At 40.0% G+C, this 70,865-nt stretch overlaps 5 protein-coding genes across 9 annotated transcripts in view; 2 read left to right on the top strand and 3 right to left on the bottom strand.

Moving 5' to 3' along the window:
• Positions 1-3,476, top strand: part of tspan13b (tetraspanin 13b) — a 16,316-nt gene extending 12,840 nt beyond the window's left edge. The window contains exons 4-6 of the mRNA XM_067611767.1: positions 988-1,101; positions 1,277-1,387; positions 2,050-3,476. Coding sequence (XP_067467868.1) covers positions 988-1,101; positions 1,277-1,387; positions 2,050-2,124 — 300 coding nt within the window. The 3' untranslated portion in view covers positions 2,125-3,476. The remainder of the gene's footprint in view (positions 1-987; positions 1,102-1,276; positions 1,388-2,049) is intronic.
• Positions 3,477-11,863: 8,387 nt separating this feature from the next.
• On the bottom strand, positions 11,864-17,662 carry agr2 (anterior gradient 2). The gene is made up of 8 exons (XM_067611765.1): positions 17,602-17,662; positions 16,660-16,781; positions 16,493-16,556; positions 16,319-16,371; positions 16,012-16,088; positions 15,229-15,292; positions 12,255-12,338; positions 11,864-12,123 (listed from the first exon to the last, which is right to left on the bottom strand). Exons 2-8 carry the CDS (start codon positions 16,766-16,768, stop codon positions 12,074-12,076), a joined length of 501 nt encoding a protein of 166 aa, XP_067467866.1. The 5' UTR covers positions 16,769-16,781; positions 17,602-17,662; the 3' UTR covers positions 11,864-12,073.
• A 6,202-nt stretch (positions 17,663-23,864) lies between these two features.
• Positions 23,865-35,270, bottom strand: ppp1r10 (protein phosphatase 1, regulatory subunit 10). Of its 2 annotated transcripts, none has more exons than XM_067611761.1 (19): positions 35,184-35,270; positions 34,724-35,011; positions 31,260-31,368; positions 31,064-31,150; positions 30,351-30,486; positions 30,210-30,261; positions 30,008-30,097; positions 29,776-29,904; positions 29,582-29,687; positions 29,348-29,451; positions 29,118-29,245; positions 28,451-28,604; positions 28,118-28,261; positions 27,765-28,011; positions 27,577-27,652; positions 27,250-27,468; positions 26,575-26,698; positions 26,102-26,464; positions 23,865-25,229 (listed from the first exon to the last, which is right to left on the bottom strand). In XM_067611761.1, exons 3-19 carry the CDS (start codon positions 31,364-31,366, stop codon positions 25,069-25,071), a joined length of 2,427 nt encoding a protein of 808 aa, XP_067467862.1. In that variant the 5' UTR covers positions 31,367-31,368; positions 34,724-35,011; positions 35,184-35,270; the 3' UTR covers positions 23,865-25,068. The 2 variants fall into 2 exon arrangements, with proteins under 2 accessions (XP_067467862.1, XP_067467863.1); XM_067611762.1 differs by having other exon boundaries at positions 28,451-28,508.
• Positions 35,271-35,322: 52 nt separating this feature from the next.
• mrps18b (mitochondrial ribosomal protein S18B) lies at positions 35,323-42,183 on the top strand. 2 transcript variants are annotated; one of them, XM_067611763.1, is made up of 8 exons: positions 35,323-35,460; positions 35,731-35,817; positions 37,904-38,072; positions 38,149-38,246; positions 38,346-38,414; positions 40,845-40,911; positions 41,008-41,067; positions 41,829-42,183. In XM_067611763.1, the coding sequence occupies exons 2-8, from the start codon at positions 35,737-35,739 to the stop codon at positions 42,047-42,049; spliced, it is 765 nt and encodes a 254-aa protein (XP_067467864.1). In that variant the 5' UTR covers positions 35,323-35,460; positions 35,731-35,736; the 3' UTR covers positions 42,050-42,183. The 2 variants fall into 2 exon arrangements, with proteins under 2 accessions (XP_067467864.1, XP_067467865.1); XM_067611764.1 differs by having other exon boundaries at positions 35,345-35,464.
• On the bottom strand, positions 42,177-68,643 carry abcf1 (ATP-binding cassette, sub-family F (GCN20), member 1). Of its 3 annotated transcripts, none has more exons than XM_067611758.1 (27): positions 68,407-68,643; positions 64,778-64,827; positions 64,566-64,643; positions 60,839-60,962; positions 60,711-60,745; positions 60,540-60,623; positions 55,577-55,627; positions 55,193-55,276; positions 53,915-53,971; positions 53,734-53,814; positions 53,555-53,650; positions 53,176-53,298; positions 52,957-53,057; positions 51,697-51,782; positions 51,458-51,597; positions 50,266-50,414; positions 48,535-48,618; positions 47,348-47,472; positions 46,901-47,013; positions 46,576-46,750; positions 45,834-45,908; positions 45,345-45,415; positions 45,221-45,253; positions 44,407-44,575; positions 44,255-44,319; positions 44,094-44,166; positions 42,177-42,621 (listed from the first exon to the last, which is right to left on the bottom strand). In XM_067611758.1, exons 1-27 carry the CDS (start codon positions 68,465-68,467, stop codon positions 42,455-42,457), a joined length of 2,550 nt encoding a protein of 849 aa, XP_067467859.1. In that variant the 5' UTR covers positions 68,468-68,643; the 3' UTR covers positions 42,177-42,454. The 3 variants fall into 3 exon arrangements, with proteins under 3 accessions (XP_067467859.1, XP_067467860.1, XP_067467861.1); XM_067611759.1 differs by having other exon boundaries at positions 64,778-64,824; XM_067611760.1 differs by lacking the exon at positions 55,577-55,627.
• Between the last annotated feature and the right edge of the window lie 2,222 nt (positions 68,644-70,865).

The raw sequence follows: 70,865 nt of genomic DNA, 5'->3' as shown, positions 1-70,865 counted from the left end.
GAGAAATCATTTGTCTGATGCAGTTAGGAGGTCATTTGTGACTTTCACTAGTGCTGTCTCTGTGCTATGATGCGCTCTAAATCCTGACTGAAAATCCTCAAATAAACTATTGTTATGTAGAAAGTCACATAACTGATTAGAGACTGCTTTCTCAAGGATCTTAGATAGAAATGGAAGGTTAGATATAGGTCTATAATTGGCTAGAACACCTGAATCAAGAGTAGGCTTCTTAAGAAGAGGTTTAATTACAGCTACTTTAAAGGACTGTGGTACATAGCCTGTTACTAAAGACAGATTGATCATGTCTAGTAAAGAAGTGCTCACTAAGGGTAAGGCTTCCTTAAGCAGCCTAGTTGGGATGGGATCTAAGAGACAGGTTGATGGTTTAGCTGAACAAATCATTGAAGTTAGTTCAGACAAGTCTACTGGAGAAAAACAGTCCAAATATATGTCAGGATTTACTGCTGTTTCTAAGGTGCCTGTGTTTGGGGAGAGAACGGTGCCTGTTGAGGGCATGAGGTGGTTAATTGTTTGGTTAATGATGAGAAAAGAGTTGCATTGTCACAACAAAGACTGCTGTGTTAACTTCCTCATCTTTGATTAATGTTCAGTCATAGCTTGTTTTAGGAGGATTTTAAATGTAATACAATATAGATCAAACATAGATTTTTTTTTTACCCAAAAGCCAAGCAAAGAAAATGGAGGTGCTAATTTTCAGCCCTGAATAGCGATTGCAGTCTTCCTTTCTCAGGATGCATACAGCCCCACCAACCTCCACCAATAAGGCAAGGCAGATTGTATGTAGTCAGAGGGGCAAAAGCCAGGGATAAAAGACAAAGAGGGGCAAAAATATAATTCTGGAAAGCAATTTACGGTGGAAATTATGGCCTTGCACCATTAATAATTTCTTTAAAAAACCCTAAAAGTGAGAATGCTGAATACTGATTTGTAAAGCATGCTGCATTCCTCCTTGTCCGTGGCCTGCAGGATCACCTGCTGGAGGTCGGCTGGAATAACTCCCAGAGCACCCAGAGAGATGTGGAGAAGAGCCTCAACTGCTGCGGCTTCAAACAGGTTGACCCCAACACCACCTGTGATGCTGTGAGTTTGTTTTCTTGCCTGTTACATGTTAGCATGTCAAAACAGGTTGATGCTTTCTAAGTTGATGGGATATTACCACAAATAAAATGCAGTTTGAAATGATAAAAACCTGTAACCCTGTCATCTTCTGCCTTTACCTGTTTTGCCTAAGTGTTCTGTCTCTGTTCTCCTGCAGGCCTGTTTTCCCAACCATTCCTGTTTGCCATGTGCAGGTAAGATCCAGGAACATGCTGGAGAGGTTCTCCGCTTTGTAGGAGGAATCGGACTCTTTTTCAGCTTCACAGAGGTGAGCCATCAAAACTACACTTAACTGCAGTTTTAATCAAACTGAGTGGTTTCACCAGCAGGACTGAAGATGACTGTTCAGCCTGCAGCAGGGAGTCAGCAAGATAAATCTCTGTCGTACATTTCTGTAGACTTTATGTCATTTATCTGTATTTGATGTTTTATAACCATAACTGTGAAGGTAAATCTGCCCTTTTAAGAGTTCAGTATCAGTAGCAGAAGTAGAAGTATTATTTGTAGCAGTATTAGTAATACTATAAAATAGTAGTATCAGTAGCAGTAGCAGTATAAGAGGAAGTAGTATAGCAGTAGTAGCAGTAGTAGCAGTAGCAGTAGTAATAGTTGTAATAGTAATAGTTGTAGTAGTAATAGTAGAATTAAATAGTGGTTGCAGCAACAGTAGCATCTGTTGCAGTAGTAGCAACAGTTTTAGTAGTAATAGTCTACTAAATAGTGAATAGTCAAAATAAACTACAATGTGTATGTTCATGGTAATAAACGAACATGTCATCAAGTGCAGCAGTGTGGCTCATTGACATGTTTTGAATAGTTTTTGGACAACAATGGAGGTCTACGGCACAGAGGAATAACATATATCAGTCTTTGATACGCACACAATACTTGTTAATAGATCAGTTCATTGTCACTCTGTCCTTGTGTCAGATTCTTGGAGTGTGGCTCACGTATCACTACAGGAACCAGAAGGATCCCCGAGCGAACCCCAGTGCTTTCCTGTGAGACAACACCAGCTTCGGCTCTCTCTCAGCCCCCTGCACCTCATCACCTCTACAGATCTTCTCTGGGCTTTAAAGGGGACCTGTTATGCTCATTTCCAGCTCTATATTTTTATTCTGGGACTCCACTAGTGTAGCTGTGCATGATTCACAGCTAAAAAAAAACAACTTATTGATCTTATACCAGTCCTTTATGCAGCCCCTCAGTTCAGCCTCTGCACTAACAGGTAGTCTTAGCTCCTGTCTCTTTAAGGCATCCCTCCTCTCTCTGTTCTGATTGGCCAGTTTCAGGAAGCCTGCCAAGGGGCAGCCTCAGAGTCATGTTAAGTTACTGCTGATGAAAACCCAATATTTCCTGCCTTACTGCTTCATATTAAAAGCTTTTAAATGACTAAATAACGGGAGACTTTTATTGTGATGAAGTTTCCAGGAAATTAAACATGTTCCTCACCGAATTAGCGGAGTTTCGTTAGTGGCGCTAAAAACCACTTGACAGAACAACATATGGACATATATGGAGCTCTTTGTTGAGTGGATTAGTTAGAAATAATGCAGAGAGGAATAGTACAAGCAGAAAGCCACACTGATGATGATGTTTGATGAAGAGCTTCAGACGACCAGCATACCTCCAACAGGTGAACTACTTATTTTACTTTGCCCTGCTGTGTAGTTGAAAAACACTCACAGTGTGACAGCTCGACTTGAGTCATGGCTCAGTGTGACTACCCCCAAAACAATAGAAAAACACCATAATGTTAACAGAGGGGAGCAGTGAACTTGTGCACTGTGCGTGTAGCAGATGTCCATACAAAGAAATCCATCATGAGCAGACGTCAGAAACCAAGTTTTCAGAGCAGTCTGAAGCCAGTGCTTTTTGCTCACAGAGATTACTTCTGCATACGTTTACCTCATTATTTTGACACTTTTGCCATGTTTAATATGAACATCCAACATTGTAACATTACATATATGACTGAAACTAAGGAAAAACATAATAGGTCCCCTTTAACTGTAAATACAAGACTGACCTGTGTGTTTCCACTGATTGCTGCAGTCATGCTCTTATAATGTGATGTGCTTGGTTTTTGAGAGTGTAGTGTGTTCTGAAAATTCAGTTCAGTTGTATGTGAAGGAAAACATGTTGCTACTGTGACAGCTCTCCTGCTGGAGCTGGAAGCATCTTATCGGGATAATCTACTACAAAAGAAAAGTGTCTCACACTGAAGCTATACTACACTGGGCACTAATGAGTGTAAAAAGCAGGATTATTGTTTGCAGCTGTCTGCTGTATATTCCTGAAGTATTTATGCAGCCTGCCTAATGCTGACTCTGACTAATGTTGACTTTTTTCTTTGTTGTTTGTTCCAAAAAACAGTCAGTCCCACTGAACGCAATAATGTCAACCACTACTCTACATTATGATCTGACAGACTAAATTATTCTGACCATGTTTGAAAGTATGATTGTGTTTGAGGAGAAAGTGCTTTTGCTTATGTGTGTGTGTGTGTGTGTGTGTGTGTGTGTGTGTGTGTGTGTGTGTGTGTGTTACTTACTGGTTTACCAGTTTGTCTTGCTCCTGGCTGTGTGCTGTGTATTTGGCCTTTTGCATGACTCCTCTGCAAATATAAGCTAGTGTATGAGAACTGCAATGATGATTCTGTAAACCTGTCTGAGCCTTTGTACTGTAAACTACAATAAAACACTGAAGGAAGAGGAGAAATCCTTTGTCTTATTGTTTTGTTTTGTTTTTTGTTTTGGGGTTTTTTTTTATTAAGGATTTGCAAAAAAATTTAGAATTATTTTTGTCAATTGTTGAGTCTTGAAAGTCTTATTTTCTTAAAATAAGTAAAAAAGTGCAGTAAGATGATTTCTCACTGTTTCCATTACACATTAACCTGTTTCAATACATTTCTAGAAATGAGCAGCAGCATTCTGACAGAAATCAGATTAAGATAGCACTAGAATAAAGAAAAAAATCCCTTAATTCTAGAAAATCAGATTACTAGTTCTGACATTGTCAGTGAGTGCCAAAAATTCCCATCCCAATAATGTAGGGGGCGCTATCGCTGCTGAAAAATAAAACTGCAATGTCCTCTAATCAGTAATTACAGTCCTGAACAAATATGTTAACACGTCAGAACAAACACCAATAATATTTGTACCAATTTCTCTGCAAAAATGAATTTAAATTTCTGTTCGACATTAATGCTCCAGTACAATGATATTTTAGAAAATAACAGCGACACTGGGAGCAAGACCCCATCCCAGATAAAACTGGGCGAGAGATGCAGGGTACACCTTGGACTGTGGGATGAGCACTCAGAGTTAACCCGCAGAGACAAAGGGCTGCATTATTCTACCAAATGGAAATATTCTGGATGTCTTGTGCATCATTTAGACACATTTGCCCCAAATTCAGCTCAACAGATTTGGTATCTTTGGAAACTTTGGGATCTGGAGTAGAATTTATATAAAGTTTTGAGCACTGTGACTTTTACTGTCTGACCCAATGGTACTTAAATAACTTGCACAAATTTATATTCTAACGTATTTTTAACATCTGGACAACAGGTGAAAAGAAGCGTTTGAGACTATTACGTCAATGTTGCCGTTGATAAATGGACATTTGTGAAATTTGTGTGGCCTGAAAAGTTACCTGTGTTACCTATTCTTTACTTATCAGCTGTATTCTACAAGACACTGGTTTCACTCTGTCATAACCAAAGCACCATTTCTTGCTCTCTGCACTCTCATTTGATTCCCAGCAGAAAGAGGATGTCGGTTGAAGTCCTGACCAACCAACTTATGCCACGCTCTCCCTGCTTTGAGAAGCTCATTACACAGGACAATAATCTTAGTTGAGCCTCAGTAACCCAGCAACAGGAAAAAGCTTTCAGCACTGGCAGTGTGGACCCACCCATCCAGGATGTTAAACACATAAACACGCACACACACACAACACACTGCTGATCACACAGCCTGCTCCATGAATAGGTTCCTCATCAACTCATTTGAATGAAACTCATTTTCAGTACTTGAAACAGACGAATGTATGTTGATCCATAGAAACCTGATCATTATCAGCTTTAATTTATAACCACCACAGCTTTGAATTGTCATGGGTTAATGAAACTCACAATTCATTCCAGTCAGGCATTTACTAAACTGATCATATAACAGATGAACAAGAACCTGATTGTGAGCCTTTTGGCATACTTCCCAGAATGCATTGCATTTCTGCAAATTGTGCTCTGGGAACTTTTGTGCCCTTACTAAAGTCTGTCAGGTTGATGCTTTTCACTTGCACACTTGTGTCTGCAGTAAGTAGTGGAAGACTTATTAATAATATAGACATATTATTCAGATCCATAAGTAAAAGTACCAATACAGTAATGTAAAAATACTCCATTACAAGTAAAAGTCCTTCATGAAAAATCCTACTACAATAAAAGTACATAAGTATTATCAACTTAATGTAGTTAAAGTATTGCAGTAAAAGTAGTGGTTTGGTCCCTCCAACTGATATTATAAACATAGCACAAAAATTAAGGAACTTACATGGAACTTGGCCTTCACTTTGGAGATGGTACTACAGCTCACTCCAAATAATACTGCAACTTGGTTTTGCGGAACACCAGCTTGAAGTTGCTCTATCGCACGGACCCTATCCAGAGTCAAACGTGGCATGCGGATTCTTGGAGCGGACACCTACTGACCACTGTAGCAGGGCCCATGCTCACGGGTGCTGCCAATCAGGTGCCAATCAGGCACCTGATATATGACATCATTAGATTATAAACACTGAAGCATCGGGGTGTAAGCAACATGTTACTGTTGTAGCTGCTGGAGGTAACTTTAACTATTAGTTTAGTCCAGTGGTTCCCAACCTAGGGGTCAGGCCCTCCAAAGGGTCACCAGAAAAATCTGAGGGGTCGTGAGATGATAAATGGGAGAGAAAAGAATGGTAAATGGACTGTACTTGTATAGCGCCTCTCTAGTTTTCCAACCACTCAAAGCGCCTTTGCACTACAAATCACATTCACCCATTCACACACATTCATACACTGAATGGGTACAGGGGCTACCATGCAAGGTCCCAAACTGCCCATCAGAGGAAAACTGATCATTCACACATATTCACACACTGATGACACAGCCATCAGGAGCAATTTGGGGTTAAGTGTCTTGCCCAAGGACACATCGGCATGTGGACTGGAGGAGCCGGGAACCAAACCGCCGTTCTTCTGATTAGTGGACGACCCGCTCTACCTCCTGAGCCACAGCCGCCCATTGAAAAAGAAGAAAAAATGGTTCTGATACACAAATCTGTTTTCAGTTTTTGGACTTTTCTCTAATCTTTGATTTTTTTATTGAAATATTGGATCATTTGAACATTTAATGACATGAAACCATGTGAGAAGTTTAGGTGGAAATATCACTATTTGGTGGAGCTATTAACAACTCATAGATATCTGAAATGTGACCCTGTCTAAATATTGGAAACCACTGGTTTCATCTTTAACAATGTGTTGTATTTTAAAAGCTTGTTATACAATCAATTGTGTCAAATCATCTTCATCTGAAAAGTAATTAAAGCTGTCAAATAAATGTAGCAGAGTAGGAAGTACAATATTTTCCTCTGAAATGTAGTGGGGTAGAAGTATAAAGTAGCATCACATGGAATTACTCAAGTAAAGTACAAGTACCTCGAAAATGTACTTAAGTACATTACTTAAGTAAATGTACTTTGTCACTTTCCAACATTGGTCTGCAGTAAGTGGTGAGCACACTGCAGCATGAAGAAACCCTGGGCCAGTGAAAAAAAAATCATACTTTGCTTATGTCATAGTACTATGTCACAGGTAGCAGAGCAATTGGACCCAAATGCTGAGACTGAGGCAGAATTAATGATTCAAGATCTTTACTTTGAGTTCAGCAGTCAGGTAACAAAAGGCACTGGTAACAGGTTAGCAGGAAATGACATAGACAAGCTGGAACACCAGAAACATTGATGACGATCTGACAAACGACTAAGAGAACAGAAAGGGGACGTGGGATTAATAACAAAACAAGGCACATCTGGGGTGACCAAGGACCAGAATAAGGAGGCAACACGATAATTCAAGGGCAAGTGTCCTGGGGGCAGAACAAGGGCAGAGCATGAGACCTCAGACAAGCAGCCTGCGGGCCGGGCCGAAGGACTTAACAGATTAGGAGAGTGAGCAGGATGCAGGACCAAAGGCCAGTATCGCTCAGCAGGGCGACCAGTGGGCAGGGCAGACAGGCAAAGTCGCTCCAGAGGGTGACCAGAAGGCAGGACAGATAGTCAATATTGCTAAGAAGGGTGACTGAAAGGCAGGACAGATGGCCAGTGTTGCTCAGGATGGTGACCAGATGTGCGGGCCGTTCTGGAGATTGACAACGAAGCCTGGGCTGCTCTGGAGGTCAGAAACGAAGCCTGGGCCGCTCTGGAGGACAGCAATAAAGCCGGAGGCCAGGAAGATCACCAGAAGATCCAGCTGCAGGTTGGGGCAGGGTGCAGAAGAAGCAGACCACTGGAGTGCAGAGCAGGAGGCTGGCAGCTGGAGATCTGGCTTGCCATCAGCGAAGATGGCTGACTGATGATCTGGGAGGCCCGGCTGTGAATTGGCGGAGATGACAGACTGGAGGCCAACAGCTGGGCGACAGCAGGGACTGTTGACTGGAGGTCTGGTAGTACACCAGCAGAGGCAGCCGACTGCTGAAGCTCTAGGAGGAGGTCAGTGGAGATGGCCAACTCCTGAAGGTCTGGGAGGAGATCGGTGGAGACGGCTAACTTCTGAAGGTCTGGGAGGAGACCAGCCGACACAGCTGATGACTGGGAGTCTGGCAGGTGAGCAGGAGGAGCCAAGGAGGCAGGAGGCTGCTGAAGTACAGCCACAGGAGACTACTGTTGCAGTTCAGGAACAGAAGGCTGTTGCAGCTCAAAAGGAGATTGCTGTGGACTAGCAGTAACAGGATATTACTGCTGCCCAGCAGGAACAGGAGATTGTTGCAGCCCAGCAGGAACAGGAGGTTGCTGCAGATCAGCAGGGACAAGAGGCTGGGACTGGTGCAACATGGGCTCAGAAGGCTGGTAGCTAGGCTGCTGGGGCTGGTGCTTGGCCTGGAAACTGGAGTCTTTGTGGTGCTGGGCAGCGGAGACTCTGTGGCGCTGGGCAGCGGAACCTCTGTGGTACTGCGGAGCAGAGAATCTGAACACGGGACCACAGGGGATCCAGGCAAGAACCATGGCAGGTCAAGTGCAGAATATACAGGGCAGAGTGCCAGCCAGAGCCAAAACAGTGCCAGCAGCCTAAGTCTTCAGAATATTTTTCATGATGGATGGACAAGCACTGAATGCCAGAGAAAAAGCTGCATTCTTCTGCTTAATGCTGGAGGTCTATTGGTGGTAGGCAGAAATTCACTCCAAAGCATACAAATTGTCTTCTACCTCCTTCAGCATGTGTGCTGGGTCCATGTCTGGCCAGTTCATCCAGATGACAGTGTCCGTGGGGACTGGGCTGGGCTTGGAGGAGATAGAGAGGCAGGAGGCTAGCGAACTCACTCACCGAGTCGACTCTGCTGTTTTCTCTGCCACGCTGCTGAGAGCCAGCTTGCTGTGAGATTCACCGACAGCGCGAGGACGGCCACCGTCAGCATCTGAGCTAAGGAACCGAACCGGACAGAGAGACGGATGTTACACACATCCTGCTTGCTTTCTGAAGTGACCAAGTAAGAGGCTTAAGTCTGGGCAGAGGCAGACTTAGTTGTGTGTTCTTTTCAGCATCAGTGCTGTTGTTTAGCATTTAGATTTTTAGCTTCATTGCTATTGTTTGTTGTGTGAGTTGACAGACCGCCAAGTCCATTTTTCCTGCTTTACTCTGAGGAGTATTTTAAGTTTCCTGCCTGTTTAGTTGTGTTCACAACGCTAGACTGTTTTGTGTTTGTCCCGCTCGGGACTACTGCTGTGTTTGTGCCGCCGTGAGTGAGAAAGTGAGTTGCTTTGTTGATCAGAAACCAGACAATGTGTGTTACAGACTGCTGTCCATATGTGCGCTCTCTGTGGACACAGGAACCGCCTCTCTCCCTCTCACGATCGCTTTCTCTCCTTATTCCCTCTCTTCTGCCATTCGGTTCTCGCATGACGTGACTTCCTCCCATAGTCATGTCCGCGTCCCAGACCCACAACATCATCACGTCAGGCCAAGTTGCCATCTTGGCAAACACACACACACACACACATACCCACTCACACACACACACACTCACACACACACATGCATTCCCCTGCATGTGTTCAACCCTGTACATAACTGTTTGTGATTTGCTTGGTAGAATTAGATTTTAGAATAGTAGTTTATTGATCAGAGCATTGTTATATCTTTAAAGAGAAGTTCTTTTGTCATTATTGTGTGTAACATATTATGAAAAGTGGCTGATTGGATTGCTGAAGGAGTCAGAGCTCGAATTCAACCCTTCTTTGTTCATCCTTGAATGTTGATATCTCTCAGATATTAACATTCTAGGTGAACTCCTTTTTTGAGACTACCTTGTTTGGTTATTGGTCCTGGTTTCCGAGTGGTGCCCCGTATTTGTTAATTCATATTAATAATTCTATTAATTTTATAATTAATTAAATTAGTTATTGTTAATAACCAACTGTGCTCCTCACAGATCCAACAGTTGGTGCCCAAATTATTGATTGATATTAATAATATCTTGATTTCATAATTCATAATTATCTATGATAATTAACAGAAGGCTCAGGTATCAGGCTAGAAAGAAACAAGGAACAAGCTGGAACATCGGAAACATTGACAACGACTGACAAATAACTAAGAGAACAGACAGACATATACACACCGGGGACTAATAACAAAACAAAGCACAGCTGGGGTGAGCAGGGACCAGAATAAGGAGATAACATGATGACTGGGTAATAAGGTGATTAAGAGGGTGTGGCGGGCAAAACACAGGGCAAGGCTGACAAGGCAAACACAGGACAGGTGAGCAGGAGAAAGCAGGCTGAGCAGGGCAACAGGAATACATGAGGAACATGAGGTTGACAGCAGACAAGAATAAAACCAAAGCAAGGCAGTGATAAAACTAAAGAAAATCCTGGACTCAGAGGAAAAAACAATACCAAGTTCAAGCATTACACAAAGAAACACAAATGGCAAATGCAGTTATCACAAACAATTCGTAACCCAGAGCACATTCAAAACACACAAAATCCTCTATATCAGTGAGGCATATGCTGTGCGAGTGCAGACCTGAGTGAAAACAAAGACAGACCAACCAATATAGACAACCCAAATAATCATCATGCAAGATAGTCTTTTAAAGACACAACTCAAATCAGCTTTCTCACACTAAGTCCAGTCCAAAGAAAAAGGAAGACAAGTCTGAGGGCCTCTGGAGGACCAGTGGAGAATGGCAGCTAGGGACACAGAGTCAGACTGCAAACAGAAACATAACAGTACTAATTAGAGATGTAAGTTTCTATTTTTGCCTGTAAAGCAGTACTTCAGAGATCAAACCAGAGCTAAGAGGAGAGTGACAAACTCCAAATGCAACTGTTACTCTGTGTTTGCTGGATGTGTGAATGGCCAGCTATTTTCTGACACATTCACCATAGCTACTTTATGAGGTGATACTGTCTGATGTGTTAACAGCATGTTCCACTGCCCCAGAGTGGACAAAAAAATTCCAATTTCAAGAGAATGTGAGATTTTGTAAACTTCTTTAAACAGTTACAGCCAGCAAACATGAGAGATAGAGAGATAGAGAGAAGGGTTCGACTAGCAACATAACAGAATCAAAGAGAGAATGTAGCAGCCAGCAGGATGCCTGGTAACCACGCATTTAAATCTGACTGTACCTGTTTTATTTCCTCCTTAACTGACTTTTAGCTTATTACGCTAAATATTCTCTGTCTCTTTACCTTATCCCTCTGTATCCACATGTAACATGACACTTATGACTGGCACAATCGAAGAAAGAAAAAGAGAGAAATTTCCTAATAAATCACATTTGAAAATAAATAAACCTGATCCCAACCAGAGTCCCAAGCTTTATGCAAAGAAATGACAGAACACCACATGGTAGTCAAACCCATCACTACATCCTCTGTTTGTGTATTTTTCTATTCATTCAATTAAATAACATACATCTTACAAAACCAGTGTTTGCCTTTCCATACATATTATTTACCACATATAAAATTCCCTGAAATTACCATGTGGAAAGTTAGAAAATAGTCATTTTAAGTAATTATCTACTCTGCTGTTAATAGTTTGCTAGCATTTTGCTATCCTTGACAAACCAGTTGTAGAATGCAGTCTGGCAGCTCAATACAGAATGTTCACATTTATTGGTACCGCAACTGTTTGAGAAGTATGTCCATTATCAGCAACCTTCCAAAACCTATGCTTGGTTAAAAGGCTAACCACCTAACACAAACATCATGTTCAACCATATAAGCCTTGCAGGCCTCACTGAGGGAATATGGACCCTCAAACGCTTTAACACTTCTGTTTAAACAGCATGCTTTATACAGACACTAAACCTTCAAATTTATTTCATCCAGTTCTTTAATATATAAGTGGCTATAAGTAGCTAGTGTTTTAATTGATATGCCAAGTGTATTAATCATGTCTTCTTTGAGTTTACACACTTTTTTGCAACCTGTAGGCTAATTAAAAAAAAACAAAGTATCCATCTTGTGAAAATGAACAATTTTATATTTATTCAAAAGACAGTCTGGATGTACAGCAATAATAACAAAGGTAAGAATCGGGGGTGAGGAGAGGAAACTTTCCAGTGCTTGGTTTTCCATATGTAAACTGTGGTGACAGCATGTTATTGGCATCTGTGGCAACAATAAACTCTGGATCAGGATCACAAGTGGAGCATGAGTCTTGTCTTCTTGCTCACAGCTCAGACTTCAGAAGCTTCTTAGCCTTCTGCATGTTGCTCATCACTAAGAGAGAGGCAGGAAACATTTACATTTAATCAGTCTGTGGCTCATGAAAACAAACTGGCTGAGTACAGATTTGTGTAAAGCTCACAGTGTGTTCAGCATCAGCTGAAGAGAAGTGAAGTGTCACTTACAGAGTTTGAGGTCATTTGGTTCGTAGGCATACATGCGGTTGGCGTAGCGACCGGTGATGTCAGCCCTCACCGTCATTGTGGGGTCTGTGGAGAGATTATTGATAGAGGATGAGTAAAAGACTCTATTTTAATTCAGGTACCATCTTGGAGCAGGCAGGAGCTGAGTACTGTTACTGTATATGTATGTATGTACCCTATGTCTGACTGGACTTGATATTGTGGCACCAAGTCAGCTTCCTTATTTGATGCACAGCATGGGTCAAAAATTACCCGTGTTATTTCATGCATGGCTGAGTGTGTCTTTACTATATCTTTTAAATAAATGTATTTTATCATTTAATATTCCAGGTATTCATTAAATATCTTGTTTTTGACAACAACAAATCATTATTTTTATTTTTCCTTTCTTACTTTATGAACAAACATAAGTTTTGTATTTCTACATTAATTTTACCCACATGGGTCAAAAATGACCCATATGTATTCAATGTGGAATTCAATAGGAACTCTTGATATTTGGAAATGTTTGCACTTGGGAACATATTTACCGCAGACAACTATTCACCCGCCACACATTTCACAACTCAACACAGCTGCTTTTGCACACCTGATGCATGAAGTCTTATTTTACAATTGTTTTAGAAAATATTTGATATCTTGTGAAAGATAACTGTACATAATATTTGAACATCAGGTTAACCCTCAACCTTAGGTTAACCTTCACTCAACATATTAAACATACAAGGAGTACCGAGTGGGGTCCCTGGGGACCCCAACAATAACCTACTGTAATAAACAACCACCACAGCAAAATGTTAACTTATTTCTTCTCAAAACATTATTATTTGTATTATATTTTTATTGGTTAATATTATTAGTTATCAGGGTAAACCTTCTCAAATCCTTCTCCTTACATACCCCTTCTTCTCACCCCCTCTCTCTGCAACCTCAAAACTGGTTACATTTGTGCTTTTTCCCACACTCACACCATGTCCTGATCATGTTCTTGATCATAAGTGGCCCATGGTGCTCTGGTACAATATGCTGGATGTTGCAACCCTCAGTGCCTTCACCAACTTCACTTCAGGGCAAAGAGCCTGTCATGCTACATATAAAGAGGAGCATGAGGGCACACCCCACCTCCAAAAGCATATTATACAGGCAATGGGAAGATGTGGGATAAAAAAAACAAAACGCAGCCACCATCCAGCCACAGCAGGACATCAGTGCTTCCACTCACCTGAATTCATAAGTAATAAAACACCACCATGTTCAATTCCATACGCTACAGCCTCACTTTGTCTGGTTTGGACTGATAGCTTATGTTAGCTTTACATAGCTTGTGCTGCTAATTTGTGCTGCTGTTAGCTCAACCATGTTTTAACATTTACCATTATCCTGTAATAGCCACTTATGACCACAGTGTCCGCTGTTCAGCAAAAGTTACACAGATTTTATATTTAGATCAAGCAGCTAGCTCCTGGCCTGAAAAGTGAAGCCTTAAACCTGCACTCTTTCTAATGGCTAGCAGGGGGCAATTCCACTGGCTGCAAAACGAAGTCTAATTGTCTATGAGAAAATTACCCTACTTCTCACTTGATTTATTACCTCAGTAAACACTTTCCTAATGAGTTAATGGTCTCAAACACTAGTTTAAAGTCTTCTTCAATACAACAGGATGTTAATTTTGTAAATTATGGTCCCGATAGCCACGCCCTAAAGCGTATGCTTTAGGGCGTGGCTATCTTGTGATTAACAAGTCACTACCACGGCAACAACGTTGATTACATGATGTAACCATGGCCCTCAGCGTGACCCCAGATTCACAGAGTATAGGTTTAGTTGCTGTTCACAGTGTGTTTTCAGTTCATTAAAGTTAATTGTAACATTTTGATCACCTAAAAAGTCTTGTTCAGCGTTTGGTTGTCATTAAAGACCCTCTAAAGAGTCAGATGTTCAGTTTCTTTGGTGAGTACAATTTGTTTTAATGGTTTTAGGCCTGTTTTTGCGAGCAGAAATTAGCATTATCACTGTTTACCATAGATTGTAAATGTACCATGCTAACCAAGCTAGCGGCTAGCACTATGGTCTGGCTCCAAAAATCAAACATGGCGATGGTCAAATCCAAAATGGCAATGGTCAAATCACTAAACTCAAGGCTTCAAAATTGCAGTCCTCAAACCAATTGGTGACATCACTGTGACTACGTCCATAATTTTTTACAGTCTATGATTTAGATCCTTTCTTTAGATACTTGAAAAGTTATTACACATGTGTAATAACATGCAGTACATACAGTATGTATGACTGACTAAATATTTGCTTTGACAACAGCTAATAATAATGTAAATAAACAAATAAACATAGATCTTATCATAGGTCATGTCATACACCATTAAAGGTGTGGTGTGTTGAATTTAGTGGCATCTAGCGGAACAGACTTGGCAGAAATGGAATACAATATTCATAAGTATGTTTTAATTAGTGTATAATCACCTGAAAATAAGAATTGTAGTGTTTCCGTTACTTTAGAATGAGCTCTTTCTATCCACATAGAGCGGTTCCCCTTCCACATAGCCCCTGCATGTTTCACCGCCATGTTTCTACAGTAGCCCAGACAAACCAAACACTGGCTCTAGAGAGGGTAGGTTAGTAGGTTCTCCTACATGCTTGAGAGCAGAGGTTGATGGGAGGGGGTATTTGGTTGGTTGCAATCTGCTAGTTAGATGCCACTAAATCCTACACACAGATCGTTTAACATACCATAAAATAATTTACAGTTGAGATAACACTTTATTGATCCCCAGGAGGAAAAGTAAATAGTAACACTGCTAAGTGAACTGATTGTCTTGACATAAATGTACCAATGATGTAGAGGGAATAAGTGTTACTTTAAAGGTAGGTAAATTAATCTATGAAAGGGAGATGTTAACAGGCTTACAAGAAGACTGCTGTAACAAGCTCTAGCTCTTACCGACAAAAATGATTCTGGGAACGTACTGTCCATCAGGAGAGAGATGTTTGTCTGTAGTTTCATACTGTTGGTGAGAGAAAAAATACAGAGATAAACACTTTATCAAGTACTGTGTTGACAAGGTTATGTCACTAGAGTACAGCTGGGACCTGCAGATAAAATCACATAAAACATAAAAACTATGAAGGTTTTGGTTTTAAAGGCCCTGCAAACCTTTTTATCTAAATCAGCTTCTTACTATAAGTGCCAGGGTCCTGCATGAACACTTTTCTGCCAGTTCAACCAGTTTTGGGTATTTCACCTGAGAGATTTCTGAAGCTTTTGTGTGTACTTCTCTCACTGGTTTAAAGTGGGTGGGGCAAAAAGATGATGCCATGTATTTCTGTACCAATCAGAGTTTAGCAACATTTGAATTACAATGTGAAAGCAGTTGAGGGGTTGTTTGCTTATGTTACCAGCACTATCAATAAAATGTAGTCAAACCACACCCACACACCCTGATGAAGCAAATTAACTGTGTTTGACTGTTAAACTCTTAATAAATTATTCCTAATAATGTTTTTTTTCAGCTTTAACTTTGATTGTTGCTTATTTAGGCTAAAATATTTAATGTTATAGAGAAATTTAAAAAAACAGGACTGCTTGGGCTTTAACCTTGTACAGATTAATCAATAAACTATTAAACATTTGTTTGACACTAGGATTTTTGAGGGTTTCCGGATTTTAGAAAATAGCTCAAATTAGAATAGTCAATAGTCTGATCTTAAAAGGCCTGTGACTTACCACCAGGTTGAGGACGATGAAGTCCTCATCTAGAACTTTCTGAATCTCATTGTCCTCAGAGAAAACCTTCTTAAATGCTGCGGGAGAAACAGGTTTTTAACTCTACAGCTCAGTCCGTTTTATTAGCACATGGGACTGCTTCACAGCAGTACCAGGATGTATGCAGTGACGTCACACGTGAGCAAACAAATGACTGCTTGCTCTTCAAACAGGTTTGGCTCTTAATTCAACAGAACCTTTTTCCTCTCATGAGTAACTTAATAACTCTTATTTCAGTAAGGGTTTTTTTTCTCCAAGTTAGACTTACCCTTGCTGTGTGGGCAGTCCTCAAGGTGGAAGATGACCATCAGAGGCTTGTTCCTAAAACCACAAATCCACTTCAGTTACAATAATCATCAACCTCAATGTCCAGATTTCAATGCCAGTGTCAGAGTTACAGCAATATTTTGATGTCAGAATCATTGCAAGAAATATTTCTTACCTTGACCTGGACCAATAGAGAGCCTCCTCGTAAGTCTGAGCCCAGACCAGCTGATCACCCCAACCTGGAGGGAAATGAACAGCAATAAAAATCAATGAGAAGCTATACTCTCTGTCTACTCTAAGCTAATTTATTCAGCGTTAAAGGCACAGATTATTCTCACTGACCTCTGGACAGAGTCTGAGGGATCCTCTTGCCTGTCTTCGGGCTGTATTTCCCAAATGTGGAAGACACGGCCACCAGGACCAAGAGTACCGGCAACATTACTTTGATCATCTTTACAGGCTTACTAGAAGATAGAGGAAAGCACAAAACTGAACTTTTTTTTTTAAATGTTACAATTGAGGGAACAGGTTTTTAAAAATACATCTAATTTATCAAGAATGGAAGAAACTTCAATTCAGAACTTTTCCAGGTCACTTTTCCAGGTCATTTCTGTGTTTCTACCACAGAAGGATCAGCAATCATGTCTCTTTTGACTAATCTTAAAAAGATATACAGATGTATGGGTGTATACAGCAATCATATCAGCTGTTTCAAAAATCATGAGGCATTATTTATTTCTGTTGATTTTTTTTAGTTTTGGTCTTTAACAGAACAAAGATTATCACGATCAATAAAGGTTGACTCAAATCTGACTCAAAATCAAATTATATGAGGAGAATTCAAGCTATTTTAGGTACAAATTCTTCCACCAGAGGAGTAGACTATTCAAAACATATCCATTACAGTACAGCTGGATTAAGACATGTAACTGTGTTGCATGATCGTCAAGTAACTAAAATGATCCATATTCTTATCTCTGTTAACCACTATAACCCAAAAACTATTTTAATACTTATTTTCAAGATGCTTATTTTTAAGATAAAATTCGAGTTACCTTTTATCTTTCCTTTTTTATCTGACTATATTTTAATCCAGGAAGTTTACTTCTTCCATACTGAGGTTTAAGATAATTAACTAAGTAGGATATTTAGTCTTTTTTCCAGCCCTGACATTGAATTACTTCACTGTAGCTATGCAGCATGAACTGAAGTGAAAGTGACTAATTTCCCTAAAGTTAAGATGAATGAGTATGGTGGCCTGTGAGGACAGGCATGTTCTCTTACCTGCTCCCGAGTGGTCAGGTGAGAATGTAGGTGGACCGCACTCCAGGATCTCCTGTAGGCTACCTATACAGAGGTACCTCTACCTGCCCCATATTTAAGCACCTGTTCCCCTGTTGTCCCGCCCTCTTCCCATCCCCCCACACGCCTTTTCTGTGCTGGAATGCCACTGTGACTCAATCTCTGTAAACGTCCTTGTTTGCAAACCAAACTCCCTTGGAAAATCAGGTAATTTGACGTTTCCATGTTTATCACTAAACATTTAGGATGATAAACACTTTACCTTATAATAGAATCAACTCTTAAAGTCAGCATATATCATAATCATCAAGCAGCACTTATTCTAATTGATAATAAAGATTTTCATTATTCTGAAATGCTGCTATAATATGTTTTCTATGTGCCAAATGTATAAGAACACCTTAGTGTGTCTACTATTCATGTATGTTAGCCTGTAAGCAGCACACTTTTAAATTATGGGAATTTTGATTGGGATTTGGCATTCAGTTCTCTGCACATCAGAAAGACCATATCTAGACTAGGGTAGGCATAGTTTCACATTCATTCATTTGGATACCATGACTGGGTTTGAATTATATGATATTAATCATTTTTATGCTGTTTGGGCACTCTTCATGTTCAGTTTTATTCATATTTTGAGTACACGAGTACATGTGTGATATCATCAAGATAGGATGCTTGGCTGAGATCCAAGGACAGGTCAGCATTAACCTGAGGAAGGCCATCAGAGGTTGGAATGATGATTGGTCTTTATGTGATTGGCTCAAGACACATACTGTAACTTTCCTACAAAGTCAACATGTTGATTCAGCAATGAATAAGAACAACGAATGATGTTTGACATCTTGATTTCATAACCACAGCAGATACAGAACCTTGTGAAGTCATGTCATTCCTGTTAAAATTATTTTTCACATTTTAAGACATTTTCCACAAACTTTTGCAGCCTTTAATTAAAAAAGCATCTAAAGTTTATCGCCCTCAGCTCTGAACGTTAACGGAGGTGAGTGAATGTGTACTCTGCCTCAGCTTTATCTTGATGCATCTCAACAGTCTCCTGTATCCTGCAGCAAAGAGCTCAGTGTGACCTATCAATGGCAGCTTTGTTCAGTCTCAACCCGGACCGGGCCTCCTGACAACCAATCTGCCTCTCAGTGACTGAATCAGGCCTTTGACAGCAGTGCTCCCTGCACACTCACACACTCACCCTGAACTCCACACACTCCACACACACTCACCCTAAACTCCACACACACTCACCCTGAACTCCACACACACTGACCCTGAACTCCACACACACTGGCCTTGAACTCCACACACACTGACCCTGAATTCCACACACTGACCCTGAACTCCACACACTCTCACCCTGAATTCCACACACACTCACCCTAAACTCCACACACAGTCGCCGGGTGGAGTGTGTGTAAAAAAAAAATTGTATGAATAAACTAGTTGAGATTGTGCTGAGGACTATATAACCTCAGCATCCAGCAGCAAATTCATTCATTACAAATTGAGAAGGTATAATTCATGTATTCTGCTCATCGATGAGAATTGTTCTATTTGGTTTAAGATTTCAGGTTAATGGAAAGTTTTTCCATGTGTGTAACAGAAACCAATTCTTGCAAACATTTTTGAAAACAAGATGGAAATCTCAGCTTGTGAACAAAAATTAGAATTAAAAGAATTTTCTGCCAAATATGGCCACCATCTTCGTTGGAGTGGACTGTCCTGTCCTGACAGACACTGCTCATCAAGAGAGACTGTTACTTAAGCAGCTTACAGGAAGTGAAAGTGAAGTAAGTGAACTACAGCAGTGGTTCTCAAAGTGGGGTCCAGGGACCCCCAGGGGTACTTGAGGGGCTTCCAGCGGGTCCTCAGCAAAAGGGGGAATAATTTATTTCACTATGATTCCATCCATAAGTAACACAATGACATTATGTATGACTATTTCGGTCATGGGTTTCATACACTGTAATAAAACATCTAAAAGCAAAAATTTTATCAGATGGGGGACCCTGGGACAATATCTTATCAAAGAGGGGTCTGTGATCTAATATATGTCAGTTTAGGGGTCCTTGATGTAAAAAAGTTTGAGAACCACTGAACTATAGGATGTCTAACAGGAGCTCTGGCTCAGTCTGCCAGTCACTCTGACTGTTTAAACCATTCTGACAGCACCAGTGTAGATCCTGAGAATGTTACTCATTATGTTTTGTGTATGATATAGTTGTAGATTTACTGTATATACACATGTGGATAAGACGTGTTCTAATTATAATCCATGTTCTAGTAGCCATTTACATCTGTTAGTAACATCTAATAGAAGCATTGTAACTGCCATCTGCTTCCAACCAATACAAATGAAGCAGGCTTTAAATATCAGCTTTCATTTCTGTATGGACAACAGTGTGTCCACTCAGCAGTTATAACTGTTATATTCTATTCACATTTCTATAACTATTTTTATTTTTATTCATATGTTATAGATTTCATTGCTCAAAAACTTTGGTCCCATTTATATTCTGCATTTAGATAATCTAATTCTTATAAATTTTGGATGGATGGATGAATGGATAAATGGATGAATAGATGGATGGATGGATAGATGGATGGTTGATCTCTTGAAGCTTCCTCTCATCTGTGTGTGGGGATGTTGGCTTGAAACCAGGATGTGGGAGCAATTTAGTGCTGAGGTGTCCTTAACTTCCTGCTCCTTTAGTACTGGCTTTCACTCCATGTCATTCTCTCCGTCACTGTGTGTTGTCACAGCACCACGGTCAATATTTGATAAAGGGCAGGGTTAATGGCCGCTCCCATTAACAGTCCACATTTACCAGCTGCACTCAGCCCTGCCCTGATAACACGGATCTGACACTGACTCCTTCCACACACACACTGCCATTAATCAGCCTTCTCGAATAGGATGCAACTACCTGGTTTTAAGTGAAGCACAATGCAGCAACTGACGAACACCTGAATTCAGCTCAGATAAAGCTGGTAAATACTTACACACATTGTTTTAACAGACTTGAAAGTATGTTCTCACTGCTTTACCTTGGGTGACTTTTGTCATTTAAAGAAACTTTATTCTCTTGAACATTTTGTTTCTGCCTGCCTGACCAACACAATACATTCCTTACTGAAGAAAAGAAAAAAGGAGAACATTGAGACTTCTCTGGATCAAGGTCAATCAGTGGGAAACACGTCCACAGAGGGATTTTTTGCAATGAGAATTTAAAACAGTGATGGAAAATAAAAAGTAGAATGTCAGAAAAAAGAATAGAAAATATTACTTAAATCTATTATGTTACTTTCATGTGCACTCATAATAAATGTACTTAAAGTGGGATATTTTTGACCTGCTGCCATTGTAGTTGATGTCAGGAGGTATTCAAGTATTAACAGAGTACTTGAATACACTTCAGTGCACTTAACTGTGCTATTTTAAGACACCATATTGTTGTAATTAAGTGTATTTATACACATTATTGTATAAATAGTGGATATTTTTAGCATTAAAGTGTATATAAATAGCATTAATGATAACTTAATGGTAAAAGCAAAGTTGGGTGCACTTAAGTGTGGACAAGTACATATTAAGTTGTATTATTCACATATAAGGTATAAAATCAGTTTATTAAAAATGGCACGGTTAAAGTATGGAAATCAGTATATTAATATTTATTATAATGTTGTGGTATGTGCAAACACAAATAGCTTTCAATAAGTGCGTCTTTTATATAATTTTGTTTATATTTTTATTTTATTTTCTTGCATATTGATTAACTTTATTTTTAACATTAAAAAATGTATAGTATAACCACCATGTTTTGTTGTCTTTATTTAAGAAAATTAAATAAAATATTATTCATAAAACCATAAATCAGCACATTTACTCATATACTGCACTTAAGAACAATTTTGGCATACTTAACTACATTACTGCTTACTTTGCAATTAAGAATTTTTAAATCTATGATTTGCGTTTAAGAGGAATTGTTATCCAGCAAATTAAGTTGTTATGACTGTTTGATCAGCAAACTGTTGCCTTTTTATACATCTAGCAGATGCAAAGCAACATTAGCATTTATTTGGAACAAAGAAAAGGAAATATCACCTCACCTTTTCAAGTGATGGAAAGTAGCTAAGTACATTTACTTAAGTACTGTACTTTTTGTACTGTGTAGTTTTGAGGTACTTATACTTTTGAGTATTTCCATTTCATGCTTCTTTATACTTCCACTCCATTTCAGAGGGAAATATTGTACTTTCTACTCCACTACACTTAGGTTTGATGGTTGCCGAGCATGGACAGTGCACTTCAAATCATCCCACAGATTTTCAATGATATTCAGGTCTGGGGACTGGGATGGCGATTCCAGAACATTGTACTTGTTCCTCTGCATGAATGCCTGAGTAGATTTTGAGTGGTGTTTTGGGTCGTTGTCTTGTTGAAATATCCAGCCCCGGCGTAACTTCAACTTTGTGACTGACTCTTGAACATTATTCTCAAGAATCTGCTGATATTGAGTGGAATCCATGCGACCCTCAACTTAAACAAAATTCCCGACACTGGCCACATAGCCCCACAGCATGATGGAACCTCCACTAAATTTTACTGTCGGTAGCAAGTGTTTTTCTTGGAATGCTTTGTTCTTTCGCCACTATGCATAACGCCCCTTGTTATGACCGAATAGCTTAAGCTTTGTTTTATCAATCCACAGGACCTTATTCCAAAATGAAGCTGGCTTGTCCAAATGTGCTTTTGCATACCTCAAGCAACTCTGTTTGTGGCGTGTATGCAGAAAGGGCTTCTTCCGCATCACTCTCCCATACAGCTTCTCCCTGTGCAAAGTGCACTGAATTGTTGAACGATGCACATTGACACCATCTGCAGCAAGATGATGTTGTAGGTCTTTGGAGGTGGTCTGTGGGTTGTCTTTGACCATTCTCACCATCCTTTGCCCTTGCTTCTCTGATATTTTTCTTGGCCTGCCACTTCTGGCCTTAACAAGAACCATGCCTGTGGTCTTCCATTTCCTCACTATGTTCCTCACAGTGGAAACTGACAGCTGAAATCTCTTTTTGTAGTCTTCCCCTAAACCATAATGTTGACAATCTTTGTTTTCAGGTCATTTGAGAGTTGTTTTGAGGCCCCCATGTTGCCACTCTTCAGAGGAGAGTCAAAGAGAAGAACAACTTGCAATTGGCCACCTTAAATACATTTTCTCATGATTTGATGCACCTGGCTATGAAATTCAAGGCTTAATGATCTCACCAAACCAATTTTGTGTTCCAATTAATCAGTTCTAAGTAGTTACAGGTGTTCAAATCAACACAATGACAAGGGTGGTGCCCAAATTTTTGCACAGCCTATTTTTCACATCTGATTAAATTTCATACAACTTAATATTTCTACACTAAAAATCTTTGATTGGAAAATACCCCAGTACTCAGCTTTTATTAGAAAATGAATGGCATGACAATGTGATCATTTTCTGTCACTTACCGTTTGTCTGTAATTGATTACCAAACATTTGAAGGCGTGGCCTGATGCACTTAACGGGCCATAACTCTTAAATACTGAATTGGATTGTGACAAAATTTGGGAATGCTGCACATAACGCCACATTGCACAAGTGTGTAACATCTCATACAATTCTGCCCACAGGGGGTGCTAAAGTAGCATTATAAATTGGTATTTCTGCAATTCTGTTGTCTTTAATGAAATAACTTAGTGCATAGGTTCTCCGTGAGAATCTCTAACATAGTGAACCATGACACCAATAGCCCCACCTTGTGGTCATTAAGGAAAAAACAACCATACTACTTCATAAATGTGATAGCTCTTAAATGTAATATTCCATGGTAACAAATTCAGCAAAGTTGTTCAAATGGGGATTCTGAACAAGTCTGTAGTATTTAATACAATTTCACCTGTAGGTGGCAGCAGCAGCTTCCAGCAGCAGTGGCAGCAGCTTGCAGCTCTCACACAGTTGTTTTTAGAAATTGCAGAATTTTCTAGTTAATTTTATTATGTTGCTTTACCCCAGTGAACAACATAAATAATTGTTTAATTGTATAGAGACAGACTTTACCTGTCTTCTAATGTATGCATTGAATTGAACATGTGCAGGTGTTTGTATTGTGTCCAATTCCTTTTAATTATTCTTGCAGAATGTTTCCATTTCATCCAAGCTGCTTGTTGTCCCACTTTCAAATAAAACACTCATAAAACATTCATATTCTGACATTTATTCAATACACTGTGTACAAAAGAACTCAACTGAAAAAACATTTCATACGGACAAAAAACTGAACCTGTCTTAAAAAGAAACACCGTTCTCAACATTGTATCAAATTAAAAAAAACATGGAGGGAGCAACAAAAAACATTACATTCTTACAGTCCCACAAGAGACACAAAGGTCATTGTTTTCACAGAAAACACTGGATATATCTAACCCACAGAGCGCTTCAGCATTCACCTGACTCTTAAACACTGACGACCCTTCTGGATACACAGACAGCAGCTCTGAGATCAGGTAGATCTCTTTGCTCTTCTGACACAACAGCACATTGACACTCATGATTGTCATGCCACACGCACACACACACACACGCACGCACACACACACACACACACACACTTCAAGCTGACTGGGAGCTGCTGAGCCACAATGTGTGATAACACACACTGCTGTTGTTGCTTCTTCACAATCTCTTCACATTCAGTGCCTGCTGCTGTATGCAAAGAAAAAAGCAAGGCCTTCCTCAGGTCATTTTGTTTTGGGGGCGACTGGGAGGAAATTAAGTAGTTTAAATACTATCTAGTTCTTGTTCAGGCTCAGTTTTAATAAATCATTGCTGTGGCCTAAGTGCTTCCTAAATTTCTGTCTCTCATTTAAGAATCATGTCAGAGGGGAAAGACATGGCACTAAAAACCTGACTGATGGATTAACAAAACTAAAGGGAATATGAAAACAATATCACAGATGTAAGTACAACAGCCACGATGAGAAGGGAATTCTGTGGAAAGCTTTCTGCTGAGTAGGAAGCTTCCATTTGGTCAGCCGTGTTAATAGTGTGGAAAGTGACAGGGCAGATAGGCAGCTATAGTTGCAGCAACTATTGACATAGTGGGAAAATGTGGTGCTTTGATTCAGTTGCACTACTAAAAATGATCACAATAAAAACAGTCAGTCCCATCAGTGATCATCTCACAGCACCTCTCTTCCTCTTGTTCTGTGTCTCAGGTGACGCAGAGCTCACTGCTGTGGGTCAGTCTCAAGCAGAATGACTGCAGACACTTTACAGTGGAGGATAGAACTTCCTGCTCATCCTATATGTCTTTACCAGCAGTCCCAACACTCTGCAGTGGTTTGATCACAGGAAATGGCTCTTCCATAAGCCAGCAGTTCACACAGTTGTTCCTAGGTGTCACTCAGTGTCCATGCTGTGGGTGCTGGTTATGTTGGTTGTTAGCGGGGTGGTTGGGGGGCAGTGGTGGTCCGTTTACGCCGGGGTGATAGAAAGCACAGTTGCTCTCATATCTGCAGCTTCCCTTCATCATGAAGTGGCGACACACAGGCCTCTTGGACATGTCTGACAACAGAAAACATACCAGTATTACAATCATACCACACACACATACACATACACCCAGTCTCCAATAAGGACCCACACTGTACATCTGTACATGATCTACTCTGTATACCATGCATTCTTAATTCAAACTTAATTTGCTGTTAATGTTTTACATTTGTCTTTTATATTAGTATCAGTATAATGATAATTTTCACAGCACTCCATCAGTACAACAACAGAGTCATGTCATCATGGTCACCACTCTGCTGACAACACTTTCTCTTTTAACAAGAATATTGATATAGTTCACTCGATCTTTTCCAGTTGGTTCTGATTAGCAGTTCTCTCTGTTAAGCTTCTGTTGATGAAACTCAACACTTCCTGCCCAGATGTTTCACATTAAAAGCCTTCCAGTGGCTCTAGGAACAATCCTGAACTTTGCTGTACAGAGTTATCTACCCATCTCTTTCTACCCATTTATCTTGGTAGGCCATTAATTTGAAACATCTGCAGGATGTGTTGAGTTTCACTGATGGGAACTTAAAAACATTGCAGAGGAGTTTAAGTTATTGGGAGTACTTCTGTTGGCAGTAATATCTCAACTCAAGGTCCACTTACTTGCTTGTTCTGGAGATTTTGATCGAATCATACAGTTCTCATCATCATTGGTCAAAAGCTCCAAAAGCAGTGAGTAAAGGGACCTTGAGTTGTGGTTTGTAAAGTGAAATGAACTCTGAGGCTGGAGCATTTGTGTTAGTGTTGTCAGCAGAGGGGTGAGCATAATATGACTCTGCTGTGGAAAGAATCATCATACTGAATGTATCATGTAAGCTGTTGTTAGTTTGTTCTTGCTGACCAAAGCAATTATTTGAGACTCAACCATTAAATACCGTTCATGTTGTGTCCTCCTCTGGGACCTCCTCGACCTCGGCCCCTGAAGCCTGGGTCTCCTCCTCCTCCTCCTCCTCTGCCCCGACCTCCTCGATGGAAGTGCCCTCCTCTGTGGGGCCCTCCTCTCATGGAGTCCTCTCCCCAGTAGTTGCCGTTGTCTCCACGGCCCTGGCCTGGCGGCGGCCCCATCATGCGCGGGCCTCCACCGGCACTGAAGGGCGGCCCATGATTGTGAGGGGGAGGGGGATGGTTGAAGCGGGGACCGCCAGGCGGGTAGCCGCCGTTCATGGGCATCTGCATGTGCATGTTCATGTTGTTCATGTTGTTCATCCCTGGACCGTGGCCCAGCAAGCCCTGGTTGACTGGACACAAATGAACTAATGAGTGATGGGAGGACCAAAGCAGGTGGACATCATGCTGTGAAAGGAGAACATATCCAGCTTTATAACAGTGACAGATAAGTTGAGTTTACCTGGTGGTGGTCCAACTTGGTTCTGGTTCTGGGTCTGTTGCAGTGAGCCCAGCAGCTGTTTGATCTTGTCTGAGAAGTCGGGCTGCTTGATTAGGTCTTCAGTAGACTGGTTACCAGAAGCACCCTGAAGACAGACAGCTGTCATTAGCAATACAGTAAAACCACAAATGCACAGTTTTTTAAATCGAAGACTTATTTTACTCATGAAAGAAATATGAATTGAGTGCACTTTGATAAGCAAGTTGAAATTAAGTGAATCAGGGTCCAGAATGTAAAAAAAAAACTACATTTCTCCTTCTGAATGTTGTTGTAAAATCCAAAAACAGAATTGACCTTGGGGCGGCTGTAGATCAAAAAGTAGGGCGGGTTGTCCACTGATCGGAAGATCGGCAGTTCAATCCCTGACTCCTCCAGTCTGCATGTCAAAGTGTCCTTGGGCAGGATACTGAACCCAAAATTGCTCCCGATGGCTGTGTCATTGGCATGTGTGTGAATGATTAGATCCTCCTGTTGAGCAGGTTAGCACCTTGCATGGTAGCCCCTGCCATCAGTGTATGAATGTGTGTGTAAATGGGTGAATGTGGCATGTAATGTAAAGCACTTTGAGTGGTCGGAAGACTAGAAAGGCACTATATAAATGCAGACCTCTCTCTGAGTATGCAATCATGTGTTTACCATGATGGAGGAGAGCAGCTCTTGTACGTTGACAGTGGGGGCCACAGGGTTGTTGACGGTGTTTGTGGCTTGGGGACTGCGGGAGGTGTTGCTTAGGTTGCCCATGAGGTTGGCCAGGACGGGCGGCAGCTTGGAGCCCTCGTTCTGGCCCATGGCAGAGCCCTGCTGGGATGTGGTGTCCATGGGTTCAACGTAGCCGTCATCCATCATGGATGAGTCCTGCATGGGAGACCAGACACAGCGTTAATGACGCAATGTATTACACACGCATGCATAGGGAGAGAGACATGAGGAACAGAGTGTGTGGTGTGTGTGGCATGTACTAACCTCATCAAGAGGGATGAGACGGGGAGGCATCGGTTCATAAGGCTCTGGATCTGGTTCATGTGGACTGTCAGGCACACTAGTGAGAAGAATAGATGAGAAACCATCAGCACGCATCATATCCCATATCCTCCCTACTGCAGGAAGGTCAAAGATTCTGATTTCTTATGAACTGTTTTCACTTGTCCTACCTCTCTTTACTGAGGAAGATCTCCTGCAAGATACCCATCTCGCGGTCCCTCTGGGTAAGTTTCTCTGTGCTGTTGGACCCGGAGGCAACCAGGCAGCCAGTTAACGTCAGGGGCCTCGGGGGTGTCCAAGGAACCCTCTCTTCCATAGTGTCGTGGGAGAGCCGACGGGCCATCTCAAATGTCTGCCTGTCCATCATCAGCTCCCGTTTGGCAGCCTCACCAAAGTCCTTGATCTTGTTGACGTTGACTGTGAGTGAAGATTAGTTATGTCATTAATAACTGATACATTTTACAGAAACATTGGTGTCTTAGAAGAGTAAACATCCTACTTGGGCATGTGGGGTATTCCTCACCTCTCTCTGTCTCATCCAAATCAAAGTAGAAGTAGTGTTTGAGCTGCTCCTCCTCAGCCCAGTGAACAGCCTTCTTCTTCTTGCCCTTTTTGGTTAAGCTTTCTTCTTCTCCACGTGGTTCTGCCAGAGCATTAGGCTTCTCACCTACAAATATCAAGAGAGAATGAGGAAAAAATATATTAGAAGAACGGTCTCATTTCCAATGCAACTGAGAAAAGGGAGTATAATTTCAAAGAAGACAGAAAGTATATTCAGCTTGATACAAGTTCCCTTCATTTAACTCTATTATCATCATCATCAGGAGCCATTCAGGTGACTTAGGGAGGACCTCACCATTATCAGAGGCCTCTGGGTCCTCAGAGGGAACAGGGGTTCCGGGCTGCTCTGGCTCCTGGTTTTCATCAGGAGTGGCGGAGGCAGCAGTTTCAGGAGATGACGGTTTAGCAGAAGATGAATACGCAGATGGTTTGCTGTCAAATGGACTCACCTGAGGACAGAAAATGAAGGCAGAGTGAGAGGTCTGATTATATTTTATTATAAAAGAGAAAAGCTGTTGACTTCTGAAATAAAGCTGTTCCTACATATTTCAAAGCCTTGTAAGAGGAGATGGACTAATGCTCAGATTCAGCTGTTCCTTCACATATTTGCAACTGATATTTATACCAAGGGAAATTACTACAAGGACCACAAAGTCCATCATGCTCAAGTGAAGTTTCTAAGACCAGAACTTATTTCAACTGCATTTCACAGTGAGCGGCATATGCAGTTAACTCTCAGTTTGCATCCTTTGCTTAAATGTTCAATGAGAAAACAAAAACTCCGGAAAAAGCTAGTAAGTGAACATTTATCTAGTAAGTGAAACTTTATCTAAGACTGTCTTTTGTCAAACTACAGACAATGGAGAATGATTCTTTATGTGAAAATATTCTGAGGATGTTTTGGTGTGATAATCAGCGAATATATGCTGATACTAGGCTGAACACAGCATCACAATTGCTACCTTGTTAGATGTTGGGGAGACAGCCTTGGTGCTAGCAGGGCTACTGGTACCGGGCTTCTTCTTCTTGATTTTGATCCCAGGCACTGGAGCAGAGTTCAGAGCATCTAGGAAGCCTGTGCACTCCATTGCTGCAGTGATGACACAAGAGAGCAGTGAACACCACAGCTGCTACATCACCATCATCTTATTAACAGATACAATTTGATCTTCATATGTTTGTTCACACTTACGTTGTGCTGGAATGATCTTGACTTTGATCTCTTTGGCAGAGTTGGAGGGGGTATTTAGAGGTTTGTACTTCTTCTCCTGAGGAGGAACATCAAATGGACCAGAGCTGCAGGGGGAAAATAAGCATAAAATGGAACATGTAGGTACTATCATCAAGCAGCTGAGGGCAGCAGTAAGCCAGGTGCACGCCTACACCACATGATGGTACTGTGCTCACAGAGAAACTGGTGCAGTACCTTGGCCTCTTGAGGACTGGAGGCTTGATGTTGTACTTGTCGCCCAGCTGTGGGGCGGTGGGGGTCTTCTTAGCAGGGGCGGGGTTGGGAGTGTCCATCTCTAATCCTACACAATACAAAACATTGATTTATAATAAGGAACTTTTTACAATCTAACATTCAGAGCCAAGTCCATCTCATCAGGTTAAGTTTACCTATGGAGCGAATCTTTGCATGGCTGGGTGCATGAGCTTTCGGTTTCTCCTTCTTCTTCTCTTCCTCTCCACTCTTCTCCTTCACATCTCGCAGCGGGACCTTGCTCTCTTCTTTTTTCTTTTTCTTATCTACAACATAAATACAGTTTAAAACACATACAGACTGTTGCGAGAAGAAGCTGCTGTGAAACAAGAACAGGACATTTTTTAAAGTAAAATGATCCATCTTTACCAGCAGGAGAGTTGCCAATGCTCGATACACTCTGGGAACGGATTGTTGCCATCCAGCCATCTACAAGCACTGATGCCAACTTTCTCAAATCTAAAAATAAAAGACAAGAAAAATTCCACACTGCTTTTATATACAGTATGGTTCATAGCCTGTATGGCCATAATAATACCACAATATATGACAGACTATGCTATAAACTGACCTTCAGTCTCTGCACTCTTGCTCAGCTGCTTTACCAGCTTGGCTGTGTTGTTCTGAAAAGAGAAACAGCAGGTAAATACTACGGTTACTGTAAAGTGCAGTGTAGTGGAGATGTGTGCTGGTGAATAAACTGAGTCAGTACCTGTTTAAGGTGGTCCACTTTGAGAGGCAGCTTCTGCAGTGTGAGCAGGATGAGCTGCAGCAGAGGGCTGTTGTTGGTGGTTTTGGAGTAGGTGAGCCAGGAGTTGAGCAGCCTGTAGCCACCAACTCTGATAAACCTGGATGAAGGAAGGGGGACAATTGATTTAGAATAAAGCAAGTCTGCAAAGGATTGAGATGCTCACTGATTATATTAAAAGCTCAACAAAACATTAAAACATGATAATATTTATTAGATTTATTCATCTTTTATGATAAAATTGGTGGTATTATTAGATAAGATCAAAATAAAAATTCCCTGCCCTGTCTTGGGCAAGCCTCACAAATACATAGTTTCCTTTTTAAAAAGGGTCAGTCATTTCCTAAAACAGTTGGTCAATATAGTTTTTAACAAGTGTTACTCAAGCAGAAGGAAATGGTGCATTTGATGTGTTTTTAATGATTTTTGTACAACAGTGGAGTTTTACAGCACAGAGGAATATGATATGTCAGGCTTTGGATACACACACAATACTTGTTAGCAGACAATTTTGTTGTTGGTTTGCATCTTTTCATAGGAATAAGGAGCTGGAACAAGGAGCTGGGTAAGTTTTGATTAATCAATTTATCAGGATGAAATGAACAAATAAAACAACAAAAGTTGTATTATTATACTACTGGAAACTAAAGGACTTATACACAGTAAGTGAGGCCTACCTGTTAAGAACGTCGTGGGATTTTGTTTGCAATAGGATGTTCAGGTACATACATCTACTGACCATCTTGGTAGAAGCTTTCATCAGGCTGTGTTGAAAAAGAGCAAAGGTGTAAAGATATCACCTACTGTAAGAGTGATTATATAATTAAACAGTTAAGGATCAGAAATGTGTCATGCCTAGTTCCAGCTCCTCACCTGAACACCTTTGGGACTCCCTCCAGGCTGCGGAGCTCTCCATCCTTCCCTAAGAGAGCCTCCACTCCCTTCAAAATCTCTCTGGGGTCCACAGGTCCCCCTGCCATATCTGAAATGATCACCTCAAACAGTTAATGCACATGCTAACAGGACACAGGTGTATTACATTTTCTGGTGACGATGGCTATCTTCTGCCTTTGGTAAAATATTTGAATGTGCTGTTTAGTGAGGACCATTTGCCTGCCAAATAAAAAAGGGGGCTCCACGGTACAGAATTCCACCCAAACTATCTTTCAGGTTTAGGACCAAACAACCACAACCCATTTTGTTAACCCCTCCTTCCAAAAAAGGTACAAAGGATGTACAAAGGATATTCCTTCAACACCAAAGTTCAAAAAGCTGGTGCACAACACCCAAATCAGGAAAACGGAAAACATGATCCAGCCAGCAAGGTCTAATCAACACCTCAGAGCGTTAGAGCAGAAGCATATTTGTCAAGAGGCCAAACAATACCACATTACAGCAACTTTCTAGTAGAGATTCAGGGGCAGGCTGTCCAGTAAATGGTTTGAATATTATGCCAAGAGAGAATTATCTAAATAAATAATCTGACTGACATGATGATGGTATATAAATCCCTAAGGGTACAGACAGCAGTGTTTTCTTCCATCCACACAACACTCTGTCGCTCTAGCAGTCAAACATCCAAAGTGCACAACAGCGTCAGTGTGTTGCCTCATACTTGAGATGTTAGTGGAGTGTTTCATGTGGCCAACTCGACACCGGTTCAGTAGGGACAAGGGCAGGACACAGAAACATATTCCATAGTTCCAGAGTTTCTCCTCTCTGGGACTTGCAGGGCAGGACATTCAGCCTGACAGGATATATACTTCTGTGTGTGAGGCAACGTTTTCTATTCCAGTTCAAGCTATGATTAATGAGGATGCAGCAGTGTAAATATAAAAATTGGTGCTTATAAAATTTACTTATGAGCTTTTTTAATTTAATGAATTTATCTTTTTCCTATTTAACTATTTGTTTCAAAATACCAGAAATGAAAAACCTCTCTTTACCTGGGTATTACCTTTTACTATTAATATGCATTTTATATCTATAACTACTTACTTTTCCATGTATGTCATATCTATGTATCAAGCACAAAAGTGAAGATCAAAGTTTTGTTAAAATAAAAATAGCAAAAGATTGATATTTGAAAGAAAAGTTACTGATTATGATTTATCAACTTTTTAATAGCATATCTCTATCACAATCACACACATTTGTGCAACAATGCAATTCAAACAAGGAGAATGTGGGGAAAAAAACCTACTTGTAAAAACCTATTTCACTCATCAATATGGAATCTGGTGAAAATATGAATGTACAAATTAAACGTGATTGAAGGAAACTGTATGAAGAATGAAATGCTTGAAAACTGTAACTTTTGTTAAATAATCATCCGTGTCCTATCTTACATTCTAAAATGTGGTTATCAGACTGAAGGTTATCTATACTGGACTACTGTGGTGTTAATGACATCACTGTCATCTGTTCCAGCCAGAGGGTACAAGGCCACTTACTGCCACCTACAGGTTAATTTATGTTCACACACACTGTGCTGTATGAGGAGTTACACAATAGAGACATGAATTACAAATAAATACATTTGTTAGTGCTACATCAGGTGACAATGGTCTCAACTGTCACACAACAAACACTATAACAAAAACTTGTACTGAAAGGTGGTGGATTTTTGGCATCATTTCAGAAAGTCTTGGATATGTCCAATGTGATCCAAATAAAGACAGCCAAGACCAAGACTGTTGGCCCGTATGACCATCTTCACTTTCTACAATTAGATCAATTATCATGTCAAAAGGTCTTATGAATAACCTCCACATGTCTCATGATAGTGGCTGATTGGATTGAGCCTGACAAGCATGCACTTGTTTCTCCGCGTTTACGCATTTTATGATTAACTGTTTTAGTACCGATTTGTCAATCCACGTACAAAACTTGCAACTGGTTGATATCAGTTCATTGAAAATGTCATGATGTGAGGAATCAGTTAGGTCTTACCCGTGAAACTGTTGTAGTAGAAGTTTTATATAGTCTCAGACCTCCACAACACTGCAAATAACCCAATGCCTGTAAATGTCACAATTGTTACACATGTACACAAAATCAGTTTTAAACATGGCCCTGGTTCCTGGCTCGGTGGGAGTGAAGAACATTATTTGTGAATAGTCATACTTTTGTGTTATTACATAGGTTATATCACTAGTACATTATAGAAAAACGATATCTACAGCACTCACTGACCAATCCTAAAAAAACGTTATTTACTACAGTTTTTATAACAGTTGCAACTTCAGCCATGACTATGAGCAAGTCAACGCTGCATATACACCAAGGAGAATCAAAATGAATCAAATAACAGTGTAAAACGCCCTCGGTTATATAAGGGCAGTTCATGCAGCCTATAAAAAGGCTTGTGCTTAACCTGACATCTGTCACAGCGGAGAACAGGCCTGCTCCTGCGGCTAAGCTGCTTGATAAAAGGGGAGGGAGCTGGAGGCTGACTGCTAATCCCTCCCTCTGTTAACCACTTCGACGACGCCATATCAGTCCCTGAACAAACAACAATGGCTCTCATAGCAAAGACCGGGCTGTTTGGTAGAAAAACAAAACGACGAGCACCAGATATCTAGCATCCCATTCGCAATTGGCAATCAGACAATGCAATGGAGCTCAATCTGTACTTTGTTCTGCATTTCAGGTTTGTAAAAATTTCCAAATGTCGCTCCGAGGAGAGAACGGCTAGCCCCTGGAGCTGTCCGAGGACGAAAAGCACACCAGTCCACCATTTTTTGTCAATCCCGACTGTTTGTACTTCGAAAGACCACTTCGCTTGAGTCATCCTGCAATCTTTATCCACAGATTGCCGAGTACATGATGCGGGCATTCGGGAAGTCCCTGCGCTATCATTATCGATATTTCAACACACACACACACAGTGCTTCATAAAATATGTCCACAGTCTTCAAACTAACGCAATCTTTATGTATAGATTGCATTGGATAACCTATTCGTTCCGTGGAGGAGCCCCTACAAAACAAGTTGGCAGGCAAAAAGTCCGACTTCATGAGCTGCTCTTTGCTTTCTATGACTACGGCAATCTTTATGAATAGATTGCTTATGGTTATTTTACGAATTTACTGGCTATATTTAGTTTTATTTGTACAATTCGTCAATTCAGTCTCACACACAAAGAAACGGAGCCTTCTGTCTCCGTCCACTTTCCTGTGTGAGCTCATACTAAAGCATTGTCTATATTCAAATTGTTTGCCAAGAACAAAGCTAACTTACGGTGCCTGCTAGCCAGCTACCGCTAGCTAGCCTATTATCTACGGCTATTTTCATTTGATGAATCACTGTTCAATTTAACTCCAAAATCAACTTACTATTGATAATATAGGTCCTCAGCGTCTCGGGTATTTTATAGTGTGCTTTTCAGGCACTTATATCTCTTATTTCATTAATTTTATATCGTCAACCTTCATGGTTTTAATATCAACTGAAAAACTTCTTATGGGTGGGGCTGTGGTAGCTAAAGGCTAGCCTTTCCTTCAGGAACAAACTGGAGGCAAAAATAGTAATCAAATGTCCATTACTTGAAGAAAAAAATATGAATTTGAGTAGAGTTGTTCAAAGTCCTCGACGGTTCAGTCTTCGGCAAAGCAAATTCATACCTGAAAAACACATAAGAAAACACACATTTAATTTCAATTCTCTCACAAACTTCGTCGTTCTCCGTCTACTTCAAAGTCCTTTGTTGCTTTATAAAACATTCAGTAGTGACTTCGCCTTAAAGACAAATAAAATGTTGAAAACAAGCCCCGTTATTTTTCTGACTTCACTTACCTTTGACTAAATCCAGGAATGAGCTCGAAGAGGACGGACTTAGCTTTTATACTACGTGACGATTTTTACGTCACAGGCAGCGTTTTTTCTTGTTTTTCGCTTAAACAAAATGGTGGATAATCGACCTTCACTGTCGGTCAAGGGCGTAATGGCGTAGGCTACATTTTGGGAACTGTTGTGTCGAATTGCTCCCTAAATTCACCTTAAAACGACCAGGCTTTTGTATTATGCGAGAGATACTAAAAACACCATCAAATTTTGTTAGTTTAGCAGGACTGTAGGTATTCTTTGATATATAAATTTAATTAATAATATTTCTTCAAGATGGCGACTGGTTTGCCTCTCAGAGTGGTAGTCACATGCACTAGTTAGAGAGAACGATACATACAATCAATCTTTTATAGCCAACAAACGAAAATAAAAATGACAGGATGTGGTTTTATAGTCAGTATAATAGATTTATCAATGGTTGCATGTCAATATAAAATTGAATGCCTGATAAATCTCGCTTGATCTCTCACCTTTCACCTTCAACCCCACTCGACAGACAAAAATGGCTGCCTCATTGCAAGGCATCATGAGGGTCCTGTGCCGTCTGTCGCCATCAATTTTACATCCAATACGACAATACCAGGTATAATATTGAATTTTCTTCTTGTTACACATGCCTGTCAACCGATTGACCTATTTGCGATCGCCTGGTTCGAATATTTTTACATGTTGTCAAGAAATGCTGGACGCTGCCAGGTTGCTGTAAAGTTACCAGTCAATTTAACAGCAATAACACTCTTTCATCATAATATATAATATGGCTCAGTTAGGTCAAAGAGCTGTTTGTTTCGGCTTACATCCCGTAACATTCATGTTAATGATCACCTATTAGAATAGTGTCGTATACTATGTTAAGCAGTGTTAATGCGAATTTAATGTCTTAAGTCATGCAACTCAACGCTATATTTCAAATTTACAGGTTATTTAGCTTCAATGTTTGAAAGACAAATTTAAACCGACCACATTCTTATGGAGGATGGCAGACATGTACGTTAGTCATTGGGCTTCATGCATCCATCACATTTAACCCAAGCAGCCTCTTTAATTGTGCACACAGATAGCATGAGTGGTGGAAGAAATATTCATATCATTTACTTATGTAGAAGTACCAGTACAGCAATGTAAAATACACCATTACAAGTAAAAGTCCTGCATAAAGGGTTCTACAAGAGTAAAAGTACATAAGTATTATCAGCTTGATGTAGGAAGTATTGCAGTAAAAGTAGGGGTTTGGTCCCTCTGACTGATATATTAGTATATAACATCATTAGATTATTAATACAGGAGCATCAGTGTGTAAGCAGCATGTTACTGTTGTAGCTGCTGGAGGTGGAGCTAATGTAGTCCAGTGGTTCCCAACCTAGGGGTCGGGCCCCTCCAAAGGTCACTAGATAAATCTGAGGGCTAATGAGATGATTAATGGGAGAGGAAAGAAGAAGAAACAAAGTTCTGATACACAAATCTGTTTTCAGTTTTTTTCTCTGTCTGATTTTTGGGGAAATATTGAATCATTTGAACATTTATTGAAATGAAACTATGTGAGATGTTTAGAGGGAAAAATCACTATTTGGTGGAGCTGTTAACAACTCATACATCTGAAATATGACCCCGACTACACACTGCTACACCAAAAAGGTTAGAAACCGCTGGTTTTATTTTTAACAATGTGTTGTATTTTAAAAGCTTGTTATATTATCCATTGTGTCAAATCTTCATCTGAAAAGTAACTAAAGCTGTCAAATAAATGTAGAGGAGTAAAAAGTACAATATTTCCCTCTGAAATGTAGTGGAGTGTAAGTATAAAGTAGCATCACATGGAAATACTCAAGTAAAGTACAAGTACCTCAAAAGTGAACTTAACTGCAGTACTTATGTAAATTTATTTACTTTCCACCACTGGATGACAAATTTTGACATGCTGAACAGCAAAAACACAGGTGTAATTAATCGCAGTAACAATGGCTGATTTTATAGTGCACCACCGTGGCTTCCTTGGACACTTGAATGGAACATTTTTAAAGTCCCCCTACATTCAAAAATACGTCTGTCTTAATCCTACTTTCGGCTGTTTGAGCTTCACTGTGCAGAATGGTGTATGTGAAGAGTTTGACACTAGAAGGCTGTTTTCACACTCACCTGCTGAGAATGGAACGTTTCTCTGTGCTCACTGAAAATACAATTTTAAGGGGCAGGCCTACAAGCATGACTTTTGACATCACAACTATTTTGTAGCCAATCGTGGTCCAGTATGTAATTTACACAAGTGTGATGTGGAAACCTGAAGCCTCCAGTGCACACACACTGAGAATGGACTTTACAGTGAAGTAGTAGACATTTTGTGTCTAGCAGTTACACTTTTGAAATTAAATATATTTGCATATTTATATATTCTGGACTTTTTAATGAGGGACAAGAAGAAAATGCGACTTTAAAGATTTTAACACAGTAATTATACTGTTTTATTTTGTGCTATCAGACACACATTATTGTTCCAAGCAGAGTGTTTCTATACATCCTCATACATGTGTGGAGGGGACATTTAATGTTATCAGTTCCACCTGTGCTTTTCCTGCTATGACAAATAATGTCTGCTGTGAAATGGTTTGTTGTGAGGGTGTTTGGTATGTCATCATGACAGTGGGGAGATGATTTTTCTTTTGTATCTTCAGTCCTGTCTTCACAGGTTACCTGCAAGAACATGTCCAGATCTCTCTGCATTTGCACCTCCACGTCACTCTCTCTGCCAGGCAGTGTCACTCCAGGATGAGGATGCTGCTCGGGCTGCTGAACCTCTCATTCGCTACAAAGACAGACCCTGGGATTACTTGGAGAGTGAAGGTTTGTAAAAAAAAAAACAAGTCTGGTCTTTAGCAGCTACACTTGGTTTTGCCAATAAATCCCTTTCCCCTGACAGAGTACATTGAGAGGTATGGAACCAATCCAGTGTGGGCAGGCTACAGGAGGAACCACAAAGGAGGCATTCCCCCACAGAAGACACGCAAAACCTGCATTGTAATAATCTATTTTTTAGTTACTTCAGATACCTTCCACTAGTTCCATGCATTACAGCTGTCATTTAGATTGACCTCAACACTGTTTCTGTTTCTTTAGAGAGGAGACAAGATATGTGGAAACCCATGTCCAATTTGTCGGGATCCAAACGTTATTGTCCATCATCAGGTGGGTCATCATTTTAATCACTGTGATGGCCTTACCACACATTAGAGTTTAGTGGTATTGTCATATTCTATTATAAGAATCTGGGAAACTGGAGGTTTTTACTTCTTAGCAAGCAATGTATCAGCTTATTTAACACACATGTCCCTCCATGAGTCTTTCTATTTATGCAAAAAAATGCTCTATATTCACTATGTAGGTTAATGGACAAACTCGGTTCTTTAAAGTAATGTAAAAATTAAAAGCTATATATTGGGGTGGCTATGGCTCAGGAGGTATAGCGGGTCGTCCACTAATCGGAAGATTGGCGGTTCGATTCCTGGCTCCTCCAGTCTGCATGTCAAAGTGTCCTTGGGCAAGATACTGAACCCCAAAATGCTCCTGATGGCTGTGCCATCAGTGTGTGAATGTGTGTGAATGAAAAGATTTCCCCTGATTGGCAGGTTGGGACCTTGCATGGTAGCCACTGTACCCACTCAGCGTATGAATGTGTGTGTGAATGTGACACTTAGTGTAAAAGCGCTTTGAGTGGTCAGAAGACTAGAAAAGCGCTATGCAAGTACAGTCCATTTACCATCTATATGCAAGTTTATGATGACAAAATGATGACATAATACCATAGACTGTAAAAAATATGAACGTAGTCACTGTGACATCACCCATTGGTTTGTGGGCTGCAGTTTTGAAACATGGATGTATAATAAGAGCTGGATAGTGCACTGCTCAGCCTTGCAGCCAGTTTTTCCTGGTGGCCACTTGCAGTATTGCAGCAAAAAATCCCCCTGTGGCCCAAAAAGCATTTTCCACATAGACCACCGCTGTAAAAGAGACGTCTGTAAAACTGTTGACAGGACACCTTGAACTGCAAACAAGGTCAATTATGACTCATTCTATTATGAACCTTTGATCCATGGAGGTTTTATATTTGTGAAACTCCTCGAGCCAAGAAAAGCGATTTAAAAATCTGTGACGTCACCACAATGTAAAGTCTATGAGCAGAGCGTGAACTTTCAGGCAGGGCCAGCAGGGGAAACACTGCTGCGCATTTTCAGTGGGCCACACAACATGGAAGCAAACTTGGAAATTGTTTTTGGCGTACCAGCCGAGCAATTCTTATAGGACTGAATGAGCGCCATTTTTAGTCTGGTATCCAGTTCTTATAATACATCCATGTTTTGAAGCCTTGAGTTTAGTGATTTCACCATCGCCATCTTTTATTTCACCATCGCAATGTTAAAATTTTTGGAGCCAGAAGTGACCATATTTGGACGAGAGGGTGGAGCTGACCATAGCGCTAGCTGCTTGCTTGGTTAGCACGATGCATTTACAATCTATGGTTAACAGTGATCATGCTAATGATAACTTCTGGTAGTGAAAAACAGGCCTAAAACCATTAAAACAAAATGTACTCACCAGAAAAACTGAACATCCGACTCCTTAGAAGGTCTTTTACCACAACCAAATGCTGAACAAAACTTTTTTAGGCAACCAAAATGTTAGAATTAACTTAAATGAACTGAAAACACACTGTGAAATGGCAGCAGCTATACCTATACTCTGTGAATGTGGGGTTACACCATGGTTACATTTCGTAATCAATGTTGTCACCGCAGTAGCGACTTGTCAATCACAACATAGCCACGCCCTAAAGTATACGCTGCTTTATCATCTATTTCACTCTTAAACAGGGCCATAATTTAAAATGAACACCATGATGCATTGAAGAAGACTTGAAACTAGTGATCGAGACCATAAACTCATTACGAAAGTGTTTACTGAGGTAATAAATCAAGTGAGAAGTAGGGTCTTTTTCTCAGATTTCATACAATCAGACTTCTTTTTGCAGCCAGTGGAGTTGCCCCCTGCTGGCCAGTAGAGAGAATGCAGGTTTAAGGCACTTCAGCGTTGGCTTCGCTTTTCAGACTGGGAGCTACCTGCTTGCATAACACTGGCATTATTGTATAATTCCCTCAATTATACAATATATATCTTACATTAGCACATGTATTTAGCATTAGACCACAGTTATACTTAAAGTCCCCCTCCACTCAAAATGTGCTTTAATATTTCTTCACTTGAATGTTTGAGCTTCATTGTGCAGAATGATGTATGTGCAGTCTGTTGTCACATTCATCTACTGAAAGAGCAAAGTTTCTCTGATTTGTGTCATCACAGCTAGTTTGGAAGCAGACTGTGGTCCAATATGCAAATTACACAAGTGTGATGTAGACATGAGGGAGGAGATGCCTTGAGAATTTTGAACTAGTTAACTGAACTTTTTTTGTGGAAAGGGCACAGTGAACTCAAATTATTCCAAGCAAAGCATTTTAATGTCTTGAAGCATGTCTGGAGGGGATCTGTAACATGTATATGATTGCAGTTTAGCTGCATGCTTCATTCTCTCTCTTAATTGAAATGTGTCTTCTCTTGTAGAATGTGAAATTGTTGCAGCAGTTCATCAGTCCCCACACAGGAATGGTGTATGATCCCACTAGAACTGGTAAGACACCATGTCACACGGCCATTGAGCATGTCATTAAAGTGAGTGCATGTATTGATATGTACCAAGCGGGTCATGTTCTGACGGTTTTTCTAGGTGTGTGTATGAAACAGCAGAAGAAACTAAATGAGGCAATCGACACAGCACGAGACCACGGTACGTTACACAAAATGTTTTATTAAGTGCTTTGAGGTCCCCATTTTATAGTTGTCTCTCTCTTTTGAACCCTGTTGATTTTAAATATACATTACTTCAAAGATCTAAAGAAATTACTATTATTTTTACATAATTATTTTACTTACAGGTACTGTAAATTAATGTCCCCCGTACAACCCCCTATGATTTATTTTAAAGCATTCCCACAATGGGTTTAGACTTTCGGCCCAACCACGTTACTGAGACATTATATCAGGGCTAAGGCTGCATACAATAACAGACAATTTTCTTAAAGTTTCTAACAATCCACATCTACAAATAAGATACTACTGATTGATCTCAGGATTATCACATTGAGTGTTTTTACATTGGTTTTGCACACCCCTATTGAATCAAACAGCAATTTTGTCCCAACCAGCAGTCCACAGCCCAAAAGATATTCAGTTGTCTGTCAGAGGACTAAAGAAACCAGAAAATATTCACATTTTAGAAGTTGGACTCAAAACTATTAATCAATAAGTTACAGTTGGCGATTAATCATTGCAGCTCTAGGCAATACAGTGCACTACTCAAAGTCAGCCTTGATATTCTTGTTCGTAGGTTAACAAAGTGGGTTTTACAGACAGTTAAATCTTCCAACACCAAAGTGTAATGATTTCTGTTCAGCGTATTAAGACTTCTAATTAGATGTGGGATGAAGATTGATTTTCTTTATTAGAAAACAGAACCAGCAAGGCATCACTAACACCTTGTCATTACAGGCTTGCTTCCCTTTCAAATACCATATGTGGAATTCTCAGTAGAAGACTACTCCAATTCCCATGATGCTGTGGGGTCCACACCACCTCCCCCATCCTTAACCTCTGGTGACACCTGGTATAAATGGTACAGTGAGATATCACCTGATCAGAACGAAGTGGCTAAAGTCAAGAAGATGTACAAGGCTTACCTGAAGAAGGGACTACAGACTCAGTCCTGTTGATCATGCTGTGATGGTGATGTCATTAATGGAATAACTGTACACATTTGTTAAACATGTATATCAGATCATATAAACCTGTTTATATGATGTTGAATCATGCACATAAAGACTGCACAGTGAAACAAAATGAAAAATGGATTTATTTTATTGTTTGGCTTTAGGATCGTAACCACAGACCACTATTCAAGACATTGTATCTCTCTCTATTTATAGAAATGAATGGTAGAATTAACACTCCAGTACATTATCTGTCCAACTCCAACTCATTACAGATGTTACAGTCCAGAATAAAAGCAACAACAAATCCAATGTTAGTTGTTGAGACATGCTAACCAGTCCATGTGGAGTGTGGGTAGCATATGATTGAGAGGGACAGCCTTGTGTCCTGACAGCAGCTCTGTGGGATCATGGGTGGACCTTGTTGACCATGGTCTCTCCCAGGGCCTCCAGCACTTCCCGTTTGTAGTCGTCGAAGTCTCCGTCAATCTGGTTAACAGTACAGTCCTCCACCACCCACATCTGGCACTGAGTCTCTGTGATGAGCCGAGCATCATGACTCACTATGATCACAGCTGGATGACAGAAAAAGGGACAGTTTGTTACTCAACCAATACACTGATGTTTTAAAGATGTGCTGGATAGGTTTATCTTATTAATTGATCATTCAAACATAGTCTTGCACCATCTACTCATTGTCTAGAGTTTTTACTCACATCCAACTGAGAACCTGATCAATGCATCAATGGCCTGATCTCATCTGATTTTAGCTTATTACCAATAAATCCGTATATATATGTTTATGGAAGCTCGTTTCTACCAGAAAAAGAAAAATATATAAATGAAATTTTGGGAATGACAAAAATAAAAATACTTGCGAAACTCATTTATGGCATACCAAGTCAAAATTATGAGAGTCAAAACAATTTGATATACCTCAGCTTTGACTCACTATTACAAAATTGTGACGTAGTATCATAATTTTGATATAGTATTTTCACTTAGTATGTCATTATTTTAACTTAATGCAAGTAATTTTAATTTATACTTACGTGTTTTTCTAGTGGAAATGTGCTTCCAGAATATGTTGTCTGATCATTAACAGTAAATGTCACTACAGAACTGTCAAAATTATAAGGGACTTTAGAATCAGTTTTTCCATTACATAAAATTTCCCACTCACTATATCTTGGTCACTATTCTTTAAGAACCAAATTCAAAGGATCCTTATGTGTACATTAAAAAAGAAATAACCTGCCTGTATACAGTACCAGTCAAAAGTTTGGGTACAATTTCTCATTCAAGGGAATGGGAAAGTGTGTCCAAAATTTTGCCTGGTACTGTATTATCAGAGTTGTTTTAACCCTCAAATATCAATATTGGCCTAAAAGGCTTAGCATAGCCATAAGGCACTGACATCAAGTGCACACATTTTTAATCAAACATCTTACAATAAAATCAGAACCAGCAACAGTAGCAAATAATGTCTTGGAGATCCAAGTGACCAATAGTTATGAGAAATGTTTGAAATTGATGTCATCTCATCCCCTAAAACATGCAGAGCTGTAGAGACTAGTTTCAGTTTTGAAACTGACCACTGCATAACTTCTCACCAAAGCAACACAGAGTGGCTGTTAAAAAATTAATGAAAATACCTTTTTGGTTTAAGTATGGTGTTCTTCTTTAACACACTTACTGTGAACCAGACTGTTTTTATAATAACCCAACATCCTGGCTACATGACAACATGAATGATACAATACATACTAAACACAATGAAACGGTTTGAAATTTGGACAAGAAATCTAAATTTGAAATAGGTTAAGTTTAGATTCAGTAAGTTTCCATTCATTTTACTACAGTATGATGATCAATTTGAGAATTGGATTTAAAAAACATAAAACATTACAGCAGAGTTTGGACAATGTTCTGCATGATATGCAGTAAAGTAGCAAGAACATCGTTACGATCCTTTGATTGTTAACTCATGAGCCGCGAATGGATGCCTCACATGAAACGAGCACTCTTGCTGAAGTGCTCCACATACCTCCTTTGTATTCATTGATGGCCTCTGATAACGCATCAATGGACTCAATGTCAAGATTGTTAGTGGGTTCATCCTACAAGAGGAATGCAGAAAAGAAGTCATTCACAAAATTCATTCAGGTAAAACATCATCAGTATGATAAAAGGTTTACTAGTTCTCACCAGGATCAGTACATCAGGCTGACGACAGGCAAGTTCAGCAAACACTACTCTGGCCTTCTGACCACCTGTTTGAGGACAAATCCAGACACCACATTAGAACATGCCTCCTTCATGCCAGTTTAATGTAAATGTCTTTTAACTCAGGTTCATACCGGACAGTTTGGAGATCTGAATGGTGTGTGCATGGCTCTCCAAGCCAAAACGTCCCAGGCACTTCCTGCCGTCCTGGTAGGGAAGGTTGAAGTTCCTCATCAGGTACTCTGTGGCTGTCTCCTCCATGTTCAACTGATCAGCATACTGCTGGTTGAAGAAGCCCACTTTCTGCAAAGAAGAGAGAGAGAGAGAGAGAGAGAGAGAGAGATTTTCTGTCTTCAGTAACATTTTATTGAATGAAGTGGTGTACAATGGTGAATAAAATGCCAGGGTAGCTCGCAAGTAGCAGTTCACTGACTAGCCCCGGGAGTAGTCACTACTAGGGCTGCAACTAACCATTATTTTCATTATTTTCCTTATTGATTAATCTGTAGATTCTTTTCTGGATTAATGGATTAGCTGTTTGGTCCATAAAATGTCAGAAAATGGTGAAAAATGTCAATCACTGTTTCCCAAAGCCAAAGATGACATTCTCAAATGTCTTGTTTTGTCCACGACTTAAAGATATTTCGTTTATTGTCATAGATGACTAAAGAAGCCAGAAAATAATAACATTTGAGAAGCTGGAACCAGAGAATTTGGAAATGTACTTCTTAAAAAAATGACTCAAAATGATTAATTAATCGTCAAAATAGTTAGCGATTAATTTTATAGTTGTCAACTCATCGATTGAATCGACTAATTTTTGCAGGTCTGGTCACTGCATCAACTAGCATCTGGCTCCACCTATTTCAGGTGGACGAGTGACTGTGACTTTATGGTGTGACGCACAGTGTGTATTTTAGACTCAAACATCAACAGTAAGTTACTTACCAAACGATGATTCTTCCTCATCTCACCTTTAGTCTGGAAAAAAAAAAAAAAAACAGATCCAGTTCACTCATGAGTGAATCACATATTTTTGCATAATTTAATATCTGCATATCTACATACTTACAGGATTTAATTTCCCAGTGAGCAGTAACAGCAGGGTACTCTTCCCAACACCATTGGGTCCAACTATGCAAACTGAAGGTAGGCAGGGGGAAAAAAAATATGTCAGAATAGAAACACTGTGGAATGGTAAAAGGTGGGGTCAGGATGTAAGGTTGAGAACAAACCACAACAACTAAGCTTTAATGATGCAGCTTCTGGTTTTTCTGCCCAAATCTCAATGTTAACAATGTAGTGATCTCCTTGTGTCTTCCATGTTTAGCTCTATTTAAATCCCTACATCTGAAGTTCTAAAGAAGATACTGTAGTGTTGGCAGGGATGATTCAGCCCTGATCTGCCCTCTAGTGGATCAACTGCTTAATCCTCCAGGTACACACTGAGTATGTAAACTGTTTTTGTAGCTGCTTCTTCACACACGAGTCAGTGTGATCATTTGTTTGTTATATGTTATTAAAGTTCCTCAAATTAAAGTAAAAGCTGCTGCATACTTACTCCTGGAGTCCATGTCAATTCCAAAGTCAACATTCTTGAAGAGAGGTTTCTGACCCTCGTAGCCAAAATCAACACCTGCATAGGGGTTAAACAGGGCAAAGCTGGAATAAGGTTATTGTGTCTCTGTGTGATATAATGCCTCTATTAGATGACATTTATTTAAGCTCTGTTCTTTATACCACTGCATAAACTGGTAAAAAAAAAATATACACTCACAGCCAATCATACAATCAAATGAATAATGCAAGTTCCCTTAGACAGAATAATGGCTGCTGCTGGAGATGTTAAAACAGCATATAGTGGTCTATGAAGTGGAGTCTGATCCTGAGTGAAGGGGAAGAACCTGCTGTTGTGCAGTTGAGATTTCAAAAGGATGTTTCAGAACAGTAAAATCGTGTCTACTTTTCTGAAAAAGTAGCCAGAGGTCACTAACTAAGCTTTAGCACACTTCCAGTGTCCTGCTTTGTTCCTCATCTGCATGAAATGCAAACTCCGACTACAGAAGTTGCGTACGCACTCAGCGGTGGCCTTGTGCTAACGCTTCCTGCATATTTGACTCTTGGCTGTGACGTATTGACGGGTTCCGCCTTAACACCGCTCACTCTTGATCCATCACAAAGATCATTCTTCTTGTTTTCCACAAAACCAGCCCTTGAAGGAATTTGTCTACTCTTTCTACATGCACCACATGGAATTGTCAGTCATTAAAGAGGGGTTTGACATGCAGCAAGGTTCTTCTTACTGTGGAGTCCAAGTACAGGTGGAGAGAGAGGTGGAGGGTTGGGGAAGGTGAACTTGACAGTGTACTCTTTAGGCCTCTTTAGCAGCTCTGTGGTTTCCTGGCTCTCCTCCTCCTGACCTCCCTTCTTCTTGCCTTTCTGTTGCTTTCTGGTCAGGGCCTCCTTCGTCTGCTTCTCCTGAGGGGAACATTACAAAAATGCAAAAATTAAATGTTTCGTATTTTTATTCATTTAGCTTTATTTGTAGATTGGTTTTCAGTTTAAAGTCTGTTAATCAGCCTGTTTCTTGGTGGGGGCTGATTCAGAGAGCTGAACAGTTATACTCACAGCCTGTTTGGTGGACTTGCCACCAGCCTTCAGATCCTTGAGTTTCTTCTCCTGCTTGTCGTACTGTTTCTGGAGTTCTTTTTGTTTCTGCACGTACATCTTCTTGAATGTCACTTAGAGAAAGCCAAAGCAAGCACAAAGTAATGAAAAGAAAGGTCTCTGTCAGTACTCAGCTTTGTGTGTCCCACTCTGGCTGATCCACTTCTGTCTGTAGTCTGTCTGTTGCTTGTTTCTCACTAAATTCTGTGTTTCTACTATGACAGCTGGGCTGCTGTAATTTCCAATGAATTCTCTGGATTTCAGCGCAGTAATTATTCAGAGTTTATTATATTCCGATTGTAAGAGAGCTACAAAAATAAGTAATAAAACTGCTGAAAAACAAAAGTTTCTAACGTATAACACTGTCTATATCCAATCTGTAAAATATTAATCTGAATGGATACTTACAGTAGTTCCCTCTGTAATAGTAGAGTTTCTGGTTGTCTAAGTGGATGATATCTGTACACACATCATCAAGGAAACTCTGGTCGTGGGAAACTATGAGAAGAGTCTTCTTCCAACCTTGAAGGTAGCTGCAGGTAGAAAACAGAACACGAGTCTCTTTAAAGGATGAGCACAGAAATCTCTTGTAACTATCAGACAGCTACAGCAAATTTGCCTTTTTCACCCTGCAGTCATATGTCAAATGTAATTAAATTAATATATTACTGTTCCCACTTTTAGATAACAATAGATTTTATTTTGTTATAGACGTAGTGGTGCAACAGGTACGCAGGCTGTATTCACAACTGGGCTCCAAACGGTTGTGCCAATGACATGTTTACCAGCCAAATCTGCCTTTTCTGGCTTCTACTTCTCAGCAGTAAAGTTGCTCTTTTCTTTTTTACCATCATGGCCCTCTTTGCAATGACAAAGACAGCTCTCTGCACTGCTGCACTGCTCCAACAGAGCTTTCCTTATATAGAGAAACGGGGGCGTGGTAATATGCTAATAACCAATAGCCGGAACGTGCCTGTCAATTTAAAGTTCAATCAAAGTTCAATCAGATCTAACTCTTTACTTTAGTTTTTACTTTACTTTAGTTTTTACCTAATTAAGTTTTTTTTTTTAACTTTAGTTTACTTTAGGGTTGCAACTGACGATTATTTTCACAATTGATTAATCTGTAGATTATTTTCTCAGTTAATCATTTGGTCCATAAAATGTCAGAGAATAGTGAAAAATATCAATCACTGTTTTCCAAAGCCCAGGCTGCAGCCTCAAATGTTTTATTTTGTCCCCACCAACAGTCCACAACCCAAAGATATTCAGTTCGCTGCATAGAGGACTAAAGAAACCAGACAATATTCACATTTGCGAAGCTGAAAGCATTTTTTCTTAAAAAAAAAAAAAAAAAAAAAAAAATTACTCGAAACGATTAATCGGTTATCAAAAGAGTTGCCAATTTTCTGTCGATCAACTATTCAATTAATCAACTAATCATTGCAGCTCTAGTTCATTTCCATCATCCATACAGACATATTCTGACATCAGTTGACTTAAATATCTCCCTGCCATTCTGAACTGCATTTAAAGAAGATCATTAATAAATACTCAGTGATATGATACAGGGAAACACTACAGCTGCTTTATACTTGTTGAGCCAGATGACGGCGTTCAGATCCAGGTGGTTGGTGGGTTCATCCAGCATCAGGAGAGTGGGTTCCATGAACAGAGCTCTGGGGGTACAGAAAGTGAGAGTGAGTTAAGAAGAGCTTTGCTCTGACCAGTGTGGGGCATTATGACCAAAAATTTGTAGCACAACATTTTTTAAGATTCAGGCAGTTTCACAGTATTTCACTTTTTTCCCCTTTTTTTGCATGACTGGGCCTTTCTATAGGTTTATAGTGGTTTATTCTACTGTCAGGAGTACATAGAGTTTACATGAATCACTTCAAAGGCTTGTTTCTGACTCTTAATGAGAATAAACACAGGAACTACAGATGGATGACAAATTAAACAAACAGTATCAGTATGTCCTTTAATTTGGGGGGGGGTTATGGAATTGTTGGATGTTATGGGACAGAGTGATCTCAGCAGCCACACATTTTTCCGTTTCCTATTTCCCTGTTTAGCGTTTTCAGATTAGGCTAACCTATTGTTATTAACTTTGGAGCTAATCCCCTTCACTTTTCCAACACAGATGTGACTTTTCTTTGTCTTGAGAAGCTGCAGAATTTATCAACTGTTACACTGTAGCCTGTACTGTATATTTACTGCCAGACTGAACACTTACTGCTAACCTTTTCCTCTGCTCCACTCACTCTCACCGTCACTTTTCTGCCCCTTGCTAGTTTCCCAGGTAACAACACAACACATCGCATATAGGAACAGGACTGCACAGAGGCTCCCAAACGCTATTCATTTCAGAATGAAAGGATATTGGCGTTATTTTGTCATTAAAAATTTTTTTTGGCCTGGCGGGGGTTATAATTATAGGAGAAACACTGATTCAGTAATCATTCAGTATGTTTAGTAAATGTTGAGACCCAGCAGTCTCCATTAGGTTGGGCGAGTTCAAAGTTGTGAAAACAACAGGGGTGTTTTTTCACAGGTAATTTGTTAGTCTGTCCCTCCCACCGCAGGAAATAATGGATTAATCCTAGAAGGCTATTGATGTAGCACTTCTCTCCTTATGAAAGTAACAGAGATTATTCATCCAATGAAAATTTGATTGAATGACAGCCCTATTTTGTTTACATGTATAAGGCTGACTTTCACTGTGGTTAGACTGTAAGGAAACTAAAAAAAAGTACAGTAAGTAAGTGCAATGACGGGAGACTAATGGATATTGCCCCAATAACCGTCATTATGCATGAGGCCTCGTTTGCCCAAATCTCAATCTGAATCTCTAGAATCTCAATAACTGAGCTCCCTGACTAGCTAGCGACCTGTACCCAAGCATGTTGTTACCCTGCACACTGTAATTTTGTGCAATTATTAGTGTTACAAATTGTTTATGTGTCACAAATTGATGGTGTTTTGCACTGTTAAAGAGAGTTAGTTGTGGGTTATTAATTGTTCTGTTATAAAGTTATAACCGTTAGTAAGAAGATAACGCACTTAATAGGGGTCCCCTCTTAATATACTCTATACAGCTTGCCCTGACTGTAGCGTTCTTTGCCCAGAAAAATATTATATATTTTGCTGCCTTTTGAACAGTTACAGCAATTGTTTCAGCTATACACCCGTATTGTAATAAATGAAAAATTCATATCATACGGGAAATTAAAACTGGTATACCGGATGAACTGGTGTGCTGCCCAGCACTATTACTGACTGGTTAATGTTGGATCAGTTCCATACAAGAAGTTTGTGATATGTACCTGGCAAGGGAGACTCTCATTCTCCAACCTCCGGAGAACCTCTTGGTAGGTCTGTTCTGCATCTCAGGGGTAAATGACAGACCAGCCAAGATCCTTCGGGCCTTGGCCTCAGCTGCTGCAGCTCCAATGGCCCTCAGCTCTTCATAGACCTGTTGGACGAGGAGGAGAAACACAAGCAGTCAGATGATCTGACAGGCTGTAAGCGAGTCAGCAGCCAGACTATCTAAACCACTTCATTTGGAGGTCAAACTGAAAGTAAGCACACCTGAAATGTCACTTTAAATCCCTCACTACACAGGAAAACTGGGTGTACAACAACAGCAAGTACAGACCACAGAGGTTTAACAATGAAGTCAGTCTGTAAGTTGTGATGAATGTTTACAGTGGACACTGTTCACCTCTGCTGCTGGAAACCAGATTATGAGAGCAGTGACACAGAACCAAAACAGTAAAATTGCCATGAAACCAAAACAATGAGCTAAAAGAGGTTAAAATACGCTGTAGAGCTGAGATGAGCTGCAGAATTGGTAACAGTTTTCTATGGGTTCATCGCTACAAGTGACACCTCTCACTTGACACAGTCATTTGACACACTGTTAATTAAAAAATGTTGATCAGTGCAGTTTTAACACCAGTGTAGATACTAGAGCAACACATAAGCACTATTGAGGTGTTCTGTCTGCTCAATTCACACTGTCACTGTCACACCATCACTGTCTTCAGAACCAGCTGTCTGTGGCCAGCCAAAAGGTCTTCACCAGGCTGACTGACAGCTGACATTTACTAAACAAAAATAGTTTTCATGTAGGCTTCACAGAGAGAAATCAGCATTGTTTTTATTTATTGATTCATTGCTTCAGTGCTACAGATTACCTGTCAATAAGTGCAGCAAAGAGAAAAAAATTGAGAGTGCAAAAAAATTGCGGGTTGTTGGATGACACATCTCACATCTGTCAAAATCAGTGCGGGTTGATAAATTTGATAAATGGTATCTGTCAAAATACTTCTAAAAATGCTCTCTATGTGGATTGGCCTTTACACCCCATGGTACTGGGATGAAAAACCAAGAAAACACTATCTTATAGGCACTGATGCTGCAAGCTGTCCTGACTAACTGAAAAAGTAACTGGTATTTGTTTACCTCGCTGTATTTGGCTTTACAATATTACACTACAGTGGTACACTCACTCACCTTCTCCAGTCTCTCAGCCACACTGTCCTCTCCCTTCTCCAGACGCGCCTGGAGCTGCTTCTCCTCCTCCAGCAGCTTCAGACGGCGGGTGTCTGCCTTCAGCACCGCCTGCACTGCCGGCGTGTCGTCAGCCACCACCTCTGGTGGAAAACACACACACACACAAAAGAGTGATTGGGACAGAACGGCATGGACAGAGACGAGAAGAGAAAGAAATGACAGAGCACATTCTGACTCACCCTGTTCACACAGCAGAACATCGATGTTGGGTGGAATACTGAGAGCTCTGTTGGCTATGTGTTTCAGTAATGTGGTCTTTCCTTTGCTGAAAGATAAGATGGAGAAAAGAGAAGACTGAATCATTTCTTATCAACGTACAGGTGAACATCAAGATAGATGTTGGCTACTATAACAAGCCATAGTGAGCTGGCTTCTGGTCATACTGCAGGGAAAACAATTCAGACTTTGACAGTGCATTGTGCCACTGAAAATGACTTGAATTTTTATAAGTCTGGAGGACAGTGGAAGAAATTATGTAATGTGACAGTAAACTGTGCACTCCACACCAAAATGCTTATTTGGTGTGACTGCAGGTGGGGAAAATGTATATATAATTATGCAACTTGTTGTTGCATATCAAAAGAACAGAAAAGAAAAGAACCAAGGAGACACTGCCAATAAGACAAGTGTGATGAACATTAGCAGTAAACTGTAAATGTAACAGAGAATGTCCAGTATGATCTAGTTTGTGAGAAACTAAATGCTACAGCTATTCCACAACCAAGCAAAGTTTGCAAGTTTTGTTGACCAGCAGCTTAGTATGTTGAGGGGGGAAGTTAGCTACAGCTTAGCCCTGGAGCTGTAAAGCATTCTCTCCTGTGCTTCAAAATAAATGTCACTCTAAAAAGATCTGAACAGAAGTCATAAAAGTTATTCAAACCTGTTTATGTAACCTATTTTAATATTCACAATTTAGAGGGCGGCAGTGGCTCAGGAGGTAGAGCGGGCTGTCCACTAATCAGAGGGTTGGTGGTTCAATCCCTGGCTCCTCCATTCCGCATGCCAAAGTGTCCTTTAGCAAGATACTGAACCCCGAAGTGTGTGTGTGTGTGTGTGTGTGAGAATGGGTGAGCACAGAAACATTATGGGGCGCTTTGGATAGTATCGCTCCTGTATGCTGTATCAGTCCTGATGAGCAAGCTGGCACCTTGCATGGCAGCCTCTGCCATCAGTGTATGACACTCATCTTGTTTTTGCCATCATAATGTACTCATCATGTTGCATAATCCAAGTATATGTGGACTGAGTTTCACAACTGAAAAATGCTCCAGTGCCACAGTAACGTGTTCAGTATGGCAGAAAGCACCTTCACCAGATTCATCCTAATCAGAGCGTGATCATATAAAATAACTCAAAGTTAAGTAAAAGTCGTTAGGTCTGTGTTTGTATTCACAGCCAGTCATTGTTTAATAAAAAACAAAACAAAAAATGGTATTTACCCATTTGGTCCAACCAAACCATATCTTCTTCCTGCCACTATCAGAAGGTCAGCATTGACAAAAAGCTCCTTGCCGTGGGCAGATATGCTGAACCTCTCCAGCTAAAGAACACAAATAGAGACCGTTTCTACAGTACATGCAACATGCAAAACTCTTCTTTCAGGGTTTAAAGCATATTAAGAACTTTTTCATCATTGAGAAGACTGTAAGATAGGTAACCTTGATGTCAGAGGCATTCTCCAGCATGGCCTGTCTAGAGGACATCTCAGCCTGGGAAATAGAGAAATCTCCCTCCAAGTCATTCTGAGCACGAACACTGGCCACCTGACGTTCATACTCCATCTGTAATCAAACACATCAACACAGACTTATAAGAATCAAAAAACGCAAAATAAACCTGAACACATCATCAGGGTTACTTTCTGAGAATTGACAAAGCTCCTCCAGAGCCACAGGAAACTGTTTTCACAGTTGAGTAGCACTGACCAAGACCTAAACTGACTGTAATTCCCCTTTAAATAAGAGGTTGTTTTTATGTGATACCATTTTCTGAAATGAAATTGTACAAGGTAAATGCATCAGACTATAATGTGATTACCTGTTTCTTCTTCTTCTTCTTCTCCTTTTTGCTCAGGTTAGCAAACGGGTCATCATCCTGTTGCTTAGCCTGCTCCGCAATGACATCCTCAGCACTCTGATTACAGCCAGAGACAGATAAAAGTTCAAACACTGATCCAGAGCAGAGACAGAAGGGACAGCCTGGCAAGACAAACATACCATCATCATGTCACCTCCGTCACTATTCTCCTGTCCCTCATCTTCATCCTCGCTGCGGGGGCGCTCAGATGGTTTTCCTTTCTACATGGACAGAGTGAAATCACAACATGGTTACCTGGAAGATGCTGAAAATGAAAGAAAAATGGAAAGAACAGAACCAACATCAGGGCTTATTACTCACCTTCTGTTGGTCTTTCTTCCCCTTCTTTGGCTTCTCGTCCTCATCATTCTCTGGTGACTACAAAACAGAACTCCTTAGGGAAATATCTGGCTCTTTAACTGCTAAATGCGCCGCTATATTCACCAGCTAGCTAGTCTACAGCCAACTGTCTGTTTGTCTTTTGGTGTTGAGCAGGTAGTGTACAGCGACTTTTTAGAACTTTTTCCCTGAAAACAGCTGCCTGCTGTGGCCCAAAACGACACTATGAGCACACTGAGAGTGAAGCAAAACAATAAAGTTGTGAACTGAAACTCCAATAAAACTCCATGAAGCTGAAGGGAGCTCCAGAGTCGCTGACAATTCTTTCAAGGTTCATCAGTACAAGCAAAGCCTCTCACATTATACGTTGTCATTTTGTTCTTTCTTACTATAAAAATATCAATTATAGCCACTTTAACTTAAAGACCAGGTTCTGATTTTTTTCAAGTCTGTCTTCATATAATACTCTCATGCCTATATGTATTTTGAGAGAACATGCCAAAGAGTAGAATCTCTCAGATGAGGATAGCTCACAACTGAAGCTCATACTAGCTTCAGCTTAACTTAAGCATGCATTTTTACTCAAAACAAGGACTGTGGAATTTGTCTCCTGTCTGTGTATTAAGTTGGAGTCAGGATATGGTTAGCCTATTATTCCATTAAAGCCTGTGGCCCACTTTGGGCATAGGCTGCCAACAAAGGCTCTCCGGGCACCCCAGGCCTGGGCCAATGTGGTTAGCCTAGCTTAGCATAAAGACTGGAATAAGGGAGAAACAGCTGGCCTGGCTCTGGCCAAACATCTAGAGCTCACTGATTAACACGTATGTGTTGTAAGAAAGTAAGTGAGCGCATTTTTCAAAAACATGTATTGTCATTTTAATAAATGTTGAATGGTTTGTTATATTTAAGTATCTGTCTGTTCTTAATATGTAAGCAAGAAATAAGCAGGGCACTCACTTGTTTTTCAGCACTGTGCGATGTCATTCATCCACACAGGTTGGCTACATATCCCACTTTATGCCATATTTACTTAAACATGTCCGACTTCTTCCATTGTTACACAGCTGCTCTTACTTTTAAGGCTAATTTAAAGGATTATTCTTGTTTATTAAAACGTGGGTATTATTTTCATAGTTTCACCCATCATTCTTATCAGTAATAATATAAGAAAATAATGATGCTTATTTTACTAGTGGCTAAATTTACGATTTTTGTATTTCTAATGTGTTCTTGTCACAGATGTTATGAAGCTGCACCCACCTTGGACAGCTTGGCTTCTGCCTTGGTCTTTGAAGTTTTCTTTTCATCATCCTTCTCTGCCTCATCCTCCTCATCGGATACAGCCTGACAAGATCAAACACACAATTCACCATCAGCAAAGTTAGTTATGTCAAGAGGCTCAGAATGATTCAGTTATTTTAGATTTTAGATTACAGGTTATAAAAAACCTGTGATGTGCAAGGCAGATGACAGAGGAAACATGTCAGACATGAAAAGATGAAAGAAAAAGAAAATGATCTGTGTGATGCCTATATATGTTCCAGTAATATTTGTCCATGGAAAAATTAGTTGACTGAGGAGAGAGGTTAAAAGGGAGGAAATAGAAAGATGATAAAAGGGAAATAGAGATTTTCCAGCACCCACCTTCACTTTCTTAGGCTTAGATTTATCTTTTTTCTTGCCCTTCTCAACCTCCTGTATCAAAGATGCACAGATAAGTACAGATATACCCAGTGCTTTAAGAGAATACAGATTCATAAATCTGTCAAAGCAGAGAAGTTGCGGTTGCAAGCATCAATTTCAAAAGACAACACATTATTCCTCTTTAGTATTCATTATCAGGTTTCACTCTTGTGCCTGTTAAGTCCCAAATACCACCACAAACTGCTTTTATGCCACATTCATTCATATTTGAACAACTGCAGGAAAGGTTCACATTTTTAACTTAATGAACAACTGAATTCAAGAGGGCCACTTCTCCTTCTTATTGTGCTCATATTAAGAGCTTTACATATACCAGAGCCCAGTATGATAGTGTTTAAGCCAGATTTGTGTTTTAACCCCAGCAGCTCATTTACAGTAAATCCAAAGTAAAGGCACAAACATGCCTGTCACAAAACTGCAGCCATGACACTGTAGTTCATCAACAGTTTTAACATGGCCAGTCTTCTGCAGGATGAGTCAGAAACAGCTGCATTTTCATGATTTCCACTAAATATATTCATCTTCAAGTTACAATCTCGAAGATTTCATTTAAATAAATGTCTGTTAAATCACTAAATCACTATCTATCCCCAAATGAGGTAACATAATGGTGACTGGACCTATGGTCTGCCGATGAAAGCCCTTGCATTTGCAGCATTGCAATTATCATAAACCGCTTGCCAGTGGCGATTTCCCGCCATGTATTCAGATCAGCGCAGCTGATGCAACAGACTCACTCTTCATTCGCTTCTGTGTGAAGCGCCTTATCTTTTAAAAGCTTTTTCTTATTGACTTTTTAACTCACAAGGCTTTTATTGCACGTACAGTAACTGTCTCTCCTGTGCTGCGCTGTGTGCAGCACACATGGAAGAAAACAACATTATTGTGAAGAACAATCATATGATATGATCATATCACCACAATATGATTCTACTGAAAGTAATAGTCAATAATATTGCATTATTGGCCAATCCTATTAGAAATATTTGCTCTATTAATGAACTACTATATATCAAGGCTATACGTACATAATTGCCATGTTTTGCATTTAATTTTTTCAGCATGTTTTCAACATTAGTGTCATTTTCTCCCTTCAGTAAATCAAACATGACATGAATATGGCATATCTGTACATACACTTTATATAAATGTTAAGATGAATAAATATAGAAGCAGAGCAGAGTAGTAGTATTAGTAGTAGTAGTATTTCACAAACGTGGCCACTCGGTAAAACAAAGACTGTCTGTTAGTTCACATATAAGGAACTATACAGTATGTATGCCTACAAAAGTATTAGTGGGCAGACATACTGCATGTTAGGGAATAAACAGAAAAAGTATGGTGACACACCAAAAACCTAAGCTGAGAAGGGTTCAAAGGGCCCCAAAGCCAGACCTTCTGGGTATTATGACTGCTGTTAAGATTTGTTGTTGGAAAGCCAAAGCTCTCAGTCAATTGTTCATGAAAAACATCTTATGCAGCAGAAAAGTCACTATAATGTTTTGAGTTTGGGTGTGAGGCTGTACTGGTAAGAACATAGGGCTGGGCGATACAGCTAAAACATTTATCACAATACTTTTCTTTTCACATCAGATGATACTGATCATTTTTGCTAATAATCTTGCCTGTAAAAAGTATGCAGTCAATCTAAGTAATCCTTTGACACACATCAATAGAAAACTGTTAGATGGAAAGAAATTCATTGCAAATATAAAATAGTAAATACATGTTTTACATAAGTATTCATCCCCTTAAAGTCAGTATTTAGTAGATGCATCTTTGGCAGCAGTTACAGCCATGAGTTTGTTTGCATAGGTCTCTGTCAGCAATGCTGCCTCATTCTTCTATGTAAAATCATGGGATCAGGAGTCAACAGCCTTTTTCCACATCTAGCCACATATTCTCAATAGGATTGAGATCCGGACAAAAAAAAACAACAAAAAATTGATCTCAAAAATTAAGATCTGGACAAAAAGTCAAACAACAAACAAGTGACTCAGTTGGCATACTTAAGTGTAGTTTTGGTGGCGGTTTGCTCTTATATTCTTTCATTCTCCATTATTACTGAGACTGACTTTAAACCATTTGATCTACTGTATTGGCCGGAATATAAAACAATATTTTCTTCTGAAAATTAGGTTTGAAAAAGTAGGGGTCATCATACATTCAGGGACTAGACAATTACATGTTCACAACATCATATATCCATCAGAGAGTTATGAATTATGAGTTGTTTGTAGCCTTAATGTTGCTAGGCTAGCAAGTTTCTTCCATTCTGTTTATGTTAGAGTCAGCACTAAAAGAGTTTGGTTAGCCCAGTTTAACGTGCAGGAGTTTCTGAAGGCTCCTGTAACGTGTTCTTCTGCTGCAGAGGACATAAATTCATGACAAGCGAAAATGCCGTCACACAGCAAGGACTGAATCATCTGTCAAACAGCAGAGAAATACTGCTGTCACAGATGATGAGGAGCTCAAACAGACAGCCTGAAAAATGCTAATTGCTAGAGAAAATCATTTTGACTAGGGATGCACGATATTATCAGCACGGCATCGGTATTGGCCGATAAAAGCTCTAAAATGAAATATCAGCATCGGCAAATTCTGCTGATTATGAGAGGCCGATATGTCGCCATCTCTCCGCCACCTGGCTGTGCTTCCCTTGATGGACTGTGTCACCCTGACGGTCCCGGTACTTCCTCCACAGGCTCCACTTCACTCAAGCTGCCCATCAGACCCGCTGCTTCTTCCCACTTTAACCTGAATAACAAACCGGGGCTCGGTGCTCCACATAGAGAGCCAGGGCTAACGTTAGCTGGGAGGCTAGCGAAGGCTAGCTGGCTCCTCCGGTCATGCTGCGGCTAACGCTCCGCTAGCCTCCCAGCTAACATTAGCCCCGGCTCTCCATGTGGATCCAACTGGACCACCGAGCCCCGATTTGTTATTCGGGTTAAAGTGGGAAGAAGCAGCGGGTCTGACGGGCAGCTGAGTGAAGTGGAGCCTGCGGAGGACGCACCGGGACCATCAGGGTGAAATAGTCCATCGAGGTGCTGCGGTGTTCAGCTGCACAGATAAGAAATCCGTTGGCTGACAGGATGTACCATTCTGTTTGAAAAATAAAAAAACTTCATCTTCTTCTTTTTGGTTTATAAAGGCAGTTGGCAACCAGTGTATTAGGTGCAATACCGCCACTTTCTGCTCCGGAATGTGGACCAGAGATTAAATCCTACACATTAATCCTGTCTGTCTAATAAACTCAAAGAAAACTCTACTGCTCCACCTACTTGGCAAGTTTATTCGTTTTAATGCTGAGCCCCTGAATCCAGTCTTCCTAAATTCTTCCTTCATATATTGTCTTTCTTGATCATACTTAGTACAAGCTATGCTTGCATGCATAATAGTCTCCTCAGCCAGCTGGAAAAAATATGTGCATATATCGGTATTGGCAATCAGCCACAATGAGTTGGAAATATCGGCATATCGGATATCGACAAAAAATCCAACATCATGCATCCCTAATTTTGACCACTTCCAAGAGCCTGACAGAAGAGTGTGCAAGTGTGTGACTGATAGAGAAGATACAAAAACGTGGGATTTACATTCTGTTTTAATGGAAAGTTTCACTTTTACAAGAGAAAAGGCTTCAAGAATTAACAGTTTCTCAGAGAAACTGGATGATTGTTAAAGTGTGATGTATCTTCAGAGAGTCTTTTTCCAAAAACAGCTGTTGGAAAAAGGGGGGGTCGATTTATAATCAAGGTTTACCTTATACTCGGGCCAATATGGTAATAAGGCTTCCTATTCCTATCATTTTAAAGTAAAAATGTAAAAAAAAAAAAAAAGTCAAGATCTAGTGTTTTTCCATCATGATCAATGTCTACCCTGTTAGAATGAGGGTGTTTGGAAACCTGTGTCCAGGGGCCCATTATTTCATATTTCTTCCTGGTGGCAGGCAGGTGAACGGTCGGGACAAATGCAGGACTTGCGTTGATTATAGCAAATTACATGAAGAGGAGACACATGCAGTCAAACTTCAAGAGGACCTATTATGCTCATTTCAGCTCTAAATTTTTATTTTTGGACTCCACTTAAGTAGCTTTGCGTGATTCATAGTTGAAAAAACTCCTTATTTATCTCATACTGGTCCTTTTTGCAGCCCCTCAGTATATACAGTTTCTCTTTACAGGCCGTTTTTAGCTCCTGTCTCTTTAAGGCCCCCCTCTCCATGAGCTCACTCTATTCTGATTGGCCAGCTTTACATATCAGAGTTGTGTAACTTCACCGCCAATGCAAACCAAACATTTCCTGCTTTACTGCTTCACATTAAAAGCTTTTAAAATGACTAAATAATGGGAGACTTTTATTGTGAAGAATTTACAGGAAATGAAAAAAACACATGGAGATATTTTGAACTATTTGTGCAGCAAATCAGTTAGAAATAATGCAGGGAGGAATAGTACAAGTACAAACAGCCCCAATGAGATGTTTTATGAAGAGCTGCAGACGACCAGCACACCTCCAACAAGTAAACTACTGATTTGACTTTGCTGTGCTGTGTAATGGAGTCATGGCTCAGCGTGACAACCCCCAGGGCAGGGTAGTGAACTTGCACGCTGTGCATGTAGCAGATGTTCAAATACATAAATCTGTCATGAGCTGACGTCAGCTCGGGCTGAAAGTAGAAAAAAAACCATTGGAAACAGCATTCAGAGCAATCTGAAGCCGGTGCTTTTTGCACAAAGGGATTACTTCCACATACATTTACCTTGTTATCGGCCAATTTTAACATGAACATTCGACATTGTGACATTATATATGGCTGAAAATAAGGAAAAGCATAATATGTCCCCTCTCAATTCAGTAAACACCGTGGTCATTTGAAGCCATGTGAAGTCCAGAACTGTACCTTTTTTACTGGTTCTTCATCCAAATCAGCGTCCTCATCCTCATCACTCTGGCCCTGGCTGAGAGCAGCAAAGATGTTTCCACCCTGAAGAACAGCAGATATGTTTTACACTGCCAGGAATAAGGAGGGTGGAGGTGAAGGACAGTGTGCCAATGCAGACTAATGACAAACCTTATTCTTCTTGTTTCCTTTACTGGGGGCGAGGACTGTGGGGGCGGAAAGACAAACACACTGAACAACCACTGTACAAGTATGAGAGAAGAAATCATTTCACACAGAGCAGTCTTGAAACATCATACCTGGCTCATCCTCCTCATCACTCGCTTGCACTGAGAGATTCTTCAGTTTCAGCATGACGTCCTCATCGTCCTCATCTGCATCTCCACCTTTTCCTTTCCGTCGGTCTTTCTTCTTTTTCTGAGGCTTAAAAGAACAATTTTAAATTGAAATTAGACAGAAGGCTATCCAAGTCTTGAGGTTTGAGAAGGGGATTTAGAAGCTGATATTGACATTGTTGATCTGTAATGAGCACCAACCCAATATCTGCAATATAATGTGTATAAATAAATAATAAATGTCAAAAATAAGATGCAACTATCACTGGCGCCGGAATGGGGTGGAGAACAAGACAATTCGTCCCCCCATTTCAGGTGTTATCGTCATAAAGTGGCAACGTCTAAGCCAGGTATTGCGGTCACAGCGATAATGTCTAAGCGTACTCTAACATGTTGGACCTTTAAATCCAAATATAATCACAACACAGAGGACTGTGAGTAGCCCATTATGGCTGCCAGTTCAGACTTGTTTAAATAATTTGAACACCAAATACAACATTGGGCCCTACTTTTTCGTGATAGTGCAACGACCAGCCCAGCACATGGACAGTTTGGTATTTTCCTGACCTTGAAATTTGCTTTGTCCATCTGTGTGGTATTATGGTGCCCAGTGCTGCATGCACAGTGAACTGCTGGGAGGAGACACACAAATAGGCAGCACAAAGCGAGTTGTTGGTGTTTTTGTGGAAAATGGGTCTTAGACATCTCAGAACCATGTCTGTTTTGGGAGCAAAGTCACTCAGCTGCCACTTGGTGATTTTTATCAACAAGAGCAAACTAAATACTTGCTGTAAAGGTGCTGAAATAATGGATTAGTGCTTTAAATATAAATAAGTTGCTTAAACACTCTCCAACCAAAATCAGTACGGAAAATAACATTTAATGTGGTTAAAGCATCTCTACTGATCTGTAAATGAATGTGGGTGATTCTTACAGTATGCTGTCCACAACTGCTTTGTACTGTATGAAAAGCTTCTCCTTCAGTTCATTAAATCTCTGCAGCATCTGAATGCAGCAGCACTGATATACTATATTCTTGAGATACATTGCAGTGCAAAAGCTGCGTAACATTAATTATTAAACTGTGTGACCATTTACAAGGTGAGATGGGCTACATTAGAGTTATGGCTGAAATAGCGTCGGCCCGATCATGACTATTACATCATCCAAAGCTGGATGTCCTGAATGTATTCATTCAGTATGACTGCCAATAGTATCTCTAGAAACTATTGAATATTTCAGTGCAAATTCTTGGTTCAGAATTTGTCAAGACAGCAACACAAAAACATATATTAAAAAAAAAGGATATAATATCCAACCAAAACTGACCTTAACTTCAACTGAGGTTTAAGTTTCAAAAGATTGTAAATAAATGAATAAATAATTAATTAATAATAATAATTTTACATTTACAACACTACTAAAAAAAAATCCCTGCACACCTGAATATGTGACAGGTGCATCGGAGGAAAGTGCAACTTGAAAACAATGAGAAGAACTCACACTGTCTCGCTTACTGCGTTTACTTATGGTCTGGCTGATCTTCATCAGGCTTATCACATTTACAACACTGGCCAGACCATATAGCTTTTTAACAAAAAAGGCTAAACACTGCATATAGTAAACCAAAGCGCAGCCTATTTTACAGTAAGCTGGCATGTATGTTAGAAGAAATCAAGAGTCATATTTCTGACATACAATATTTCTGGCTTTATCTATTGTTTAAAATAATGACTTCTGGTTCAAAATGTTAAGACGTTAGGTGTGCTTCAATTCCTTTTTGCCTGCATGCTGTATCTAAAGCCTTTTGCTAGATTTTCATAATGTGGAAAAATTAGAAAAATTGAGAAAAGGTGTGTGATTGCTCTGCGTGAATGTCTTACACTGTGTCTACACAGAAAGCATTTTCAGTTGCACATCTGACAGATCTGCTTTAATCAATACAGCTGTTTACACTGGTGCATGAGTCTATTTTCCTCTGTAGTGTTGAGCTCTTTCAAAATGTGGGTGACCTATACTCAACACTGTGCACATCCTGTGTACCAACGGAGCACTCAATGCTGCTCTTAAGAGGGTAGAACAGCACAGTTCATTCAATTAATTCAGACTTGGAAGATATGTTGCTAGGTCCAACCTCTTCAATTATGACTTTTTATACCCAATTTAACACCTGGCACTAACATGCAATCTGTATCTGGATACGTTATCTGGATGAAGAAAAAAACACAGGTTAATGCACTCTGATTGGAATGCAATCAGATCAGCCAGACCACATTTGGAAGTGGTCAGGCTCGCATTGTGATCAGATCTCAGCAGGTGTAAACGCAATCTGTACTGCATGACCACATGGAACTATAAAACAAGGACTCTGTCTGTCTGTATGTCCTTTGCATATCTCCAGAACCGTCCATACTTGAATACTTACTTGAAATTAGAAAAGATTCACTGTATAATAGAATGTTAGTTTCTTTCACGTTGTTGGTACACTCATTCACACCTCACATCAACAGTATTCATTTTTCTATGCGTTGAAGCAGCAATACCTGTGGCCAAGCAATAGGCCCATTCTGAACAGGCATATTTTAAATGGGCACTGCACTAGTTCGTGAGAGGCGGAAAAAAAAGGCCCTGTAAGTTGAAAGGTCACCTAGCTCCGCCTCTTCTTGTCAACTAAAGCAAGTCCCACAAAAATTACAAGTAGTAGCTGTAGCTACAAGTCTTCCCGCAATTTAGAAATGAATGACGTCCTTTCATGGCTGCAGTTTCTTTGATCTGGGATGCTCCATATTTGTTGACAAGTCTGCCAGCTCCACCTGACTAATTTTCATATTGAGATCCCATCACAATGTGGGCACAACTGAGAAAAGTAGAATGCATTTTAATACCAGGTGTAAATACAAAGACCAATCAGATGTCATTATCCAGATGCAGATCACATGTTAATACCAGGTGAAAATGGGGCATTACAGAAAAGTGACTTGGGAGCCTCTTTAAACATGAGACCAACATGTTAAAACTACCAGCACACTGGAGCACCCCAGTAGCCAAATGGTTCAGGTGTATACCGATAACTGCAAAGTCCCTGGTACAATTTCAGCCAGGGACCTTCGTTCCACATCATACCTCTCAGTGTTTCCCATATACTTGTACAGAGAACCCTAACAAGAACCCCCGACAGGTCAAAAAATATTTTTTAAATGCGAAAAACAATGCCAATTACCCATTCATTTGGTAATCAATAGCATTTGGGAGCCTCTGAGCAGCGCTGTTTCAAAACATAAGTCAACGTCTGTGTCATTGCCTGGGAAACTCCTGGTAGCGTAACTCCTTTTAAGGAACAGAGCAGTATTTAAGCAAGTGAGTGGTTAAGTGAGAGAGCAAGCAGCAGAAAAGTGACGGTGAATGTGAACAGAGCAGACTAAAAGGTGAGCAGTAAGTTGTCAATTTGGCAGTAAATGTACAGTACAGGCTACAGTGTGTCAGTTAATAAATGCTGCAGCTTCTCAAGACCAAGAAAGGTCTCATCTGTTCTTTCCCCATTTTTAGTAACAATGGGTTAGCCTTATCTGACAACGTTAAACAGAGTAATCGAGAACTTCATTTGCCGCAAGCCTAAAGAGTTCCGTTAGCCGACACGGTGCACCATCAGTCATCCCATTAGTGTAATATATACTTTCAGAGTGAAGATTACCTGTTTTCCTTGCGTGTCTTTCACAGCCATCTCAACTGCCTTTTCAGGTTTGCTATCTGTGGCGAGTTCCTCAAAGAACTGGAGAAAAAGATTCACACAGCAAATCCAATGAGAGGCATTAGGCCACAGGTACAAATCATCAGCTATAAAGCAATTTTAATACTTGAAAACAAACAAACAAACAAAAAAAATCAGTATTTGTAAGCACTCACACTCTTTTTCCCCTTTTTATCTTTCTTCCCCTTTTTCACAGTTTTTTCTGCTGGAAGAAAACAGAGTGTTAACACAAAAACAATAAACATCAGTGATCTGGGAAAGTAAACAGGGTTATCCCTGCCTATCTAACTCAAAGGTGGGCTCCCTTTGTATTACTGGCCACTAGAGTTGGGTGTCAAGGACCAGTTCCAAATTAGAACCGGTTCCGAAATTCCGATTCCAAAGGATTCCAAGAAATTTTAATTTCGATTCTGCTTATTGGTTCCTAAACGCGCTACATATCTTCAAAGACGTGTCTGTATGCCATAATATGTCTCCATCATGCAGAAACACAACAGTATGTTGGCTTATTTACATACAAGCATATATAGCTATCACAACAGTATTGAGTGAAAGATGGAACACTTAAAAGATAAACGCTCTGAAGTGTGGCTTCACTTTATGAAAGAAATGCATGCAGGAAGCTAATTAGCTGTAAGCGAGGTTGCACATCAAATCTGACCAAACATTTAAGCACAGTGTCAGTTTCCAAGTGTGTCATCAGTCAGCGTTAGCACCTCTCTAGCATGTCCAGTAGAGCCAGTGATACCAAGCCGTGACACTCCGTGTATGTATGTATGTATGTGACTGTTTCCTGTTGTAATTCAGCTGTCACTTTTCAGTGTACAAGAACTCCTCAGCTACATTCAGACTGAAAACAGCACTGTGTAAAACAATACAATGGGCTGTGTTTGTGTGGGTGTGTTGTTTAAAGTGCCAGTGAGACAATGAAATATGATCCAGCAAGTCCGGTTGGAGTAACAGATTATTGCCTTTAAAGGCTGATCAGAAAAACACTGCACAATAGTTTGTAATATTCACAGACTGGATTTTACAACTCTGGAAAGTTATCATGCTGCAATCGTGTTTACTAGTGACGTGTCCGCTGACCTCCAAAAAAAAGTACGAATGGAATCGCATGCAAGTCCATGAATTGAAAATTGAAAAGAATAAAAGATATTTTTGTTATCTAAACATGAGATTTTTTTTATCATATTGGAATGGAAACTGGTAATTGATAAGAACTAGAAACTCCTGGGGTAACAAACGAGACTGGCTGACCAACACACACTGCAGGATTAAACAACTTGAACCAACTCTGAGGTGAAGAAAATGCACCCCCTCGGTATCGAATGGGGAGATAAACAAAATGAACACTGTCATTTGTAACATGTAACTTAGGTGCAAGACTTAGCGCACGATGTCTCAGGCACGTTCAGACGTTGCTTCTACAACATTGATTTGCTTCTTCTGCCTGTGAAGTTAACAAGTAGAAACACAGACAGTGTCACTCTGCCATTGCAACTCACACTGTGATCAGAGATGGGATTACATGTGTAGTGATAATGACTTGAAAAAATGTAAGAGACTTAAGCTCTAACATAGAACTGTGTACTGTGAACGAAACTCGGCATGTACGTTCAAGACTTAGATGTCTCAGGCACGTTCAGAAATATATAAGAATACCTCATAAACAACGTTGCTGTTGCATCTTCTGCACGTGGATTCAATGAGCGGAAATATGGACAGCGCCAATCTGCCATTACAACCCATATTGTGGTCAGAGGTGGGATTACACCCATAGTGATGAGAACTACCATAGAGAATGAATGGAAAAAGTTTAGACAGTAGAAAGTAGAGTAGAGACAGTCTATTTGGCTTTGGCTCAGGAGGTAAAGCGGATCATCCACTAATTGGAAGATCGGCAGTCCGATTCCTCGCTACTCAAGTCTGCATGTCAAAGTGTCCTTGGGCAAGATACTGAACCCCAAATTGCTCCTGATGGCTGTTCCATCAGTGTATGAATGTGAATGGTTAGTTCCCCCTAATGGGCAGGTTGGGACCCTGCATGGTAGCCTCTGTACCCATTCAGCGTATGAATGTGTGTGAATGGGTGAATGTGACACATGGTGTAAAAGCGCTTTGAGTTGGCGTAAGACTAGAAAGGCGATATACATGTACAGTCCATTTACCATTTATTCCCGTTCCTCACATGTGGAAACTTTGCATGCATGTTAAAGACATAGTGCAGGATGTCTCAGGCACGTTCTGAACGGGCACTACAGTTCATCCGATCAACTCCCAGTCAACTCAAAATTGTCGTAAATCGTAGCATCTACTGACAGCCTGCCGGTGAGGCATTTAGGGAGGACTAGTAAATTGTACTGTCTACCAATAGTTTGCATGAGAGGCGTTTAGGGGACAGGCACAATTCTCTCCAGGCCGCCCACCACAAGCAGGGTTTCTACCTGTTAAAGGGGAGTTTTTCCTTACCGCTGTGACCAAGTGCTTGCTCATGGGGAATTTTTGGGTCTCTGTGAATTAAAGAGTACGGTCTAGACCTGCTCTATGTGAAAAGTGCCCTGAGATGCCTTTTATTATGATTTGGCGCTATATAGAAGAAAATGATTGATTGACTGTGGAGGCTCGTGGTGGAACAACACCATACTAACACACTTCATCTTTGCCATTCGTTTGTCATCTGTATGAGGAGCTTTTGGGTTCCACACTGTTCACCAAATAGGCATGTTGAACACCTAAGAGTCAGCACTTTAAGCTCGTTGTCATGGTTTCATTTCATTTGCACTTTAGCATTACCTAGATTATTTCACACAGTTAAATGTATTGCTAATGTTAACTTAAAAAAAGCTATTAAATAACGGCTGGAGTCCAAATAGTATCTGTTTTTACTGTCAAATTGAGACTAAACTGTCGCATTATTTCACGTCAACGCTTACAACAGCATTGCATCACTTTCATGAATGAACAGACGCGTCACGGACAGCTGAAACTGCACGTTTCAGCTGAAGTCATTGGGACACACCACGCCGTTCGCTATTCCATTAAAGTTTATTTATCACTTACAATTAAGTTGGATTTTACTAATTATATCTAACTATATTTTGTACAATAAATATTGGTATTTTTAATATAACATTGTTCCCTATTAGTCTATGCCTTCATACCTGCTGTCTGCCACATTATTTTTATATTGTTTACATTGACATAGTCCCATTTAATGGCCAAATGAGCTCCATGTACGTGTTATACTGTCACACCAAACTTAATTCGTAAATACGGCAATATTATGATCTTGTTTTCGGTAGCGGTCGCAGATAACAATACATTCCTGGTAGAACATTATTTTCGCAGAACCGCCTGTTAATTCTACATACATCCCACAGCATTTGTTTAGATTGAGTACTTATCAACCGTTAGTTCGCCTCTTCATGCCAATATGGCCATTGTAACACTATTATAAATAGCATTTAAGGCCCCATTTATCCCATGAGCAATTTATTTCAGTTCCAAAAGTTGCGATTTTACTGATATTAACGGCGATAGGCGGATCATCTTACATCCGAATTAGTCAAAAGATGCTAGCGATTCATGAAAAACTTATCCTCGTTTATGACAAGATATACACCGTTGCCAATAAGCGGATAAGTGTTAAAATTGATTATTTTCAATGGAGTCTGGTATAACCGACACCTCCGGACCACTGCTAAATTAACGTTTACGCTAGCTGTAACGCTATCTAGCCTTCTGGCTAGTTTCTCACGCAACATTAACTCATAACTCTCACCCGCTGCTGGGGCGACTTCATCGTCCACCCACTCTGCTTCTTCTTTCACTTTCTTCGGCATTTTGTTACTTGAACTGCGACTTTATAGAAATAACGTAGCTAGAGGTTTATCTACCGCACACATGTCATGCGGCCCAACGACGTGATGAAGCAGATGCCGGGTCTTCTTCTTCTTCCTGTTTAATGGCGAATTGCCACCATTCGGAGCACTATCGCCACCAACTGTTGAATTACGTAGTTGTTCTTCTTCTTCTTCTTCTTTTTCTTCTTCTTCTTCTTCTTCTTCTTCTTCTTCTTCTTCTTCTTCTTCTTCTTCTTCTTCTTCTTCTTTCCGTTTTATGGCGGGTGGCAACCAGCGTAAAGGCGCATTACCGCCGACTACCATGTTGGAGTGTGAACCAGAGTCCTACCTTCAGCCTTGTTAAGATGTTCTCCTCTTTGGTGCTTCTTTTGACTAACTTCACTGTGCCCACTTCCCGCTGCACCTCATAAAGGTGTCGTCCTGTGTTTGCTGTATCTCAACTATGCTGCCAAAGAATAACCTCTTTAATTTGTAACTTCTATCCACTGTAATGCTGTTGCAATTGTTATCATCTTGACTGTATAAACTGACAAATGATCTGATGTTCTTCTTTTAACAGAAACTTGTAAGGTTGGTATACTCAAAGCAAAGCCTGTGCTGTCTGTGTTAGGATCCTTGGATCCATCTGTGTATATTGGGACAAATGTTTATATAATGTTTATAAGCTATCTTCATCCAAAACTTCAATATTTCCAAAATCTTTATGTACCTGCACTTATTTCAGAATATAGAAATCAACTGACACTGAGAGGAACAACCAGGGTCGTTACTGGCGTTACTGACAATGGCACTGTAGGGGTAGCCTATATCTTTTCTGATTTAATGACATGTCTCTAGAAACTGTTTCACTACTCCACACAAAACATTCCGTTTTGGTCCTTTCTCTCTCCCAACATGGAGGAAGTACCTTTGTTGCTGGATGTCGATCTTCGGAATGCCCTTGAAGATTTGCCCAGTAGTTCATCATTAACTGTTTATGTCTAATGCACAGCTGCATTTCACCCATCTCAACCTGAAGAGCGGACACAGGAGTTGTTTTGAAAGCACCACAACAAAATCTCAAAGCTTGAGCTTGCACCACCTCCAACTTCTTTAATGAACCATAAGCAATACATCCATAATCTAACACTGATCTAATCAGCGCTACATAAATATTTTTAATTGTATATCTGCTCGCTCCCCATTCTGACCCTGTTAAACGTCTAATCACATTTAATATCTTTTTACACTTGGAGGTTATCTTATGAATATGTTCATTCCATGTTAACTTTTCATCAAACCACAAACCCAAAAACCTAAAGACTTTCACTCGTTCTATCCTTTGCCCATATATCTTTATCTGTGTGTCAATACCTCTCTTTCTAGTGAACATTAATGTTTTGGTTTTTTCAACTGAAAATTTGAACCCCCATGAATATGACAATTTTTCAACCTCTTGTATTTTATTTATAATATGATTAATATTCCTTCTTCTTTTCGACAAAGCTCCATCATCAGCAAACAATGACTGTCCAATATCGTCCTGAAGTTGAGAAAAAACATCATTTATCATAATGGAAAAGAGCAGGGCTGCTGCTACCCATTTGGAGGCCCTAAGCATAATTAATCATGGGGGCCCTGAGTCAAGTCTGAGTCCAGTCCCAAGATGGGCTCCAGTGCTCCAATCTGGCATGGTCAAAGAGCTGACATACAAATAACAAAAGTCTACATTAAACAAAAATGACACAGCTGTGATCTCATATTAATATTAATGATGCACTGATTGCAATTTTATTGGATTTTTGGCAATTCTGATTTTCTTTATAAGAATTAAATAAGATTTTTTCTTTTTATATATTATATTTTATATATTAGGTAAAAACATCTAATTTGCCTGAATTGAGTGATATAGTACAAACAATGAAAAAACCAACGGTGGGCCCATAACTAATTTATATATTTTTTTCAATTTGTGTTAAAATGTAATAATGTGATAATTATCATGACATTTTTATCAACCTTAATTTTGGGGGCCCCCGCCTGGTACTTGAAGCTCCACACGCTCTGCATACTCTGTGTATGCTGAGCAGCGGCACTGGAAAAAAGTATTGGGCTAATAACACTGCCCTGAGGGCACTGGGTACCGTTATCTACCATATATCTTTCTGATAAGGCTGTCCCAATTCTTACTTGACTAAATCTATCAAATAAAGTCTTCAATCCAATTATATGTTCTTCTCACTATCCCCATCATATTTAATTTGATCATTAATCCCTTCTTCCAAACCATATCATATGCCTTTTCTACAGCAAAACAAACTGCCACCACAGATTCTTTATTAACTTGTGCTTTTTTAATCTCTGTTTCCAGACACATAACAGAATCCATAGTTCCTCT

The sequence above is a fragment of the Thunnus thynnus genome, chromosome 15 (genome assembly GCF_963924715.1).
Source record: "Thunnus thynnus chromosome 15, fThuThy2.1, whole genome shotgun sequence".
Classification (NCBI taxonomy): Eukaryota; Metazoa; Chordata; class Actinopteri; order Scombriformes; family Scombridae; genus Thunnus; species Thunnus thynnus.
Note: the sequence above shows the minus strand (reverse complement) of the source record. Positions and strands in the feature narration are given on the sequence as shown.

Excerpts from the sequence above, each read along its gene's own strand:
- agr2 (XM_067611765.1), bottom strand. The coding sequence starts at position 16,768 with ATGATCAAAGTAATGTTGCCGGTACTCTTGGTCCTGGTGGCCGTGTCT. Across the intron at positions 16,557-16,659 it reads CCCTCAGACTCTGTCCAGAG|GTTGGGGTGATCAGCTGGTC; the intron begins GTCAGTGAGAAT and ends ATTTCCCTCCAG. Across the intron at positions 12,339-15,228 it reads TCCCAGAATCATTTTTGTCG|ACCCCACAATGACGGTGAGG; the intron begins GTAAGAGCTAGA and ends ATCTCTCCACAG.
- ppp1r10 (XM_067611761.1), bottom strand. The coding sequence starts at position 31,366 with ATGGCAGGGGGACCTGTGGACCCCAGAGAGATTTTGAAGGGAGTGGAG. Across the intron at positions 30,487-31,063 it reads TCCCACGACGTTCTTAACAG|GTTTATCAGAGTTGGTGGCT; the intron begins GTAGGCCTCACT and ends TCCTTCATCCAG. Across the intron at positions 29,452-29,581 it reads CCAGTCCTCAAGAGGCCAAG|CTCTGGTCCATTTGATGTTC; the intron begins GTACTGCACCAG and ends TTCCCCCTGCAG.
- mrps18b (XM_067611763.1), top strand. The coding sequence starts at position 35,737 with ATGGCTGCCTCATTGCAAGGCATCATGAGGGTCCTGTGCCGTCTGTCG. Across the intron at positions 35,818-37,903 it reads ATCCAATACGACAATACCAG|TCCTGTCTTCACAGGTTACC; the intron begins GTATAATATTGA and ends TTGTATCTTCAG. Across the intron at positions 38,415-40,844 it reads ACGTTATTGTCCATCATCAG|AATGTGAAATTGTTGCAGCA; the intron begins GTGGGTCATCAT and ends CTTCTCTTGTAG.
- abcf1 (XM_067611758.1), bottom strand. The coding sequence starts at position 68,467 with ATGCCGAAGAAAGTGAAAGAAGAAGCAGAGTGGGTGGACGATGAAGTC. Across the intron at positions 53,815-53,914 it reads GGAAGAAAGACCAACAGAAG|AAAGGAAAACCATCTGAGCG; the intron begins GTGAGTAATAAG and ends CTGTCCATGTAG. Across the intron at positions 45,254-45,344 it reads TCACTGGGAAATTAAATCCT|ACTAAAGGTGAGATGAGGAA; the intron begins GTAAGTATGTAG and ends TTTTTTTTCCAG.